The 72,089-nt window shown below is 41.3% G+C and overlaps 2 protein-coding genes across 2 annotated transcripts in view; one reads left to right on the forward strand and one right to left on the reverse strand.

Moving 5' to 3' along the window:
• Positions 1-9,780: 9,780 nt before the first annotated feature.
• ACBD3 (acyl-CoA binding domain containing 3) lies at positions 9,781-44,342 on the reverse strand (the record flags this gene model as incomplete). Its single annotated transcript, XM_082657092.1, has 8 exons — positions 9,781-11,897; positions 15,683-15,967; positions 17,879-18,065; positions 22,080-22,254; positions 23,994-24,152; positions 26,995-27,135; positions 27,781-27,922; positions 44,057-44,342. 8 exons carry the CDS (start codon positions 44,340-44,342, stop codon positions 11,686-11,688), a joined length of 1,587 nt encoding a protein of 528 aa, XP_082513218.1. The 3' UTR covers positions 9,781-11,685.
• A 27,728-nt stretch (positions 44,343-72,070) lies between these two features.
• Positions 72,071-72,089, forward strand: part of MIXL1 (Mix paired-like homeobox) — a gene marked incomplete at both ends in the record, with an annotated part of 1,904 nt that continues 1,885 nt past the window's right edge. Inside the window, one exon of the mRNA XM_082674450.1 lies at positions 72,071-72,089. This exon is cut by the window's right edge and continues 389 nt beyond it. Within this exon, the coding sequence (XP_082530576.1) occupies positions 72,071-72,089 (19 nt within the window).

The following is a 72,089-nucleotide window of genomic DNA, read 5'->3' on the forward strand; positions in this document are numbered from 1 at the left end:
TGGTTATGAACCCGCCTGCCAATGCAGGGGACATGGGTTCGAGCCCTGGCCCTGGAAGATCCCGCATGCCGTGGAACAACTAAGCCCATGTGTCACAACTACTGAGCCTGCGCTCTAGAGCCCGCGAGCCACAACTACTGAGCCCGTGTGCCACAACTACAGAAGCCTGGGCGCCTAGAGCCCGGACTCCACAAGAGAAGCCACCGCAATGAGAAGCCTGTGCACCGCAATGAAGAGTAGCCCCTGCTCACAGCAACTAGAGAAAGCCCAGGGCAGCAATGAAGACCCAATGCAGCCAAAAATAAAATTTAAAAAAAAACAACAAAAAAAAACCTCTCAGCAAACCAACAGAAGGGGACTTTCTCAACTTGATAAAGAAAAACCGATAGCTATCATCATCCTTAATGGTTAAGACTAAATGTCTTCTCTTTAAGATGGACTAAAGCAAGGATGTCTACTCTTATCATTATTATTATTATCTTTGCAGTACGCGGGCCTCTCACTGCTGTGGCCTCTCCCGTTGCAGAGCACAGGCTCCGGACGCGCAGGCTCAGCGGCCATGGCTCACGGGCCTAGCCGCTCCGCAGCATGTGGGATCTTCCCGGACCGGGGCGCGAACCCGTGTCCCCTGCATCGGCAGGCGGACTCTCAACCACTGCGCCACCAGGGAAGCCCATTACTCCTTTTAAAAGGAGTGTTTTGCAGGGAGCTGAGCCGTTATAGAGGCAGTGTGCACCTCGAGCAGTGAGAGTGGCACTGCCAAGCTCCTTCCTTGGAAACTACACTCAGCATCAAGCCACCAGAGCTGTGAACTGTGTCTGTGAACATCTGCACTTTACCTCGATTTATTTTGTACATGTTAGCAAGATATGTCCTAACATAACTGCTTTTTCACTTTATGCCACTTCGGCTTATGAAAGGTTTCACAGGAATGCTCTACTTTCAGTAGGGGAAGCCTGTATATGGTCAACTAATTTTTGACAAAGGTGCCAAGGCAATTCAAAAGAGGAAAGTCTTTTTAATAAATGGTGGTAGAATAAGTGGACATTTATGTACAAAGACAAAAAAACTGTTACCTCACATTATAGACAAAAATCAACTTGAAATGGATCATAAAACTAAAATGTAAAACTAAGCTATAAAACTTCTGGAAGAAAATATAGCAGAAACCCTTGAGTTAGGCCAAGATTTCTTAGGACACAGAAACCACAAATCATACAAGAAAAAAGCTGATAACTAAACTTCATTACATTAAAATGTCTGCTCATCAAAAGGTACTGTTAAGAAAATGAAAAGACAAGCCTAACTATGAAAGAAAATATTTGCAAAACACATTCCTGTAAAGGGTTTGTATCCTGAAATATAGGGAACTCTTACAAGTAAACAGTAAGAAAATAGTCCAGTCAAAAAAGAGCAAAAGATCTGAACTGATAATTCATCAAATGATAGATATGGATGGCAAATAAGCACATGAACAGATGCTCAACGTCTAGTCCTTAGTGAACTACAAATGAAAATCACAATGAGATACTACCTATTAAACGGCTAAAAATTTTAAAATGACACACAAAGTGCTGGTGAGGATATGAAGCAACTAGACAGAACTGTGTTGGTGGGAATGCAAAATGGCAGAGCTACTCTGAAAAGCAGTTTGGCAGTTTGTTAAGAAAAAAATTAAACATATACTTACTAAACAACTTAGCAAACCCACGCCTAGATATTAACCCATGAATAATGAGAACATATATCCACACAGATACCTATACATGAATGTTTACAGCAGCTTTATTCCTAATGACCAAAAATTAGAAAAACCCAAATGTCACTAACAGATGAATGATAAACAATAGAATACTTCTCAGCAATGAAATAGACTACTTGTATGTCTACAAGGATGAGTCTCAAATGCGTTACGTTTAATAAAAACATCCAGACACAAAAAGCTCCACTTGTTTACACTTATATGACATTCTGGCAAAGGCAAATCTACAGGGTCAGAAATCAGACCAGTGGTTGCCAGGAGGCAGTGAAAGGGGACTGACTCCAATGGGACAAGGTAAAAAAATCTGGCATCATGACACCTAACAGTGCAACTCAAAAGGGTGCATTTTACTGCCTTTAATTTATACCTCAATAAGCCTCAATATAAACTTGATATTTAAAAAACGACAAAGATAAAAAAAGATAATCTACAATAGCACCAAGAAAGTATCAGAGATTTAAAGATTTACTTAAGAAACAAATGAAATTACCCTGAGATACATATGCAAAATGATATAGGTACATGATCATTTACTGCAAAATTCTAATGGCAAAGATTGGAAACCTAAATCTCCTTTATTACTGAAGTTGTACAATCCATTTATTGAGAAGCCAAAAATAAACTGAAACATCTATGGTTTCAACAAGGATTTTCAACAAGGATTCCAAATGAGTTTCAAGGAGGATTCCAAGACCATTCAATGAAGAACAGTCTCTTCAACAAATGGTGCTGGGACAACTGGATAACCACGTGCCAAAGAATGAAGCTGGAACCCCACCTCACTTCATATACAAAAATTAACTCAAAATGGATCAATAACCCAAATGTAAGACCTAAAACTATCAAACTATTAGAAGCAAACATAGAGGTAAATCTTCATGACCTCAGATTTGGTAGTAGATTCTTAGATTTGACACCAAAAGCACAAGCAACAAAAGAAAAAATAAGATAAACTGGACTTCATAAAAATGAAAGACTTTTGTGTATCCAAGGGACATTATCAACAATGTGAAAAGACAACTTAGAGAATGGGAAAAAATATTTACAAATCTAATAAGAGTTTAATATTCAGAATACATAACAAACTCTTACAACTCAACAACAAAAAGACAAATGACCCAATTTAAAAATGGGCGATGGACTTGAATAGACATCTCTCCAAAGAAGATATAGAAATGGCCAACAAGCACATGAAGAGATAACATCATTGGTTGTTAAGGGAATGCAAATCTAAACCACAATGAGATACCATTTCACATCCACTATGAGGCCATAAAAAAAAATCCCCAAACAGAAAACAACAAGTGTTGGAAGAGGGTGTGGAGAAATAGGAACTCTCATTTGTGGTCAATGGGAATGTAAAATGGTGCAGCCGCTGCAGAGAACAATTTGGCAGTTCCTCGAGAAGTTAAACATAGAATTATCATAGGACACAGCCATTCTACTCCTAGATATACACCCAAAAGAACCAAAAACTAGTATGCAAACAAATACTTGTTCACAAATGTTCATAACAACACTATTCACAACAGCCAAAATGTAGAAACAACCCAAATGTCCATCAACAACAAATGAACATATAAACAAACTGTGGTCTAGCCAAAGGATGGGTTCTCATTCAGCCATAAAAAGCAATGAAGTACTGATACATGCAACAGCTTGGATGAACCTTGAAAACATCATGCTAAGTGAAAGAAGAAAAACACAAACCATCACGTATTATGATTCCTTATATATGAAATATCCAGAATAGGCAAATCCATAGAGACAGAAGACAGATTAGCGGTTACCAAGGGATGGGAGGAGCAGGAAATGGTGTGATTTCTAATGGGTATAGGTGTTCTGCTGGGCAGATGAAAAAATTTTAGAGGCAGTGGTTGCACACTGTGAATGCATTAAATGTCACTGAATTGTACACTTTATAATGATTAATTGTATGTTATGTGATTTTCATCTAATAAAAAAGAGAAAAAGATGTACTGGTCTATCCAATGACATATATATTTATAAAAAAGAATGGGGGCTTCCCTGGTGGCACAGTGTTAAGAATCCATCTGCCAATGCAGGGGACACGGGTTCGATCCCTGGTCCGGGAAGATCCCACATACCGCGGAGCAACTAAGCCCGTGCACCACAACTGCTGAGCCTGCGCTCCAGAGCCCGCAAGCCACAACTGCTGAGTGCACATGCCACAACTACTGAAGCCCACGCACCTAGAGCCCGTGCTCTGCAACAAGAGAAGCCACTGCAATGAGAAGCCCGCGCACCGCAACAAAGAGTAGTCCCTGCCTGTTGCAACTAGAGAAAGTCCGTGCACAGCAACGAAGACCCAACGCAGCCAAAAATAAATAAATAAAATTAAAAAAAATAATAGGCAAAAGATAAATATTCTGAGTCTTTAAAAAAATGAATGAAGCTATTATGTATTGATATAAGATTACAAAAGTAAGTCTTTAAGTTGGAAAAAGTTGTAGAGTATATACAGTAGGGGAGAATTTATAAGTATGTACTTATTTACTTGGATATGCATAATACACATGAAACTGGTAATACTGGTTGCCTTCAGGGAGCAAAGTTTGAATCCTTGGATGGCTGGGGACAGGGTGAGAAGCTAATTTTTATATAAGCTGTTGTACATATATAGTATGAATATATATATATATATATTTTTTCTGTATATATCAGACTCATATAAATAATAAATATAAAAATACACACAGGATAACTAGTTTATGAATGATAGTGGAATAATTTTAGTTATCCCTATAGAAAAATCAATTAATAACTCCTACTTCACATCAAAAATAAATTTAACGTGTACTTGAGACCTAACGCAAAACACATTTTAAAGTACATTTTAAAGTACAGAGGAGAATCTTTATATCCTCAGGGCTGAGGAAAACTTCTTCAAGTAGATATGGAAAACACAAACCATGAAAGTTTAATAAATTTAAAGTAAAAACTTCTAAATAGTAAAAGACATTATAAATAAAGTAAAAAAGACAACCTGAAGTGTGACACCAGTTACTTGTGATGCACATGACCAAAAATAAATTGTAGGATCCAGAATATTTAAAGTACTCTCAAAATCAAGAAAAAACACAAGAGAATGGATAAAGGATATAAATATGGACTTCACAAAAGGCCAGTAACATGAAGAAATGCTTATCCTCACTGGTTATTAAGGACGTGCAATTAAACCACACATGAGATTCGTTTCATATCCATCCAATTGGTAAGTACAAAATCTGACAACTGTCAGTAAAGATGTGGAACACAGGCACCCTTGTATATTGCTTTTGGGAGTTTAAATTGGCACAATCATTTGAAGAGTAATTCTGCGTTATCCAGAATAGTTGAAGATCCATGTAGCTTATGACTTAATTCTATTTCCTGATATGTACACTAGAGAAACTCTTGCACATGAGCATAAGTAGACATGTACAAGAATATTTATAAGAGTGGAAACCTGAAAAAACCCTAAACATCCGACAGCAGGAGAATGACTACATGGCGTTATGTAGTATCCACATGATGGATTACTCTAAGCATAGAGCTATATGAAGGTAATCACTAAAAACAATGCAGATTAGAAAAAACAAACTATCAAATGATATCAAAATTTATATAAAATTCAAAAGCATTCTGTAAAACCGTACTATTCTGGCAATCAAACTTTTCTGGCAACATACATTATTATAAAAGGCATACAGGGGATTTCCCTCGTGGCACAGTGGCCTGCCAATGCAGGGGACACAGGTTCAAGCCCTGGTCTGGGAAGATCTCACATGCCGCGGAGCAACTAAGCCCGTGCGTGACAACTACTGAGCCTGTGCTCTAGAGCCTGCAAGCCACAACTACTGAGCTCGCGTGCCACAACTACTGAAACCCTCATGCCTAGAGACCGTGCTCCACAACAAGAGAAGCCACCACAATGAGAAGCCTGTGCGCCACAACGAAGAGCAGCCCCTGCTCGCCGCCAACTAGAGAAAGCCCGTGCACAGCAACGAAGACCCAATGCAGCCAAAAATAAATAAATATTTTTTTTAAAAAAAAAGGCATATGGAATGATAAACATAAAAATCAGAATAATGATTATCTTTGGGAGGAAGAAAGAGGATTGGTAATCAGGGAAAGGTACACAAGGCTCAAACTCTTTCATTAATGTTGTATTTAATTAGACAAGATCTGAAGCAAATAAGGCAAAATGGCAAATATGACCAAAGGGGGTGCTGGGTACATGAGTAGTCATGTTATGCTCTATACTTTAATGTACACTAGAATTATATCGTAATTGAAAATTAGAAAAAAAGATCAGAAGGAAAATTTCCAAATGATAACTATTATCTCCTAGTGGTAGGTTTATAATTTTATTCTTTTCACCTATGTATACTGTCTAAATCTTCTATAGTAAATGGGTACGGCTTTTATAATGGAAAAAAAAATCAATGATTTTTTTTTTAAATCAATATTTTAAAACTCACTTGGGGACTTCCCTGGTGGCGCACTGGTTAAGAATCCACCTGCCAACGCAGGGGACACGGGTTCGATCCCTGCTCCAGGAAGATCCCACATGCTGCAGAGCAACTAAGCCCGTGCGCCACAACTACTGAGCCTGCACAACACAACTACTGAAGCCCTTGCACCTAGAGCCCGTGCTCCGCAACGAGAGAAGCCACTGCAGTGAGAAGCCCGCGCACTGCAATGAAGAGTAGCCCCTGCTCGCGCAACTAGAGAAAGCCCGCATGCAGCAACAAAGACCCAATGTAGCCAAAAATAAAATTAATTAAAAAAAATAAAATAAAATACTGTTAAAAAAAAACTCACTTGATAAATCCAAGTCTGCTCACTGTCCACTAGAATCCATTCCTTTTCATAATAAACACACTCACCCCTCTCCAAGTTCCAAGTTTTGGCTGTGCACAAGACTGCCCAGCTAGAGACGGCCGTGTAACTTAAGTACTTGCTAATGGAAAATAAAAAGAAATAGGGGTTTTCTCTTTAAAACTAGTCATGATCCCCTCCCCCCACCCTAGCTGAATCGGGAATGTAATCCCAGCAAGCCTGAGTCTAACCATGCACACAGAAACAATGTCCCCCAGGACGCTGGAGCAGTAACATTTTAGGAATCTGGGGCTCTCAATCACTTCATCAAATACTGCAGCCCACCTGCCCTGCAACACTTGCCTCCTTTGGCCTGTATGAGACAGCAACTATCTTATCTGAACTACTTTATTTTTGAGTCTCTGTTGTCCCAGATTAGCCAGTATTCTAATTAATTATGGCAGGAAAGACCACTTAAGGGTTGTATTTTCCATTTCTTCTACTGAAATTACCATTTAAGAACAAAGAACTATCCACCTTTCTTTAGAAAGGCAATCTAAACTACACTAAAAATCAGTGGCTGAAGCTCTACCAATTAATCTAGAAATTCAACACAGTATTGTAAATCCCAACAAGATTTTTCATGAAATATCAATATGACACCCTAATGATTAAATTCATATGCAAGAAAGGTACAAAAATAGCCAAGAAAAAGTATCAAAAGAACAGAGGAGATTCACCTTGTATCAAAATATATTTTAAACCTACAGGTATTCAAAGCGTAGTATTAGCACATACATGGTCAAACAGATAAATGGAACAAAGTTCACAGACAAACTCATATATATATGGAAACAAGCAAAAGCCATAAAGGAAAAAACTGAATAAAATTGACAACACAGGTTATAACTTCTATGACCAAACAGACATATACACACACCAAAAACACCATAAACAAAATTAACAGACTAGCAATAAACTGGGAGAAAATACTTACATATAATGTATGATAAGTATACGAACTATTTTTTTAAATGCTAATAAATCAATATAAAATTACCCAACTGAAAATAGGCAAAGGACATAAACAGGCAATTTATAGGAGAAGAAATACATATTAACAATAAAAATGGATGCTTAATCTTACTGGTTATCAGGGAAACACACAAAATGAAACTCCATTTTTCACCCATCAGATTAACCAAAACTTAAGTCTGATAATATCAAGTGTTAAAAGAGAAAAAAACAGTATTCTCAGACGCTACCCACCATAGTGTATTAGAGGGAAAATTAGTTCAGTCACTTTGGAGGACAATTAAAATTAAAAGTGCACAGAACTGGACTTCCCTGGCAGTCCAGTGGTTAAGACTCCGTGCTTCCAATACAGGGGGTGCAGGTTCAATCGGGGAACTGAGATCCCACATGCCATGTGATGCGGCCAAAAAAAAAAAAAAAGCACAGAACTTATCCAGCAATTCCACTATTCCACTACTTGGTATTACTCTTGAAAAAGTCATGCACATATGCAGAGACATATAAAAGAGTGTTCACTGGAACACCATTTACAAGAAAAAAACCAGAAGTAACCAAAAATGTTCACTAACAAAAACGGCCAAAGAGCCACTCCACAGAAGAACATAGAGCAGATTGAAAGAACACAGTAGACCCATACCTACTAACAGGAAATGTTCTCCAAAACGCAACCTGAAATTTTAAGTGCAAAATGCAGGCCTTTTGAAAAACATGTTTATATTTCTGCATTTTGCCATGCCCCCCCCAAAGTTATGTTACCTTCATACTGGATATATTTAAATTAATGATCTTAGAAAAGGGTAAAAATTGTTATAATTGTACAGATATGCCAATAAAGAAAGGTTAAAAAAAAATCGGCATTTGTAATCAAATTTGTACTTGCTCTTTTCAGAAACAGACCGGCAAATCACCAGTTCACCATAGGGTTGAACTAAGCAACCACACACAAGCTTTCAACACAGATGAGTTAACTGCTCAGTTTACACGTTTACCCCATGTTTGGACTGCCTGAGTCCAAATGCCAATGTCAGTTCTGAAAAAGTCAGCCACTTAGTTTTCTGTACTAAATTAAGTACCCTAATCAATTTGCAACTTACAAGTGACCTGTCAACTAATAAACACAGAGCTAGTGCTTACATCTCTAATTACAAAACAAATCAAGCAATATAATAAGCAACTGAAAAAATGCAATAAACTCAAAATAAGGGTGTTGAAAGGACAATAATCAACTTGGTCTTAAAAAACTTTCAATAAGAAAGTTGAGGAACCCTAGGCAAATGTATGGAGATTAAAGTCCAATATTTATTCATACACATTTTGAAAAGTTAGTGAATGGAAATGAAATTAGGATTTGTGCTACCCCAAGAATACATGCATACATTTTTAGGTTGCTGACAGAAGTGCTGAACTGAGAAGAAGCTGGGGACACAAACAAAGATGGCTTTGGCTATAGACTACTGCACTCTAAGTCCCAAGGAATTATTAGCAATCATTTGCTATTTTGAACTAATTGTTTCTTCTCTTCCATAAAGCAGATGGTCAAGACTCGGTAGCATGGTTTCTAAGATGTGCTCACACATCAACAACTCTCCTTAACTGTTCCATGATCTGCCTTCATGGTAGCAACAAACTATACAGAAAGGAAGAAAAAAAGATGGTAACTTCATCTAGCCTCTCCAAATTTCCAAAGGAGAAAAAAAAATTGATGTCCAAGTGACCGTGCATTTCAGTGGGGTCATTTTTAGAATGGTTTGTGGCACTCCACATCACACTGACTGGGGCATGCCTCTCATTGCTGCTTCCCAGGCACCACACCTCAGGAGATATTTTAAAGGAGCATATTCCGTCTTCAAGGAACATGGTACACAAATGGTTTGGAAGGGGAAATACTTTTATAATGTCACTGTCAATAAGAAAAGTCAGCGCTTTCCCTTCCATCAAGAAGTCTGAAAAACTGTTAACCTATTTGAACAAACTAGGGTAATTCACAGCAGAAACGAAATAATTAGCCAGAAAGTTTGTTGTTGTTTAACTTTCTAAAACAGAAAAGATCATTTAAAACATTTCTTGTCCTACCCAAATGATGAAATACAGAACTAATGCTTCAAAGAGTAACTATATTAATGAAACATCAACAAGATACAGATAAACATTTTAATTGATTAAATATATTATTTTCAAGATCTTTTTGAAATCGCACTTGTAATATACTAACCAACAGCCAAAGGCAATAAAAAAGTTTAAAACCAAAAATGTTCTGACATGAACATGTGACAGGAATTGCTGCTATGTCAAGTAACATACACTGCTCCCAAGAACAATATTTTTGGAGGATAATTCATCTTAACATGTGCAAGGAAAAATCTGTAATCAAAGGCTGGAAGAAATATATATTAGTGCCTGCTTTTTAAAAGTTTATTTTACATTTTAAATACAGTGTTTTCTCATTTAAAAAAAAGCCAGGAAGTGCCTAACCCCAAGGTTTCTATACCATGTACACATGAGAGCTGATGGACAGCTTGACAAACCTTCTGGTGTAACAGTACGGACATCCATAAGCTGGGACTACTGAAATCAAAATTAAAAAACACACATTAAGCATCGCTTAGGAGAAAATAATCCAGTTTCTGAACAACCAAAAGAGAACAGAGTTAGATATGTACAAAACCAGGTACTGAAAAACAGAAAGAAATGCAGCACACAAAAAACAAACAGCCCCATATGTAGTGAATTGTATACACTGCAGCTAATCAATGGAAACCCTCCGACAAGAAGTGATTTGTGATTTGAAATTTTAAAAATCTAAGTATTTCAGTAATAACATATAATAACAGCATTATGTGTATATTGCCATCTTTGTGATTTTTCTATCTATACCACCCTCCCTTCTGAAAACAAGAATCTCCAGACGAGTCAATCACTTATACAAATTTGAGGCAATTAATCCATATTTGTTTTCAGTAAGGAAAACAAAGATGTACCTCTTTCCATCAATGAAGACATAATATAGATTAAAGCTATAAAAAAATTTAAGTACAGGCATACGCATTTCCAGCTCTTTCTCGTAATTCCCAACTGGAATCATGTAGGGTATATGCCTAAGTAGTATCAAATCAAAAGAAAACGGACTGTCTCTGGCAGTGATTTCCATATTAGTGCAATGTTATTCCCCATACACTGAGTTATATTTAAATGATTTTATATATTTCAATTCAGTAGGTGTCATTTTAAGTTTACAAAATCCCTAACTAGATGCTTGTGTAGAAAACAGTTTCAATTTGAGATGCTCTATAAAGCCAAATCAAGGCAAAAATGAATTAACTTTGCATTGCTACTGGTAGTTATGAATACCAGATTAAGAGAAAAGGGCCAAGAGTTTGTGGAGGCTTGCTAAGAGGGATGTTTGAAGTGTTCTATGCATCTTGATACTTCAATTATCAATCAGGTTTGAACATTCTATATTAAGATTATTCAGAAAATAATTATCTGTAACATAACTCCGAACTAAATAGCTGCACCCAAAGCAAAAACAATCTGGGTCATTCGGAACAAGATCAAGTTGAGGCAATTTCTTTTTCTATTATAATCCGTGAGGTCTTAAGTTTTTAAGTTTTAAAAATGGTGACCTTCGATCAAAGTCAGATGTACCTCATGTAGACTATTAACAAAGGATTTCAACTCAGAGGGCACTGTAAAGGAACTAAGTGCTCTCATAAAACACAGAGCAGGCAGCAATGCACTAACCATCAGCCAGGTGGGGTCAATGCTGAGCTATTTTATTTCGGAGACTTTAAAAATTTAACATGTAGCTCATGTAACGTCAGTATCCACTTGTGACTCTGCTGGTCAGCACCAAAGGGCTGGATGAGTCTGAGGAGTCCCTTTAACCCCAAAGTACTAATGCTCAAGAGTTTCAAGGAAATCCTGATTCCCAAGAAGAGTCACAAACCATCAGACCAAAATCAATAGGGTAAACACAGACTGCAATGCTCCACAAAAGTCAAAGGATATTTCCAAATTAAATGCCATCTTCTGCCCAACCCTAGACTCCAGACTCTGTAACATCTTTATCTAGTATAATAGACTCTGTAGTAGACCGATTTTGACCTCCACAAAGAGTAGGAGTTGTCAAACTTAAGGAGGTAGACTCCTCTCCCTGGATATTGGTGGCTGCCAGCATACACCTCTTCATGACAGTCCCGTCGGTACACAGGCACAATCTCGTCCAGTAGAGGCTTGTTGGCATTCTTTTTGGCTTTCTCTTCAGAACTGATGTTTTCTGTGAGAAAGAATAGAGACATGTCACTGTGAACAGATCCAGGAAAACCACATTTGCCTCAAGCATCTTAAACTCCATCCTTTCTTTGAGAAACTGCTCATTAGGAATTCTCTCAATCCATGCTACAACTTCTGCAGGCAAACATGTGTTGATTCCTTCTATACCTGAGCAGCTGCTATGTGTACCAAGCACTGTCTGGGCCCTGGAAGCCCAGTGGCAAACATCTGGTGGTGGCAGCAGTCAGCATCCTCTCTCCCTCTCTGTACTCAGACCATTGCTCCTATTTCTGAGCCCCACTTTTTCCCATCCACATCCACTCAATTCCTAATTCCTCCCAACAGGTGGAATCTCACTGATCTGAGTGAGACCACGGAAAATGTTACTCTGATCCTCCTCTTCTCAACAATATGAAAGTCCTCTCTTGTTTTAGGAAGGTGGGAAGGGAGCTTATGAGGACTATTATTTTCTATTTATCTGAAATATAAAGAGTAAAATGAGAAAACCACACTAGAGAGGTAGACATTCACAGACACTCTGAAAATTCAATTATTTTCACTAGGCCTGTGAAACCCAGGGATGATCTCAGTGGCAAAAAATAAGCTCTGATTCTAGGTTTGCCCCAGTTAATAGTTTTCTGAACTGTAACGATATGAGGTTAGGAAAAAAAAAAAAAACCTGTAGAAACCTATAGGAATGAGAACTATGAACCAGTTTAAAAGTTTCAGTTTAACATATTAAATATAAACAGCCTCAAGGAAAATAGATCAAGGGAATACTCAGCATAGATTTTAAAAGACTTTCAGGTTTACAACATGACAGAATGAATTACAGAGACATGAGTCAATTATGTGACGCCTGTCAATGGGCCACTATTAGGAATTTAAACCAGGAAGGTCTAAGAAACTCTCACAGTCTAGAGGAGCTTAAGGAGACGTAGTGACTGTAATGTGGCATCCTGGATGGGATCCTGGAACATTAGGAAAAATTAAGGAAATGTGAATAAATATGGACTTTAGTTAATAATGTATCAATATTGGTCCATGAACTATGATGAACATACCACAGAACAATGCAAGGTGTTAATAATAGGGGAAACTGGGTTGTCGGGTATATAGGAACTCTTTGTATTATCTTTCCAATACTTCTGTAAATCTGAACCTATTCTAAAATGAAAAGTTTATTTTAAAAAAGTAGATGAGGGCTTCCCTGGTGGTGCAGTGGTTGAGAGTCCGCCTGCCGATGCAGGGGACACGGGTTCGTGCCCTGGTCCGGGAAGATCCCACATGCCGTGGAGCGGCTGGGCCTGTGAGCCATGGCCGCTGAGCCTGCGCGTCTGGAGCTCGGCAACGGGAGAGGCCACAGCAGTGAGAGGCCCACGTACCACCAAAAAAAAAAAAAAAAAGTAGATGACACTTATAAACGGGCCCAAGTCAGATTTGCTTTATCACAGCAGTACTACTTGAAAATTAAATGTCCTCCATTTGCAAATGCGAAATACAAGCCATTCAAATTATACACTATTGCCCATAAGAATATCCATGAAACAGATTATCAGGCCCCACTAATTCAAGATCCAAATTTTGTTCAAAATCTATAAAACTAAAGGTTACTGGGATAGACGAACAATGCATCTTTCATCAATCTAAGCAAAGACTTGAGACCTGGAAACAATCAAGTGGAGAACTACAGCAGGATGATGGATTACCATTATGTTTTCTTCAGAGAAAACAAACTCCTCCATCTTTCTATCTTTCAAGACCTAATGGAGAAAAACTAAAGCAACAAACAAAAAAACTGGACTCCTCTTCCATCTTAAACCAAGCTAAAACGACCCCCTATAAAATAAAATACACAGTGTGGATAAGACATGGTGGCACAGTAGCCTCCATAAGGAGGCATATGGCTAAAAGCCATTTGTGAGATAAATCTTCAAAAAGGAGACAGGCTCACTCTTAGGAAACAATCCTGGGGAGCAATAAATCCTCAGTGTTGCACTTTTTTTTTGTTTTTTTTTTGGCCACACCACACAGCTTGCAGGATCTCAGTTCTCTGACCAGGAACTGAAAACCCGGGCCATGGTAGTAAAAGCCCGGAATCCTAACCACTAGGCCACCAGGGAACTCCCCTCACTGTAGTTACTGTTAATGTAGAGGTTTTAATGGGTTAGTTTTAGTTGCAAATCATTTTATGATTAGGAACAGCACAAGGATAGGTAATGCTATTTTCCATTTGAGGGCTATCATACATTAGAGCAAAGGTCAAGGATGTCTTACCTCTAGTCAGGAACTGGACCCCAGGCATTTTTACCAGTGCTCTTCCCAACAGCAATAACCCCAAAATGATAATCAGCTGAGGGCTCAGACTAGGAAGTAATCTCCTTTAAAAGCTACCTGGCTTACAAGCCAGGAGAAATATATTACCTCAACCCATTTCTTAACAGAGAATTCTTCTTACTATTCACAAAGTACAGTAATTTGCACATGCAACAAAAACTTCCCTTCCCTTGACAGGTATACACTAATATGTATAAAATAGATAATAAGAGCCTGCTGTATAAAAAATAAATAAAATTAAATTTAAAAAGAAAAAAAAACCAAACTTCCCTTCCCAAACATTTGCAAACCATCTGATTTTAATGAGTCCCCATGTGCATCAGAAAGGCTAGTAAATGGCTTAGTTACTGGTCCTGATGTTGCTGAGGGGCATTAAGACAATGGTAGTGGCACCTGCCCTGCAATCTCAGGTCTCTCTCTCACCTTTTCTTTTTTTTTTTCCTCATTCTTACATTTTTTTTCTTTCTGGTTCCGTTAGTAGTATTTATGGGCAATGCTTTACCTTGCTGGTGGTACTTAGAAATAAAGATTTGCTGAAAACAAAATGCCATGTAAGACAAAGTAGCTCCTAAATGACACTGGCCCATGTGTGTGTGTTGCCATACACGACCTTAAAGGGCCTAGACTGTCTTGGTGATGTAACTGAACTTGTATATCAAAAGCTGATTGAACTTTCAGCCCCGCTCCATGCACCTTCCAACAACTACCTCTTTAAACATATCCCAATGGAGTCTCTGTGATTACCAACACTCTTCAAGAATAAGCAGTTTGTTTACAAGTCACCTAAAAGGTTAGTTAGGGCCAGAATTGAAGGTGCTTTTCCATTCTCCCAGTCAGGGCACTCTTTCCATATTACTCTCAGTCAAGTTAACAAATACCTAAGTGCTTACTAGGTGTGTACAAAAGCCCTGCGTTCTAACCTTTCTGGATAACAAAACTGAAGAGACCATCTTCTCAATTAGTAAGCAATACATTTCACAACCTACTTCCTAGACCAAGATAGTTTAGACGGTCATTGGAAACACTCTATTTTGTCTAGTTAGAGAAAATAAATCTTAGAAAAACAACCTAAAAAGCTGATATCAGAAATATAAATTTAAATAAATTCCAGAGTTGGCAGAATTTCTTGCTTGCTCTTCTGAAATTTTTCAAAATGGCCTTGCACATTTGGCTTTTCAACACACAAGGCTGGAAGTAAAACAGCATTCAGAAAGCGGTAAAATAAACTGTCAAATAGACCTTCCTGGTGTTTAAAAAAATTCACGTTCAGGCCCCAGACCCTTAAGAGGCTAGTTTCTCTCACAATCTTTTCAGCCCAATGTCCCACTAACGAAGCGACTGATTCCCGTCCAGGAAGTGTTAGTTAGGAAGCATATGGCTGGCTGACATCTGAACTGCTAGCATTTTTGCCAACACACAACCCAGCTACTAAATATGGACCAATGGCTCTACCTTCTTCCTCCTCGTCGTCATCGCTGGACTCACTGACATGCACGCTGACAGCAGTGTTTGGAGAGTCTGTCCATTCAAAATACACCCCAAACCCAATGTCATAATTGTCTGTAGCAAATTCCCAAAACAGATATGATCCTTCTTCATGGGTGGGTACTCGAACAGTGACTACTTCTCCTCGGCCCACTGTAATCACAGAATCCGCATCCTGCCGAATCTTCTCTTTAAAGTCTTTGATCTGGGGTCGTGTCCACATGGATGGAGCTGCTATTACTGGAAGAGATTCTAAAGGCAACAGGAATTACAAAGGCTAAAGAGGATGAGCCTTCACCAGTAGGCAGCAACATTTGCACAGGATGACCTGCTCAGACACATGAGGGCACCAAGTGCAATCTGGTCTACCTCAGATTGAGGACTTTAAAAGCCTCCCCATGGAAGTCTCCCCGCAAATTACTACATTTAACAATGCCACAGGTATTTAGAGGTCATCATACCACTTTAAGTAATAAATGCAATCCATAGTCTTAAGGAGGATTTTTCCCAACACTCTAATTGCATAAGGGCATGACCATGAAGAATGACCTTGGAAACTTCCTAGCTGGAGATAGGGAAACATGCTAACAAAGAAGAGAGATCTGAACTTGAAATAAATTCATTTTTGGATGTGAACAAAGAGAGGTGGGCTTTGACTTCAGTCTCTCTGTCAGAAAAAAGTCTTGACCTCAGAGTAAACCAAAGTTCTAGGGGAGGGGCTATTCTAAAAGAACTCAAAGAAAGAGAAAAACTTGGATAGGAAGGGAACCGCTAGCGACTGAGTAAAAATGGGTGAAGTCTTGTTACTGAGCAGTATCTACGTGTACTCAACAGGTTTTCCAGAGTTATTCACAGAGCCTTTGACAAAAGATTCATTTGAAAATACTGGTGAACTCTTAATAGGGAAAAAAAGGGGGGGCTGTGTGAACCAAGGTATTTCAAGGTCTTTTCTGAAACTATTTTCTGTTACTTGTTCTAAAAAGAACAAAGAAGAACTGAAATCAACTTTCTTATGAACCACATCACCATCTCTGATCACCGTCACTGAAATGTTCTCTTCTTCCTTTTTACTTAGTGAACTCTTACTCTTGCTTCAGATCTCTCAGCTCAAGTGTCCCTTCCCCCAGGCAAACCTCTGGTGACCTCTCTAACTAGGTCATATCCCCCATATTATGTGCTCTCACATCATTAATAGACCTTTCTCTCCAGCACAGTACCTACCATAGCCACAATGCTCATTTTATGTGTGTAATTTTGTTTCACCACTGTAGCCCAACACTCAGAAAATCTTCAACCAATTGCTGAATGAATGAATGAGCTGTCCATGAAAAGGTAAGCAGACCTTTGAAAACCTAAATTCTTATTGGTAACATGGTACTTTTGTCTCAAAAATATATTGTAAATATATGGTAGCCAATCTACAAGATGGCCCCCAGTGATCCTCTCCTGTGGGTATTCATGTACTTGTAAGGTTACCACCCAAAATGCATCAGGACCAACAGAATATGGCAGAAGTGCGGATGTATTACTTCCAAAGCTAGGGCATAAAAGACACTGACGCTTTTGCCTTGTTTTCCTTTGCATCATGTGCTCTGGGGGAAGCCAGCCACTGTGTTGAGATCACTCAAGCAGCCATTTGGAGAGGCTTCATGGGGCAAGGAATTGAGGCCCTCCTGCCAACGGCCAGCACGAACTTGCCAGTCATGGGAGGGAACCACTTTGGAAGCAGAGCCTCTAGTCCCAGTCAAGCCTTCACGTGACTGCAGTCCCAGCCGACATCTTGACTACAACCTCATGAGAGACCAGAGCCACCACCACTCAGCTAAGCAGCTCTCAAATTTCTGACCCGCAGAAACTGTGAGAGATAATAAATGTTTATTACTTTAAGCTGCTAAATTCAGGTACAGTGTGTCACACAGCGACAGATAACCAATATATACAACAAGACAACCCAAAGTGTCCAAAGGACATCTGATTTGCTCTTCTAAACTATTCAAAGAGTCACCAGAAGCACCAGATTCAGACTAAAGAGTGAAAAAGCATTCAATTCTCACAAATATGTAATTGCTCTCAAAAGCAAATTAACCTGACTTCCTGACTTTTGCTTTTCATGAAGTCTGAATTACAGCATGTGGATGGAAGAGCACATATGCCAAACCATACCTTTTGGTCCATTCTCCAGGGCTTCTTCTGCAGCTTCTGGTTCAAGCTCTTTTTCAGAGTTGTCAGTGTGGGTTTTGGCCTGTCCATTCACTGACATCATATCACTTGGCGTAGTTGTATTCACTTTTGATGATGCAGGCAAAGAAGCCCCAGCTACTGCTACTTCCTGTTGTTTCTGTAATGCTGCCTATAAGTCAAGAAAAAGTGAAGATACACTGACCAGGAGGGCTAATAAACCGGACATTTGCCCTGAAATGCATTCTGACCCTATGTTTTTGCCCCATCAAGTAGCTCCAAGAAATTACTAATAAACTTTATCAGTTTTTACCCTATCTATAATGAATATTAGTATCACAATATCAAACTGATAGCTAAAAATGTCAAAATATTAACGTGGACAAAAAAACTGTAACTGAGGATCACATTTTTGTGACCTGAGGATCACTAGAAAAACTAACCAGGAAAAATTAAAGTAGGTAGAAATAATCAACCCAAAATAAAATTATTATAGGTAAAAATTGAACACAGTAACATCTGTTCTTAAAATTGATAAAAGAAAATCTTGATAAAATTCAGATACATAAAATTTGAATCAGAAAAATTAAACTTGGTAGAAATAAATGGTCACAGAAGAAAATTCATAAAAGCAGAAGCTGTAACTGGTGAAACCTGATAAGGGCCCCGAAAGTAACCAACAAATCAAAATATGGACAAAAGTAATCAATAAATTAAATCTTCACTGTAAACCATATACAGAAAAATTCTTATCACGATTAAACTACAAACTGTTAATCATGTAAAAAATATTGACCTAAAAATTAAACAGGCTTATAAAATGGAGTCTGAGGTCAAAAGACTTTCTTAGGGCTTCCCTGGTGGCACAGTGGTTGAGAGTCCGCCTGCTGATGCAGGGGATACGAGTTCGTGCCCCGGTCCGGGAAGATCTCACATGCCGCGGAGCGGCTGGGCCTGTGAGCCATGGCCGCTGAGCCTGCGCGTCCGGAGCCTGTGCTCAGCAACGGGGGTGGCCACAACAGTGAGAGGCCGAGTACCGCAAAAAAAAAAAAAAAAAAAAAAAGACTTTCTTAATGAAAAGTCATCACTGTTTACATAATTATGATTAAAATATGTATATTCATAAACATGAAATCAAAATGTCCTCTGAGTCAAAATGGAGAATAAAAACATCTTAAATCTCAAGGACAACTACTTTAGGGCATTCCTCTCCTATCAAGATGAATAAATATTAATACTACTAGAAATGCCTAAGTATTACTTGAGTAACTTTTGGGGGAACTGTGATGTACATATAGAAAAGTATACAAATCATAGATGTACAGCTTGATCAATTTTCATTAGCCAAACATACACATGTAACCAACGCCCAGATCAAGACATTACCTGTGGGTCTTCCCTGGTGGCGCAGTGGTTAAGAATCCGCCTGCCAATGCAGGGGACATGGGTTCGATCCCTGGTCCAGGAAGATCCCACATGCCGCAGAGCAACTAAGCCCGCGAACCACAACTACTGAGCCTGCCTGCTGCTACTACTGAAGCCTGCGCACCTAGAGCCCATGCTCTGCAACAAGAGAAGCCACTGCAATGAGAAGCCCGCGCACCACAAACAAGAGTAGCCCCCGCTCGCCGCAACTAGAGAAAGCCCGCGCACAGCAACAAAGACCAAACTCAGCCAAAAAATAAATAAAATTTAAAAAAAAAAGATATTATCTGCATGTCAGAACCCTTCCTGGTACCCCTTTCCAGAAAGTCCCCCAAGGGTAACAACTATTCTAACTTGTAATATTACAGATTTGGCTTTGCCTGTTTTTGAACTTTACATACATGAAATTGTATAATATATGCTCTTTTTTGTGTCTGGCTTCTTTTACTCAACATTTGTTTGTGAGGTTCATCACAAGTAATTATAACTATTTTGTTTGTTTGCATTGCGACAGGATATGCCACTGTGAAAATACAAAATTTATTTATCCAATCTACTGTTGAGTATTGGGGCATTTCAGTAACTTTTTAAACTAAAACACTAAGTTATAATAAGTAAGCATACATTTACAACAGTTAAAAAAAAAGAAAGAAAACATAGGGAAAAAAGCCTTTATAATATAATTTCATGGTTTAGGGATAATGATATATTTTGGCATATCTGTATATACATTTCATTTAACATATCATTTACAAACCAGTTATTTAAACAGCAACGCCTCTCTCTGCTGCTAGTGCAGGTTGGCAAAACACTTAAGAGTTTAAAATACCTTCTTCCAAGGCCTAGATTCTCAGTAATTTCCACATCAGTTTTCTAAAAGAGTACCAGCTTCAAGAAAAAGGGCATATAACCAAAACAAGTCAGCACACTCAGAACATTCACTGCATGACAGGAAAGCAAAAAAAGCATTTCTGTTGATATCAATTGGTCAGCTCAACTGGTCCCTCTCCATTTCAAGCCTTTCTTGAAACTCTCTAGCAGAATGAACAACTCCCTATCCCAGGATCCCACTGCCTATGAATATACATCTATTACATAAAATAGACTGTAATCATGTATTTACATAATCTCTCTTCTATACTCCAGGAAGTTTTTAAAAGAACAGAAAGGCACAGGAACAATGTAACAAACACCCATGTAACCACACCCCCAAATTAACAAGTGTTCCCATTTTGTTATTTTGCTCAGTATTTATATAAAAATTAATACTATATGGGACTGAAGTTCCCCTTGCTCCTTCCCCAGTCCCTCTCCTTCTCTCTTTCCAGAGACAACCAATCAATTTGATAAACTTGAGTTTGTTCACTGCAATCTAAACTATGGCTTTCCAATTCTGTTTCAAAGATTTTTGGTTTTCCCCTATATGACTGACTTTGCTATGACTAAGTGATAGCAACCTATAAGCAGGACAGTGTGTAATGAGCTAGCCTATTAAAAAATTATCTCAACGTCCATCAAAGAAGCAGGAAACGGGGAATGACATGCTAAAGTAGAAACAGGCTTTAGAGGACAGAAAAGAAATCCCTCCAAAATACCACTTATCTTGTAACTCTAGTTTGACATCCTTTTCCTCTTCTCATGGATTATACAAAACCTGCAGTGCCTTTTAGCTGCTCACTAAATGCTAAAGACTCAGGGGAAAACGTATTTTAGGTGAGGATATTAATTTTCAAGGAATTTAAAGAGCTTGGCAAAACAACAAAGATTACTTCACCTAACAAGAAATATGGAGCAACTATAATGCAACACTTCTTTTTTTAAAAAAAAAACATTTTATTAAATTTACAGAGAAACATAGTTTGTGTTTTTTGGTTTTGTTTTGTTTTGTTTTGTTTTATTTTGGCCATGCCGTGTGGCTTGCGGGATCTTTGTTCCCTGACCAGAGATTGAACCTGGGCCCCTGGCAGTGAAAGTGCCGAGTCCTAACCACTGGACCGCCAGGCAATTCCCTGCAACACTTTACTTCACTCAGGTATTTGGACAGGTAGTAACTGCTTTATAAGTGAAAAATAATTAAATACGTAAACTTAGCTACGTTAACTTTAAGGAGGCATTTTATGCCTCTGCAAGACGTAAAAAAATGAATGTAAAATCAGTTATCTTCCCTATGTACCAAATACTTTCACAGAGTAACTATTTTCTCATTTTATTCCTCTGATAGTCCTGTAAGGTTAACAAGACAAGTACCAGGATTTTATAGCCCATTCTTACTGACTGGGAGAAAAGGCGGAAAAATCAGAGCAATAGGTAACTTGTCTGAGATCAAACAAGATAATGGCGAAGCCAGGACAGAATCCAAGTGGTGTGTGACCTCCAGTCGCATGTCCTTCCCCTAAACCGCATATTCCTATGTGGAAGCAAAGCCTGTGGGGGCACTAATCACCCAAGTCCTCATGGTTCCAGGACAACTATTAGAATCTACGTCAAACTCACTGGAATAACACTAGGTCCATACAAATCCCAAATATATTTATGACGATATAATAGTGGCCACTTCATTTATTGCTTCAATATCATATGCTTCTTTTCATAATTGCCAGTGCAATGTTAAAATCTCCCTTAATAAAGGTCATCTAAAAGTTATGTTATACCTGAGAGGCTAACTAATGCAAAATTCATCAGCAACTGTTAAAAAAGAACTTGCGTTCCAATGAAACTAAAAACCCTGTCTATGGCTGAATTCGGGGGTTATCTATCGTACCTGTTGCTGTGCAAGCTGGACTTGATACAACTGCTGCATATATTGCTGATAGTGTTGCTCCTGCAACTGGCGGATGAGAATTTGCTGCTGTTCGTAGTTCCCTGGATACTGTTGGGCTGCATACTGCTGGAACTGCACGGCAGTCTGCGAGTTTAAAGCTGCCATTATCTGCTGCCTAAAAACATTAAAAAATATACACTAGTCTGACTACAGGAGATTGATTGTTCATGACAAAATAAAATGTCCTTGTTATTGATTTTTATAATGCATAACTCTTAAAAATGACTAAGGTAGTAATGTATACCAATCAACATGTGTCCTAGGTCCAGAGAAAGAATAAGAAAATAAACTTGGCCCCTAATCTTTCACATAGGTTTTTCAAGGAAAATTTGGGATGAAGAGGGAGAATAAGCATATCATCATCACCACCATCATCATCACCATCATAACTGCTAACATTTATTGTGCCCTTACTATGTGCCATGCAGTGTTCAGAGCACTTCCATGTACTAACCCACTTAGTTCTCACAACCACCCTCTGAGGTAGGGTTTCACAAAGCAGGAAATGGAGGAGTTCAGTAACTTGCCCAAGATTACACTGCTAGTAGATGCCAGAGCCAGGATTCAAGTCTAGGAAGTCTGGCTCCAGCCTATACTCTTTAAACATGATGTTGTAAAAGGATGGGTTGTCATCTATGGCAGCGATGAGATATTTAACTGTTGGCCATGGTTTCTCTACCTAAATACATGAAAAGGCAGAATAGCTAAAAGATGTTACAGATGGCTCTGGTAAGAATAAAGAAAGCCAGTGAAAATCTGAGTGCCCTTGGCATTTAATGTAAAGCCTGCCTTAAAGAGGAATACTGAAGATAATAACTGGGCACACTTGGTTTAGAGATACTGATTTCTGTAAACTATTACTCTTCTTTTTTTTTTTTCCAGAGGAACCACATGCTTAACTCAGTCATGTGACCAAACATAAACACCTCAAAGCCATCTCTTAACAGATAATAACAAAGCAGAATCTCACAAACTCCTGAATAGAACATGACACTGGGTCCATCTAGGGCACCCCTCTCCCCTCAAAAAGAGTAGCAGTCATAGTCTCTCTCCAAGGCAGACTGAGGCCCTGGGTCAGTTTGAAGCTTTTCTGAGGAACTACTCAGAAATAATGGGGAGAAAACAATGGATCCACATGTCCTCTGGTTTAATCTATATTCCATGCCACATCTAGAACCCTAGGCCTTCTTCCCAGTGTTTTATGGGCGTTAATCCCTTTCTCCTTATTCCCACAGCTCCCTCTGGAAGAATCAATCCCTTCTGAGACAGCTGCTTTCACAGCCCTTACTGAATAAGAAATGGCTTCAGCTCCCAAGTTCTGTACTAGGAGACTAGGAACAGACACCTGACACAGGCTGAACCAACTAGAGCCTTTGGCCTGGGAATTTGTAACTGGGTCTCTCATATGCCAGCCAGTCTCTGTCAGATGCATGAAAACAAAGACCACATAAATCTTGGCTAGGACAGCCTTGCATATGACAAAGCAGAGTGACAATTTGCAGAGAACAGGAAGAATGAAACAGAGACATAGCTGAGAGAAGCAAAGACAAGAGACTGTGTGGACCCAAAGACAGAGAGCAAGCAAGCAACCTCAGCTCCTATTCTAGTGCCTGGGTTCTGGGAGCAAATTCCAAATCCTTCTAATACATTCTTCATTCGCAACCAAATGATGCTTAAGATGAGGCCTTCCTTGGTAATACATCATTGGTACAAATGGCAAGCAGCTAATGCTGGTCGACTTCCCAGTCAAACAAATCAGAGAATTATTCCAAGGCACACAATGGTAAACGGTCAAGCACAACAGTGTGGCAATCCATTGCTCGCTGTGAAACACAAGCCACACAGCACGCGTACTTTTGCTGCTCCAGCCGAAGCCTCTCTTCTTCTATCCGCCTCCTCTCTTCTTCCTCCCGTCTAAGCCTTTCTTCCTCTTCTTGCCTACGTTTCTCTTCCTCCTTTTGCAGACGTTCTCTTTCTTCCTCTTCACGCCGCCTTCGCTCTTCCTCCTCCTTCCTACAAGGTAAAGGACAGAGGGAATGAACCCTAAACAAAGAATCCCGTTTAAAAATAATTTAAGACTCTTTCCCAGTGAAGACTGACACAAGCTTTTTAGAGAATCATGTGATAATTTTATCACAATTTGAAATACATATACTTCATGAGGAGAAATTTATCATATGGAGTCAATCTCAAAATATACAGATCACAGCAAAAACAATGACTGCTTCACAGCAACAGAAAAAGGAGTCCATCAGTAAGGTACCACTTAAAACATTACGATACCCTGAAACCTTCCTTCTAAGATATGCTCACAGCACCACAAGTTTTTCCTTCATACTACCTGCTGTGGTTGAAATTAAATTTGTGTGATAAAGTTAGCAATACATCTGCCTTACTCATCAAGTACATGCTCCATAAGGGCAGAGACTGCCCATCTCACACTGCTATATCCTCAGGGCTTACCACAGTGTGGGAAAGAATAAGCACACAATAAATGTGTAGAGAAATGAATAATCCACCCTGAAATGCCAAGTAGCCATAAAAAAAGAATAGGACTACATGGCCCAATATGTAAAGACATTTAATATATATGTTTAATGGAAAAAGCAGGTAAATAAATAGAAGAAGGCCTGGAAAAAATATACCTTAAATCTGTCCGCTATTGTCTACGGAGAGGAGAGTGAGACTAAAAGCAAGGTGGGAAGGAAGGTTTTCAGTTTGTGCTTCATATACTGCCATAAATGGAAAATCATTTATATTGCTTATATTCATGTATAATTTCTGAAATTAAAAAAAAAATTAAAGCTTTTAATTTAAAAAAAGAAAAGAACAGTTGGGGATCTAGGTGCAGCCCTTACCCAGCTCTTGCTCACCACCACAGCCCCTCTCCCGAGGGAGAGCAAACTCTGTTGCGCTAGGAATGGAGGCCATATAGGCTGAGAGTTGTGAGGAGTGCAGGGAGGTTGAAGATGGGATGAAAGAGAAGACTTCTGAGGGGTCTCAGAGGAGACACCATTTCATGGCCCTCCATGAGAAGTGCGTGCGTTACCCCTTTTCTCCCCAAACTTCTATAAGTGATTAACACACCAGAGCCACAACCAAGTCTCAAACTACAGCAATAACATGACCTACTTTTTATATGTCACAGATAGTACACAGGGCAAGATGTTCCATAAACCAGAGCTTAAGCTTCAGGAAAGAGGAAGTCTAGTCTTAAATGCTTTAAAAGAATTCTACATGGACCTCATCTCATGACAAAGGTGTATTTTTAAAAGGAAAAATACAGTTTTACATGTTGAGTAGTAACTTAAGTATTCAATTTATCATTAAAAAAGAACTTAAGGGACTTCACTGGCGGTGCAGTGGTTAAGACTCTGTGCTGCCAATGCAGGGGGCCCGGGTTCAATTCCTGGTCAGGGAACTAGATCCTGCATGCTGCAACTAAAAGAGCCCACATGCTGCAACTAAGACCCAGTGCAGCCAAATAAATAAATAAATATATTTTTTTAAAAAGACCTTAAAAAGCAATATATACTACTTCCAAAGACACAGCTACACCTCAGTGATCCAATATCACTACACAATGGACTGCAGCACATAAATCAATTCCAGTAAAGGAACCTCATTCCATTCTCATAGGAATCAAACTTTTTCTCTGGCTAAAAACTATCTTCCTTTGGATAAGTATCTTCTGGAAATGTATTAAGGTATTTTCTATTCGCTTAAAGAGAAATAAATTATACCCAATACTCTGTCTCTTGGTAACTAAGGAGTTATAACTGCAAGCATAAAAACTGTACACGTCATAATACAGTGATAGAGAGTTTACTTTCACATTAGCCCTGACTGCCACAGTTTTATCATTCTTGCATCTATTTTTCACGGTTTCTGTCTCCTCCCTCACTGTTAGGCTATTTTCTGTTCTAATGTTATTTCCAATCCAGGTTAAGGTGGGAAACCAGAGAACCAACTGTTTCTAAAGTAAGTATAATATAATCTGAGGGAAAATTGGTGTTACAGCATTATTTTCATTACCTAGAAATTTTGGACTGTCAAAGTTCTTGAAAATATAACCTCTAGATAAATAAAGTGCTGGGGGACTTCCCTGGTGACACAGTGGCTAAGACTCCATGCTCCCAATGCAGGGGGCCCGCGTTTGATCCCTGGTCAGGGAACTAGATCCCACATGCATGCCGCAACCAAGAGTTTGCATGCCACACCTAAGGAGCCTGCCTGCTGCAACTAAGACCTGGTGCAGCCAAATAAACAAATAAATACGTATTAAAATAAATAAATAAATAAAGAGCTAACTATAATTCTGTTGAGTTCACAATCATGACAGAGAATCCCATAAACATACAAACAGCACGTTCAACAGCTCCCCATGCAACCTCTGGAAATAATAAGCCATCTGGAAGCCACAGCCAATATGAAATGCCTATATGAGGTCTACCATGTAGCACAGCTAATAACCATGATATGGAGTATGTATATTCTAGAAACCCAAGGGAGGCAGCAGCAAAGGGTGTATCAGACCAGAGAGTAAGGAGGAAGGGAGTGGCTGAGCTTACTGTGCTTGCCCAGAAACCTAGTGTAGCAACACAAAAGGAATGCTGCCATGATGGATGGGTGGTTACTTTTAAAGGTATAGCCAGACGGAAGCAGCCAACCCTCTCCCCTCAAAACTCATAATAAAAACACCTGCTCACATCAGAAAGTTTGAGCAATTGCCATAAGAAGTGGGGATCCAATGGAACTAAGACACCTGATTTAAAACATTCCATAAAGCAAAAGCAGCAGTATACTATGCAGTAGGCTGCTCAAGGATAAAGTATTCTGTGCCTTCAAACTTCACCTTTTTTTTTCTTGCTCTTCCTTCTCTATTTTGTGGGATGCAACATACGTTGAAAAGAGATGGCAACACCTATTCAGGAGCTTGACAAACTCTACCATGGCATCCTCTTTAGACATGTTTCCCAGGGCTGCCCATTCTCTCCTGTGAAGAATAACAAGAAAAGTTACTTCCTCTTCTTAATAGAATGAGAATTTGATTTAATTTAAACCTAAATATGAACAAGTCTCAATTATAACTAAAATGAAGAATGATTCTACTATAAACAAAAGGTTCAAAACTTCAACAAGCATATAGTGATTTACTAAATTAGATATGCCACATACAAACCAAACTTACTGTTGTAAACCACAATTTAACTGCACTGCTGACAATTTCCATACCAGTAAAAGGTATCAAAGTTTTACTTTTCTTATATCATAGTTTAGCCTTAACTGAATAAAATGCTTAATATATTCTTTCTTGTCACAACTCTGTATGTCCCAATAAGGGAATCAATTACTACATTGTAAATGGCTTTTTAAATATCATTTAGGAAGAATCAAATGAAGCTGTACTTGTCGTATGTTCATAAACAGATGAGTAAACTTCTTCCACAATATTTAGCCATAAACATCTCCGAGCCAAAAACAGATAAACGTCTGAAGACTCCAAAAGCTGCAAGCAAAAATGTTTGTTTAGTTCTTATTCTAAAGCTAACGAGCCAGTTATATACATCTTAATCAATTTACTTTGTACCCTTTTCAACATTACTCTCATTAACTTCATTATACAATAAAACACCGTTACCTCCTGTCATTGCCCAACACATCAAAGAATCCAACCTCAGGACAAGTGTCTGGATTATATGGACCCATAAGAACCTGCTTAGGCAGTGCCACAAGCTTCAGCTTTTCTTCATAAGTTGGATGAAATGCTTTGCCATCTTTTTCTTTAAGAAAAATAAATACAAAGAAAACAATTAGCACTGGCAAAATACATAATTTTCAGGATTATATGTTGAAATTTTGCTGTAAGGTATATCACAAATTGCCTGTGATATATATAAACCCCACTATAGGGAGATTTTAATTTCAAGTACTAAATTTTAATAGTCAAAGCCAAGATAGAAACACTTGATGCTGAATTAATTTTTTAAAAATAAAGCTTAAGTACTGATATTTATGTTAAAACTACTACAAAGAGTAAATCAACTACATTTAAATTAAAAAAAAAAAAGCCGCTACTAAAGAGAAACCAATCTGTCAAGCTACAGTAGGGACACACATACTAGTGTACCACTTGACATATTTTACAAATGTTAAAAATGTTCAGTAATCATTTCTTAGTTTAAAAAATAATTTTATATCAAGCACTTTTAACATAAGAGACAATTACATATACTTTGAAAGGCTATATTCAAAACGTCTCCATCCCACTGAGGCACTATGATGTGGTAGAAGGGTCTTTGGAATCAGACAGCCTAGGTTTAGATCTCATCTCAGACACTTCCTAGCTGTAGGACCATTTAACCTCTTAGTCTGTTTAGCAATAAAGTGAACAGTCCCCTGATACTTCAGAGGTAACAGGATAGTTTTAATGGTAATAACTGTTAGATACTTTTACTTCCTTCATATTATGGCTGGCTCTGGCAGATTTCCAATGGGCTATTATGAGAGAAGCCAATTTGACCTGTAGAGACTTAACTACCACCAACAACATTCCAAAGTAGTATGAAACTGGGTAAATGGGAAGTCCTTATAGAATAGTTCTACTTCTTTGATAAATGGTAGAATTAATTACTGGTTGATTCTAATGATAATAAGAGATTACCAAATTTCAAAACAAACAAAACAGGAGGTAGAAAGTAGTATATTTTGCCTACAAATTTTATCCATGTACACAGAGGTCACCAAAAGAAAATCACTGATGATGAGAGAAGAATATGGTTTAAAAGGATATGAACAGGAAACTCAGAGGAGAAGAAAAAACCAGAAGTTGCCAATAAGCATGCCAAGATACTCAATTTCACTAGTCAAGGAAATGGACAGTGAAACCATTAGATACTAAGATGCTTTCTGCCATCAGATAGGTTAAAAAAATGCCATCAGATAGGTTTAAAAAAGTTAAGTAACATCAAGAGTTGGTAAGAACAGGACAAACAGGTACCCATTCTCATACACTAATGTTGAAAGTATAAACTGTTACAGTTATCTTGGAAGGAAATTTGGCAATATATTCCAAAATTATAAGTAGATGCCCTATGGTCCAATAATTCCAATTCTCATCATCTACCCTTGATAAGCACTCCCAAATACACAAAAGGAGGTGGATATAGGGATACTCTGCAGCGCTCTTTTCTTGTTACTGTAACCAAATTAAAAGTTCATCAGTAAGGGAACAGCTAAATAATGTGTCATATTCAGTCTGTGGTATAAATGAAACACATAAAGGGAACACTGTTAAATGAAAAAAGCAAGCTGCAGAAAACTACATACAATCATAGCACAAAATATATATCCTCAATTCTAAGTACTTCTGCTACCCACACTTTAACATCTCTAAAATCAGACTAGCTTTTACAATCTATTGTATTTTACAGGTATCATTGGCAGTTTTTTTCTTAAATTACTTAAATAAGTTTTTCTTTCTTAAATAATAGTAAGTCTTAGAATTGATGAAATACATCATGTCAACATACCACATATATATTCTATAGGTACATTTATATGAATGTAAATGCAAAGAAAAAGATCTAGAAGGAGTCACACTAAAAAGATAAGAATGAGAAAGTGGGAGGGGGCTAAGATCAGGAGTGGTGATCAGAAAATTGAAAACTGGAAACATTTTATAGTTTTTTTTTTCTTTAGGCCACACCGTGCGGCATATGGGATCTCAGCTCCCAGACCAGGGATCGAACCCGTGTCCCCTGCCCTGGGAGTGTGGAGTCTTAACCCCCGGACTGCCAGGGAAGTCCCAAAACTAGAAACATTTTAATCTTTCAAAGGAAAATATGTGGAAGAACAAACTAAACTGTTAAGAGGTACTGCCTCTGGGGAAGTGATTGGCAACACTGTGGGTGGGAACTGAAAAGAATTATACATACGTACTTCTATCTGCATTTTTTTCAACAAGAACGAATTCATGTAATATTTGGAAAAAAGACAAAACTGTGGCACTGACCTTACTTATGTAATAAAAATCAAAACAACTCAGAAACCTGCGGACCTGCCATCTGTCTTTGCTACTGAGCAAACAGTATCACTAAACAATTAGCACGAAGAGTAGGAATTTCCTCTAAAGCTTTTAGAACAGAATTATCCATAGGTCTATATTTACCAACTAAAACGCAATCCTCATTTTAAAATCTAACTCTTAGAAGTCTATTTCAATCAATGATGGAAATTATAAGCCCTTTTTTACATTCATTCATTCAACTTAATAAATATTTATTGAGCCCTTGTACGCAAATCATTGTGCTAGACACGAGGATTCATAGCCCTCCTGCAGTTTACAAACTACTGAGCTCAATTAAAAATGTATAGCTTGGCAATACAGTATATAATTGTGTTTAGGTGCATATTTCAGGTATATATATACTGTAAACAAATTATTAAAAATTATATTGAGATAAAGGAACAATTATTTTAGAGTTAAGGAAAAAATAAAATTATGTCAGAGGTAATAACATGACTTGTTCCAACTCTAGGTTGGGCCAGTAGTTACGTTTAATTCGAACATAGTATATAATCAAAATAAAGCAAAACAGATGAGAGCTTACAAAACTGAAATACATCTTTACATTATCTTTCATGTAAAACACAACAAGCCTAGGGACTTCCCTAGTGGCGCAGTGGTTAAGAAGCCGCCTGCCAATGCAGGGGACACGGATTCGAGCCCTGGTCCACGAAGATCCCACATGCTGCAGAGCAACTAAGCCTGTGTGCCACAACTACTGAGCCTGTGCTCTAGAGCTTGTGAGCCATAACTACTGAGCCCGTGTGCCACAACTACTGAAGCTCATGTGCCTAGAGCCCATGCTCCACAACGAGAAGCCACAGCAATGAGAAGCCCTCGCACTGCAACAAAGAGTAGCCCCTGCTAGACACAACTAGAGAAAGCCTGTGTGCGGCAACGAAGACCCAACAGAGCCAAAAATAAATAAATTAGTTAATTTTAAAAAAATAAATAAAAAATAAAACCCAACAAGTCTAAAAGAGGTGCTCCTTATTTCATTCACTTCCCAATGAATCTTTTCTAAATACAGCCTTGAACAATTATCTTAGCAAGAAACACGGTGTTATACCTGTTCACTGCTGCATTATTTAAAATTAAAAACCTAATTATTCAACAATAACGCAATGCTTATAGTAATCCACTGAATAGATTATACAGCTATTAAAATAACAATATAAGGGTTTTTTAGCATTTTAGAGAATATATTTATGATGTATTAATTTAAATAAGTAGAATAAAAATTAGATACTAGGTTTATAACTATGTAAAAATGGGTGATTACACATATAGATCTTTCTTTTTAAAAATTACAGTTAAGATTTTTCTTACAAAATTAGCTTATCAGAACTCCGTATTCTAAGATGTTAGGGTGCTAAAAAATGTGAAACAATAGTGGCAACTTTTTACCAAAAAGCCTTTCTCCAATTTTAAAGATGCCCATAAGCTTCCTTTACCATCTACCTTAATTTTGTACATACTAATCACCAAAAGTTTTCTTATGCTAATTATGTCTCAGAGAAACATAGCACAGACAACTTTCTTCTTACTTCCCCCAAAAGTGATGATCTGAAAAACAGCTCCAACCTTGATCTTAGCCTATTAATTGAAAGATTATTATTTAGAAAGTTTTTGTTTTTTAAAACCAAAAAGGCATCAACCTAACTATTCATTTTATCTTGAGCCTTATAAAAGAAAAATATGCTGCTGGTCATTCAAGAAAAAAATAGGTGTAGTGAGCCTGGGAAACAGTGGAGGTAGAGTGCATAGCAGAATATAACTTCCTTGTTTTGTTCAATCAGGATCCCTGAGATTCTGTTTTGTTCTTTCCTTTAAAAAAAAAAAGTCTAAATTCTATGAAAGTGGTTGCTTTGACCCAAATAAACATCAATAAAGATAAAGTCAGATGGAAACTTTATTCACTGGAAGACCAAACACTTTTCTGAGTAGTCATGTAATACAGCAATTTTCAAACATACACACACAAGAATTCTTATTTGCTTTAGGGAGATGATCTGAAGCTAACAGATAGGACTAGTGGGTATGAAAAAAATATTTTAAAAATATGACTACTATAAAGTTATTCTAATGGAGGGAGGGTCCATTTCTTATGAGGTGATAAATTTGCTCCTTTATTTCAAACTAGAATCGGGGACCATGGGAGAGGGTGAGTCAACAAGGAAACTGTACCCGTTATTCAGCAAGGTGTTAGGCTAACCTTGACCCTAAAAGGTGACTCATCAACAGAGGGAGGGGGGGTTTCAGGATTTTTAGATGTCATTTTAACATCTGCCCTTTTTATGCCTGACGGAATTAATTTTTCAAAAGGGGAATATGTTTTTAAGTGTAAGTTTGTGTCAAGCACTCACATAAATTTGTTCACCACCATGAACGCCAGCACTAAGCACACGCTTTGTAAACAGGCACTCACCACACCAAAACCACACCCAACAAATCTCTCTAAAGAAGAAACTGACTGTACAGGTCAAGTTCTGTGAAAATGAGCAAAACAGTACATCCAATCTTGCGAATTTTACTGGCCTTTCCATAGAATCTTTTATGCATTTGCTAGTTTTAAGACTTGCGCTATAATCCTTCCTTTAATACGTATTACTGAATCTTCAATTTATTCATCATTATTCTAGCTGGGAACTAAATCTGTCTTAAACACACACACACACACACACACACACATACAAACCAAAGAAATGGAAACACACCAAAATGTTAATACTAATAATTATTTCTGAAAGATTGGATTACAGATTTTTTCTTTATTCATTTATTATTTCCACAGATTTCCAATGTGCATATGTACTTTTATATCAAATACACATATGCTTTTTTTCTTTTTTAACAAACCTTTTTAAAAAGTCAAGGCAGTTATAAAGCAGAAACTAACACACCATTGTAAGGCAATTATACCCCAATAAAGATGTTAAAAAAAAAAAAAAGTCAAGGCAACTTATTTTTCAGCCTTTGGGACGAGATTAACAGATCAATTATTCTCTCCTGAGGAATATACAAAACCCAGAAGGATATACTAAGAATCCCAACCACCTTTAGTACGGGACAGCCCACATCATGTTGACATTCTAAACTTCAACGAAAACAGAAAATGAAAACCCTTCACAATCAATATCATTAGGCAGACTATTATAGTATCACAAAAAAGTTACTTCTCTCCTACTCTTCAGATGGCTCTAGTTCACACACCACGAAGGTTTGTTTTATTTAGTTTTTCTGCGTTAGATGAGACTAATTTTCTCCTAAATTATTTCTTTTTTAAAAAATATATTTTATTTATTATTATTATTGTTTTTTAACTTGGCCTTGTTTCACGACTTGTGGGATCTTAGTTCCCTGACCAGGGATCGAACCCAGGCCCTGGCAGTGAAAGCACCAAGTCCCAACCACTGAACAGCCAGGGAATTCCCTCTCCTAAAATTATTTCTGGTTCCAAGGGCATTAAACGTAGTTAGCAGGAAAGAAGTTATAACTACCATAACTGCAACAGACAGAAAAGCCTTGCTGAAACTCAGAGATCTTTAGCCAAGACCATATTCCCAAAGGAAAGCTCTTTCAGTCCTGCCAGTAAGGAAGAGGCATCATCCTCGGTCCCTGCACTTACAGAGTTAATTAGTACAAAGTCATTAAATTCAATCAATTTGGAAAAGCACTTTCTATGGCAACAAAAAAAGACAAATATAAATTATGCTGGAAAGAAGCGGCAGAGCTATTTTTCAGATGCAAGTGTGTGAAAACACATCAATGAAAGGCAGGAAATGACCATCGCTACTACCTGGAGAAGCGTGCGTACAGAGCTAGCCACTTTCAATCAAATGGACTAAAAGGGATCACTTGTTGGCATCTGTCCAGCAACAATTATATTAAAAAGTTTATTTTCTATAAAATTGAAGACCAAAAGTCAGGTTAAAAATCTATTTTACCTAAAGGAGACAGACTAAAGCAGGGATTGGCAAACTAGACCAATTCTGCCCACAGTTGTTTTTTAAGGCCTGTGAGCTAAGAATGTTTTTTATCTTTTTTAAGAATTGTTAAACAACAAGCAGAAATAGACAAACAAAAAACAAAGAATATGAACACAGACCATATACGGTCCTTAATGCCTAAAATATTTACTATCTGCCCCTTTACTGAAAATGTTTACTGACCCTGGACTAAAGGAAGAAATAAATGCAAAAGCCAAATGATTTCTAAATATTTTAAAAATTCGAATATAATTAAAAGGATTGAAAACATAAAATTCAACTTCCAGTTAAACATGGTGAACTGAACACACACAATTACATCTGATCCTCAATGAAACCCCACTAAAAGGAAAAAGGAAGCCAATTCAGAGAACCCTGGAAAGGCTCGGGAATTGAAAGTACCAGGTTCTTTAAAAGCTGAAGTCTAGATAAAAACAGGGGTTTTGGTTTAAAAACTATCTAGGGACCTCCCTGGCAGTCCAGTGGTTAAGACTCCACGCTTCTAATACAGGGGGCTCGGATTCGTTCTTGGTTGGGGAACTAAGATCCCACATGCCTCGGGGTGTGGCCAGGAAGTAAAACAAACAAACAAATAAATACACACACACATATATATATGTATATAAATAAAAACTATCTAAAAAGCAGGTACCCCTACCTCCCATTTTGTTTGGCAATCCCAAGCAGGCAGATGGCTACCTTGCCCCTACTTAGCAGAGGTCTGGATGTGTACACTAGAGAACACGAATCACAGATACTCCAGGTAGGAGAACACCAGCCTGAGAGTGAACTGCAGGACTAAAAAGAGAAATGAAATGAAAGTTACGCTGGTAAATGGTAAACAACTTCCACCCACCCTCCCTTCTCCTGTCTAGTGCCTAAATGCTGGCCAACTAGATTCATACACTCCAGGCAGGAGACAGGAATATTTTCATGAAAAACTGGCACAAAATAAAAGACTTACACGTACTAGTTTGAAAGACACTGATGTCGAGGGTTCCCCGATGAAACTTCTGCCTCATTACCTACAATAAAAGCTTGTAACTCAAGGTTACAACTGGCTCTCCAGTGCCTCACCCTTTAACAAGAATGAATACCCAAGGATCACCGGACATTTGAGAAAGCTCCCAACATGGGGGAAAAAAAAAGGCTGAAAGAAATTTCCAACAGGAAAAGAGAAAGTGTAAAAGAAAATAAGGAATTCCAGGAGAAGGAATTCCAACACCACAGAGAGTTGAAGGTAATTTTCAGGATGACAGTGGGCGGAGACTCACAAGGTAGAAAGCTAAGACTGAATCAAAAATTTAAGGATATCTAGGAGAGATGTCTCTTAAAAAAAAGAGTTTACCTGAGGACAGAGAAAAAAATGATAATTACCTCTAACTACACAAAAGACAAAGAGTTTGCATGAGAACCAAAATATAATCAAAGTGCAAGATCTGTCTCAGGTATGAATAACACAAATAGAAACAACTGACACTGATTTAATCACAAATGTGATATTATAAAATTAAGAATTTGGGAAGAAGGAAGAGAGAGGCATACATGTATAAGCTACTTTTTTCTTTTTCTTTCTTTCTCTTTTTTTTTTTTTTAATTAAAGAAGCAGGGACTTCCCTAGTGGTCCAGACTCCACATTCCCAGTGCAGGGAGCCTGGGTTTGATCCCTGGTCAGGGAACTAGATCCCTCGTGCCACAAGTAAGACCTGATGCTGCCAAATAAATAAATATTTAAATAATAATAATTAATAAATTAAAAGAAGCAGCAGGAAAATGGAGACAAATACCAGAAGAAACAGTTAAAATAATGGAAAGTGGTTGCCTTGGGGGAGAAGGTCTTGGAGATGGGAAAAAAGAGAGACCGAGTTGGCTATTTTTCCTTATAAATTTTATAGCACAACTTGACCTTTCAAATTGCCTTGGTTTTCACTTTGATAAAAAGGTAAAAGGAGTAAACTCATATGCTCAATTTCAGTAATCAGCTCAGAAGACATTATAACATGTGGTAGGCATAGTAATACTACCCCCCCAAAGATATCCACATCTAATCCTCAGAATCTATATCCCAGTGAATATGTTAGGTTACAGGAAAAAGGGGAATTAAGATTGCAGCTGACCTTATTCTGGACTACCCACATGGGCCCAAAGTAATCACAAGAGTCCTTATAAATGGAGGGAGAGCAAGAAGAGTCAGACGGAGATTTGAAGATGTTATGCTGCTAGCTTTGAAGATGGAGGAAGGGGCCACAAGCCAAAGCATGCAGCTGGCCTCCCGAAGCTGGAAAAGGCAACAGATTCTCCCCTAGAGCCTCCAGAAGGAACAGAGCTCTGCTGACACCTGGATTCTAACCCCGTGAGACCCATTTTGAGCTTCTAACCTCCAGAACTATAAAACAGTATGTGTTGCTTTAAGCCACTAAATTTGTGGTAACACATTTTCCCAATAAAGAGAGAAATGGCTTCTAGATTACATTTCTATTAAATTCGTAAGTATCTAACTTTACAGTTCTAGTAAGACAGCATGAATAATTTGATAATAGCGTTATAATCACAGTTACCAAGCCCAAAGCTCTGAAAGATTACCCTTCCATCTGAAATTAAACAAAAAGTTATTAGTCTCACATGTCAACTGTCAGAGTAAGTTTACTGAGAAATATTTTTCTCTTCTCTCTGGAGGTGAAGATAGAGGAAGGTAACAAATTATTTCAATGTTCCTTCTAGCCTTTATTTGATGAAATGAAAGCCAATAAAATCTATGGGTTGGAAAGGATATTAAAGATAGACGACTGAACTGCACAACCAAAGTTCAAATCCTCTCTACATAACCACTTGCTCTACAATAATTTGTTACTGGACACACTATATAAAAAGGTGTATATTGTAACATCAATAGTCTAAAATGTGAGGGAGGGAGAAGTGAAAGAATAGAGTTACTGTATGCTATGGAAGTCATCAGTTTAACCTATATTTTTATACTACAGTATAGTACTTTATAGTATAACTATATTATATAAGCCGCACGGTAACAACAAAGAAAAAACCTGAAGTAGATACATAAAAGATTAAGATAAAGAAATCAAAGCATACCCACCTAGTTACTGCTAACGTATGCTTGAACACTTCCTGGTGATGGGAATTCATTGTCTCAAACAGCCTATTCCATGTTTGGATAGCTGTGATTTTTATTTTAGGTCTTTATTCTGAGTAGATCTGTCTCAATTTTATCCACAGGGTCTATTTCTAGTCCTTGGCATTAAATAAAACACATCTAACAGATCAGACCTCAAAAAAAGCCACAAAATACCGTACATCATATTTGCCCTGAGTTCTCTATTCTTTAGGCTAAATATTCCCAGCTTATTCACTCATACATACCTCCTAAAGACCCAGCTCTGCTATTATACTAAGTATATAACACAGACACAGATAACCTTTCTTAGCCTCAGTTTTGCTATCAATAAAATGGAGATAATAACTTCTCACATTTCTTGTGAGGGTTAGAAATAATGTGTTCCAAAGTCTTGATACAGTGCCTGAGTAGAGCAGACACTCATTAAACAGCAGCTATTATAATAATGATGGCAGGGATTCGAATTCCCACACTATACAAGTTGCTCTCTTCTGAATGAGCTCCATTTTGTCTTTAACCCTAAAGAATGATGCCTCAAACTGAAAGCAGTATCCAGGGACTGTCTGAACTGTGTGGAAGATAGCAGGACCACCTCCCCCTTCTCTCATTGCAGATACAGAATTTCCCCCAAAGCAGCCTAAGCTCAAATCTGTTTTCTTTCATGGCCCTATCACTGTTGCCTGGCAGAGAATACACTTTGAATAAAATCCATCTTCTAGAAATATTAAAATTAAAACCACATCTCGTCCATGTTCAATTGAGAAATAAACTGATACATTCTTATACTACTTATAATAAAGTATAATAAATGCAGTATTTCTGAGTTAATGAGTATGAAACTCTGGAAACTGTCTAGCATGTACAAAGTGCTTAATAAAAGTTGATCTCCCCCCCATAAATTCAACACACTCTCTAATAAGTTCTTGGTAATCTCTCCTCTTTAACAACATAAGCAGTCACAGAATACCAATTGCTAGGTACTCTGCTAAGAGTTTATATATATATATACACACACACACAATTCTTATAATTCTTACAACAATTTGAGTAAAGGAAGGCAGATTTTAAACAACTGAGTGGCAAAACTAGGAAAAAGTACCCCAGGTAGTGTTCACTCCAGAACTCAACTTCCTAAATACTGAGCCAGAGTAGCTCTCATTTTAGCTAACTGATAACAGTAAACATTACCTCCTTCTGGTTGTTGGTTACCAAAGTGTACTCACTTTGTAAAAATTCATCAAGCACCATTTATGATTTATATACTTTTCTGCACGTGCAGTAAATAAATAAATAAATAAAGTAAATAAATAAATAAATAAGTAAATAAATAAATAAAGTAAATAAGTAAATAAATAAAGGGGAGGCCTCAGGCAAATGTTAAATCAGTTACACTAAAATATACACATATACAAAAATATATACAAAAAATACACATATATAAACATATCCTTGAATCCAGTATTCAAAGGAAAATTTTAGTTCAGCTCAAATCTAATATGAAATAGCAAATTAAAAAAGCAGATGTTTAAAAGGCATTACTATTCTTGGCGGCTATAATTTTCTTTCTTATAAGTGTCTCTTAGGTCTATTACATCCTCCTACGCTATACATGTATACCTAAAGATAAAGACAATAAAGAAGGGAAAAATAAACTCAAAATTTAATAGATATTCAATAGTAACAATTAAACTTGAATTTATCTGAAGCTAGTCCACTTAAGTCCAGGAGGCGCACACTAATTATTATGTTACCAAAGAATAAATTACAGTTGTACAGTATTTTAAAACATTAATGGAGCCATTTATAAAAGTTCTTGGAGATGCATATGTTTCAAGAGGACAAAAGGAAATGGAACTATTCAGTATGTACATATGATTGCTTCTCTGCTATCAGCAACGTAACACAGTGTAATCTACAGCAATGCTAGTGGAAATTCATTAACAATTCCACAGAGAAACTGAGTCCTAGACTTAAGTTCCTCCAAATTCAACTACAGCTTCCTTTCACATATCACACCCTCAAAAACTTATCACTCCCCTCACACACACACACCCTAGATCTGTCTACTGAAATAACGACCAGTAGCAATGAGCTACTGGTCCAGTAGCAATGAGCGTCCACTGCTAACACCTAGATTACGGCTCTTCAAATGCCACTTCCCACTAAAGGAACCATGTCTCTTTGGAGAAATGGCTGATTCCTATGGAGGCAGGAAATGTATACGATGAATCTGGAACATCTCATCATACCAGATACCAAGGAAGCTACAGAAGACTACTAGTCATGTCAAAGGAACTTAGGAGCCAATCTTAAGAGGCCACCACTTGCTAAAGATCATACAATTTGAGTCTCAATAATAAGAGCCTAAGTAAAAAAAAAAAAAAAAAAAAAAGGTTTACATGCATGAGTATATAACATTTTGAAAACTGTCACCTTTTGAGGCTGCTAAGGGAGACAACTCATTATTTTGAAACCTAATAATGGGAAAGAAGCATTTATCTTTTCTTTCTTATTTAAGCTGTACCCCAAACCAAATAGCATGTGAGGAAAAGTATTACAGTGAAGGAAAGACAATTAGAATATTACCATTTTTCAATTGCTAATGAATCACACATCCATTTTCAATTTACCAAGAGTAAAACACAATCATTATGTTGGCTAAATGCAGGCCTCTCAAAAGGTCTAATAATGTATTAGTAGCAATGAGATTTAGCATTTATCAATATTTTTGATGGGCACATTTACTTCAGTCCTTTGGAAGGGATTTTTTCATAACAACCAAAATTGGAAACTGGGTAACAATGTTATGTAGGAATTTAGAGCAGATGATTCTCCCACACTTTACCTTTCCAGATCTCTGAAGAGATTCTCGATAAAGTGACCATGAGCAGAAAAACAATATCTTTCCATTAGCTCTTAATATTTTCAAGCAAATATATTAAAGAAGTTCTAAAACGTGGTAAGGCAACAAGGTAGGTAGTTTTGAATATTTTCCTAGGAACACCATCAAAAAGCAAGGTTCCTATTTGCTTTTCATCTCCTATAGTGGGAAGAACTGCCTTTGGAATCAGACAGACCCAGGACCCACTCTGCCTCTTACTACTGGTAACTAACGGGCCTATAGGGCAAGTTTCTCAACTAAGAAACCAGGATAACACCCCCATTGAAGGGCTTGTAGAGGATTACACAAAACAGTATATATACAGCTCTCAAAATAGTACCTGATATTTAGTGAACATCTGCTCAATAACTGGTGGCAATTATCACTCTGGAATTTTAAATGAATGCAACCATCTACCAGCTTAATGGAGTGAGGCAACAAAGTATTAGAGAAGGAAAAACTCACCCCCAAGAACTCTAAAAACTGAAACACAACTCCCCAGGTTAACTCTATCCAAGAAGTATAAAGGCTACAATAAAGCCAGCTGATTCATTCCTTAACCTAAAGAGATAAGGAAACCAGCTTAATCTTCCTAAAGTAGAACTGGGCAACTTTGCTCCTCCTTTTAAAAACCTTCAATGGTTCCTCACTGTCTGCTGTCAAAAAGGCTATTTACAATAGCATTCCAGTCCTTCCACGGATCTGACACCAACTTACCTTCCCAGCTCTCTCCATCAAACTACAGTACCTACTTTCTATTTGCCATTTCCCCGACACACGTCTTGCCCTTTCATGGCTCTTGGCCTTCCCCCTTCTCTGGAATGGCATTTGCTCTCTGGATCCTCCACATTGTATTGCAGTTGCCACTGGGTCTTTAACTCCTCTTTTGGACTCTAAGTTCCATAATAGCAAAAGGGAATATACTATTCATTTACAGTGGTAACCTTATATAAAACTTGATCCATAATAAGGACTCAACAATGTCTGGAGCTTAGATGGTAAAATGCTAACTTACATTTTCCAGTATTTTCATCTATTATTTTACTTTTATCTTCAAAAACTAAGAGGGTTAGCTAATTGACACAATGGGTTCAGTCACTGGCCTATGATCACTGTGACAGGGATAGAATGAGAAACAGGGTTCCTAATTCCCAATCCAAGTTATTTTCAATGGAAAAAGATACCCATGCTTTCAAGATTCATATTTATTCCACAGTAAAAGATAAAGTGTAATGTTATTTCTAATTCATGTGAGATACAAAACCACAAAATAGTGATTTATTAAAGTCCTTGCAAGACTGATAAAAATGCCAAGTATTATGCTGGAAAAATTCACACATTAAAACAAAGGCAGACAACACTCGACTCACCCTACTTTCCATAATTCTTCTGACTGTTTTTAGATCCTTCCCCCCCAACCCCAACTCAGGAACCTCATATACTAATAGCTTCTTCATTGCTAACATGTAATGATCCATGCAGAAAGGGAGCTTTTGATTGCTAGACTGTTATTTCTCCTTTTAAGTACTTGGATATTGCTTTGAGAGATTAACTTAGGAACTTAGTAAATCATAACTATCAATGTAGCTTTTTTCTTTAAGGTGACTGATAACTAGGTCCCAAATTACAGGTTCCCCTAGGAATCCTACCACTCAACAAACATGTTAAGATAATGTTAGGTTTAGAGCACTAAACCTTAAATCTGAGATGTCAAATTTCATTTAATCCAGCCATATTATATCTCTATATATAAACAAACTGAGTCTGGAAGACAAAAGTTAATTGTCTAGGAGTACATGGTAAATAGAATCCAGAGGGATTCCCTGGAGGTCCAGTGGTTAGGACTTGGCGCTTTCACTGCCGTGACCCGGGTTCAATCCCTGGTCGGGGAACTGGGATCTTGCAGGCTGCGCGGCACAGCCCAAAAAAAGGAATCCAGAGCTTCCTGACTCCCAAGCAATGCTAAATTTACTGCACATTAAGAGTGTTTTAGGGACTTCCCTGGTGGCGCAGTGGTTAAGAATCTGCCTGCCAACGCAGGGGACATGGGTTCGAGCTCTGGTCTGGGAAGATTCCACATGCCGCGGAGCAACTAAGCCTGTGCGCCACAACTACTGAGCCTGCGCTCTAGGGTCCGCGAGCCACAACTGCTGAAGCCCGTGCACCTAGAGCCTGTGCTCTGCAACAAAGAGAAGCCACCTCAATGAAAAGCCCGCACACCACAAGGAAGAGTAGCCCTCTCTCGCCGCAACTAGAGAAAGCCCGCCTGCAGCAACGAAGACCCAACACAGCCAAAATAAATAAATAAATAATGGGGGGGAAGAGTGTTTTAATCTTTCAAAGAAGACATTACTACCATTTTCAAATAAGACAGACTCAGAAGATAAAATTATCCATTTATTTTTTTTGTTAGTTATATGGTGAAAGTTAGTATAAGAAGTTCATTCTTTTCTATTCTTACATGTTATTCTGCTACAATATACTTTAATCTTATTGTACACCGGAAAAGTAAGTTCCAAGAATAAAAATTTTAAGTAAAATGTAGTTATATGAATTGTACAGAAACCACCAGATTTTTACATAAGTGGTATCATCACCTCAGGAAACTCTAAATTCAAGCCAGTGACCTAAGGGTCAAGTGATCCAAAACCCATTAGCCATTACCAATTCCCCAAGCTGGCACGGAGAGCTGAACTCATCATGCAATGACGATGAATATTTCAAGGGTAAACTTTTTAATAAAAAATGCAATGAAGGGGAATGACCAAATATTCTGGAAAATTTATAAAAGACTTTCATTAGTTTGCACAATTAGAGTCATTTTCAGAGAAAACAAATAACTTTCTAATATATCACTACTTTCAACGACTCAACTTCAGCTAGTAAGATATGTACTCCAAAAGGTACTCCCTCTGGGAAAAGTGTCATAAATATGCTGTTCTGGAATGTATATGGAACCTAGCAACCACGTCTAAAGTTTCATTTGCTGATGTTTCTCCTTGCTCATCTACCCCAGAAGATCTAAGTATCTCTTCTCATCAGTTTTTCCCACTGACAAGGTCATGTGACTGGTACCACCACCATCTGACTACGTGGTGTCACCCAATTAAAAAAACCAAAAAAAAAAAAAAAAAAAAAACCCACACACCACAATCTAGCTCTAAGACAAGATTTATTACAATTAATTCTGTGAGAAGTACAGAGGGTACTTTTAGACCTTAATCTGAGAATTCACTCTTGGACATTGCTTATAAGGTAAAATTTTAACGATCTAGAAGTTACTAGTTACATAGTGAGCATCCCTTCTCTTCAGAGTTTGACAAGCCAAGGGGGATTAATACTTTACTTCTTTCTCTCTGCCACATCAGTACTGCCAGGTGATCAAGTCCTAAGCTCTCCAGAATGAATGGAAAGTATATATATGAAACCCATGAAAAGATTTCCACTGTGGAAAAAGGGCAAAAATCGGTGGTTCTGACGTGCCAAGCCATAACAAACAGGAAAAGGAATGCGACAGTTTAAAAAAAAAAAAAATCCCAGAACGGGAACCTCTGGGAAAGAGAGAGAGATGGCTCATTCTTCCACCCAGGCTCCTGGAAAACCGAGAAGCTAAGTCAGGTAAGATGCCCCGGTAACCTCGGGGAGGCGGGACCCGGACTAATAAACCAAGGTTCCAGGCCCCTACGGGTGGGACCTAGTGGCCAAGCGGGTAGTGACAAACTTCGGGTAACCCCAAGGACAGAGCCCAGCTCCGGTCACCGCGGTCCCGCACGGGTGGGTGAGGACGAGACGGGTCCAGTCTCCCCGGGGCGGGGCAGAGGCGGCGGGGGTGGGGCCTGCTCGGCTCACCTTTGAAGAAGCGCAGCGCCAGGCCATACAGCTCCTCCAGGCCGAAGCCCCAGCGCTGCTCCAGCCGCCGCGCCTCCTCCGCCGCGCCCCCAGCCGCCGCCTCCCCGGGCTCCGGCTGCTCCCCTGCGGCGCCCGGGCCCTGGCGGGACCCGGGAGGCGAGGGCGGCGGCAGCGGCGGCGGCAGCAGCGGGGCGCCCTCCGCGCCGGGCCGCTCCTCCGGGTCCGGGCTTAGTGTGAGCCCGTCGACGGACACCTCGAGTCGCTCTGCGTTCAGCACCGCCGCCATCTCCGCCTGCTGCGCCTCCTCGGCGGGGACAGGCGGTGGCCACGTATCGACTTCCTGCTGACCTCTGACCTCCGCCTACCGACACCGGAACTTCCGCCGCTGAGTAGAATCTAGGGCTCCCGGGCATGGTGCCCCGCCCCCCCATCCGTCGGTCGGCCCCGCTCTGCCACCACTCGCTCCGACCCCTAGCCCCGCGGGTCCCGAGCGCCCCGTGCCCACCTTCACCCGGTCCCCCTCCTGCCCTCTTTCCTCCCGGAGGGAGGGTACTACAGCCCAGCGGACCCCGCCCCGCCGTTCTTTCCGGCGGCTCGCGGTGTCCGGCAGGGGAGGGGCCGAGCGGGGTCAGAAGGACCCCGAGTAAGGTCTGTGACGGGAGGGTGACTGCTGGTGAGCTCCCTACCCCTCCGGTCAGACCCTCCGCATTGGTAGAGAGTTGTGTGGTTGGCGGAACTCTGGCAATTCTAAGGAAATGCCGAGCAAATGCCTTTTTTTTTTTTTTAAGAAGAAACTGAGGCTGCAGAGAAATTCCGTGGCTTCTGAGACTGTCGTGGAAGGGCACATCCTGGTTTTTTCGGGAACTGAAGCTCCTACAATTTGTGGGGCCGTCATTAAGTAAAAAACACAAAAATTACGAGCAGAAACGTAGGAAAGTGAATATATATTTAGAATGAGAAAGAACTCAGAAGTGACATTTTGAAAAGTTAACAAAACTCACAAACATCACACAGATAACCATAAAATTTTTATTAACTGCCTGACACACTAATACAGGGCGTCCAAAAATCCAGAACATAATTATTTTATTTATTTTTTAAAGATTGAAAAAGCTCTTGACAACATTATGTATATTTATCTGTGTTCCTAGACTTTATGGGCAACAGTTACGATAATTTTCCCCACACTTTTTGGCTGTATACTTTTGATCAGCTTTTCCTATGATAATTATTTTGTAATGTTTTCTATAAGGAAAATAGAGAAATCAGTCTTTAGCATGGTGATCCTTTCTTTTTTTTATTATTAATTGCTTATAAATTTTAGCTTCACAACTTATTACTGAATTACTGTGTATTTTTTTAGGGTTATTGTCAAATTTGGGAAAACGTGTCAAGTTTCTCTCACATATGAGCTATAATATTTCAGGACTGTCTGGCTGCTTCAATGGCAATTTTCTGCCTGGTTTTTACTGGATCTCCAGCGATTTTCAGGACAAGATTTATCTGCTATGTTAAGACAGAATCTCCTCCATTAAGATGAATAAAACATGTGACTTCACATAGAGACTCACTACAGTACAACTGCAAGTTTGTGTCCCACAAATACAAGAATTCTAATATATTCCATTCCATTCCATACAAACAAAAATAAGTATGGTGCACTTATAATTGTATATATGACATTACTTAGATTCCTGATGAGTGAGAACCTCTATTTTAGGTTAGGCATTGAGAGATTTGATCCCCTACTAGAGTCGGAAGGATTTTTTACTTCTGACAGTCGGAAGGATTTTCTATGGGCTAGTTTCTCCTTTTCTTTCAAATCTTGTTTCTCCTCTGCTGCCCATGGCATCACATTCCTGTGCCAGGCATCACAGAGTTCTTTTGCCCTCTAGTCCTGCACCTCTGTGACATGGTGCTGGCTGAACTGGCATAATGGGCAGTAGGTGTATTCCAGAAAGCCATTCCTACACCCACGGTGAGCAATAATTTAACAGTAGCCGGAAATGACTGCAAACCATAAATGCACGCTAGTAAACCCAAATGAAATGTATCCCTAATTCAATCATTGTTCCCTTAGTCAGGTCTCAGAAAAGCCAGTGGCCATTCCTGCACCACTTAATGCAGAAGAGAAGTGATGGAAGTCTGAATACAATGTGACAGTGGTCTTAAATATCTTACTTTAGAAACTTTTACAGAAACATTTGATCTGTTAAATATATTGCCAGGGCCTCTCCAAGGGCCTTGGAAGTGGCCTGTGCAAGTGAGGGGCCCTGAAGCTTAAGCTTCATTGATCTATGGTAAACCCACATCTTGAAACAAACTCTCGTACTCTAAGCCCAGTGATTTTTTTTCACTTAGCTTGGATCTTTAGATTTAACTTTTTTTTTTTTTTTTTGCGGTACGCAGGCCCCTCACTGTTGTGGCCTCTCCCGTTGCGGAGCACAGGCTCCGGACGTGCAGGGTCAGCGGCCATGGCTCACAGGCCCAGCCGCTCTGCGGCATGTGGGATCTTCCCGGACCGGGGCACGAACCCGCGTCCCCTGCATCGGCAGGCGGACTCTCAACCACTGCGCCACCAGGGAAGCCCTAGATTCAACTTTATTATTTTTTAATGTTTTGTTTTGTATTTTTGGCTGTGTTGGGTCTTCATTGCTGCGCGCAGGCTTTCTCTAGCTGCAGCAAGCGGGGGCTACTCTTTGCTGCGGTGCACGGGCTTCTCATTGTGGTGGCTTCTCTTGTTGTGGAGCACGGTCTCTAGAGCGCAGGCTCAGTAGTTGTGGTGCACAGGCTTAGCTGCCCTGCGGCATGTGGGATCTTCCCGGACCAGGGCTTGAACCCGTGTCCCCTGCATTGGCAGGCGGATTCTTAACCACTGCGCCACCAGGGAAGCGTTAATTACTTTAAAGATATGCATATCACAAGGCCTAACCTCCAAGAAGTCATAAGTACACTACATTTTTGTATTCTATCTTTAGTACTCAATAACTTTTGAGGGTGATAATGAGATGGGTAAATATAACTCTACCTCCTGGAATTATAGATTCTGTTTTCCAACTTTTCTACAATAAGCATTTCTTTTGTAATCAGAAAAAAAATTTTTTTTAATTTAGTGTAAATATTAAAACCTACAGAACACACCTAGGAAGATGGACAGGTAAAATATGATACAGTGGTAATTATTGACATTTTATTGTTTTAGAGTTTAACATATTGAACATTCTTGAAAAATCTGCACATCCTCTAGATCAGACACATAAACCTCTTCCTAATATAACCATCAAAGAATGCCCTGTAGGTAGTTGCTCTTAGTGACCTAAAACAGATTAGGAAATATAATTTTCCTTTAACAACTCATGGTAGGAAATGAGTTCCAGACATTCACTACAAGAGGTCAAATTTAATGTGTATGAGAACCACACAAGGGTATCATTAAACTGCAGATTCTGACTCAGGAGGGAGGCCTGAGAGTCTGCATTTCTAATAAGCTTTCTGGGCTGATACTGCTGTCCACAGACCACATTTTGAACAGCAAGAGTCTAGGAAACTTTTTCCACGGCTTTATGGAGGTATGACTGACATCAAATAAACTGCAAGTACTCGAAGTTTACAATTTGATGAGTTTTAACATACACGTATACCTGTCAGACCATCACCACAATCAAGATGACATGTCCTTCACCCTTTCTGTAATGCCTCCCTCCCTCAAGCCATCTCAGTAGGTGTTTGTTAGAATGTGTTTGTCACAGTAGAATTTGATTTCTATAAACAGTTCAGAGAAGCTACCTCTATTTCCCCACTCCTGTCTTTTATATGTTAGGAGACACAGAACCAGCAAAAACGTATATTTTCTGAAACCTTTCAAATATCTTCCCCAAGTCTGTTCCTATACGAGAGCGCTTTTCAATCAACCAAGTTTGTTGTGTGAATTTCAGTTAAGCTCCATCCCTTTCAGTCATTTGCCAGATGAAGTATTACCATTGCTGAAATGCTTTTGAAGTTTCTTCCCTAAAATCAACCTTTCCCTTTGTTCCCTCCACATATTTTCATCTTCTCTGAAATACGGTTAGATCACCAGACAAAGACTGGGTTGAATTATACGTTCCCTGCTTTATCTCGTGAATTCATAATCGGTCCTTGGTAAAATTTTGCAGTTAGTCTAATTTAGTAATGATAATTACTGCACTTTAGTAATGATAATTATTTTGTGCTCCTTGACTGGAAGCACCTGGAGACCAAAGGCTGTGTCCCTGGACTCCCATAGTCCCTAACACAGGACAGGAAACATGGTAGGCACTCCAAATATCTTACTGAGTAAATGAATAAAGGTATAATTACATCTATTACATGCAATATCAGTTCAGCTCAACGTACATTTAGGGAGTGCCCCCTATACTAGACATTGTAGGAAGTACACAGACGAGAGGCTGTGGACCACAAAGGAATCATGGTCCAGTAGGTGAGATCACGAGAGAAGCATTTATATTACAGGCGGGCTGCCAGTACTGGAACGCGCTCACCAACTCAGCGACCTTGAGCAGGTTACTTAACTTCTGCTTCCTCCTTTGTAAAATGGGGATAATAATAGTAACCACCTCTCAGGCTGTTGGGAAGACTGGATGCATGAATACACGTAAAGCACTTAGAAAAGGACCTGCCAGGCACATAGTGAGTGTTTAGTACATTTTGGCCACTGTTATGTACAATGTTCCATTAAAATGTAGACGAGAGGGAATTCCCTGGCAGTCCCGTGGTTACAGCTCCACGCTTTCACTACCAAGGGCTCAGGTTCAAACCCTGGTCGAGGAAGTAAGATCCTGCAAGCCACGCAGCCAAAAAGTTGTAGAAGAAAGATTGCACACTGGAGGCCCACTGGATGAACCCTGCCCACTAATGTCTTTTACTTGGCTTGCAAGGGTTGGCCCCTGTAGTGCTTTAAATCTGAATGGGTTGGGCTTCCCTGGTGGCGCAGTGTTTGAGGGTCCGCCTGCCGATGCAGGGGACGCAGGTTCGTGCCCCGGTCTGGGAAGATCCCACATGCCGCGGAGCGGCTGGGCCCATGAGCCATGGCCGCTGAGCCTGCGCGTCCGGAGCCTGTGTTCTGCAATGGGAGAGGCCACAACAGTGAGAGGCCCGCGTACTGCAAAAAAAGAAAAAAAAAAAATCTGAATGGGTTGCTAGCATTTCAAAATCTGGAATATTTTTTTAACAGAATCATTATTTTATTTGTTTATTTTTTGGCCTTGTTGCGCGGCTTGTGGGATCTTAGTTCCCTGACCAGGGATGGAACCCAGGCCCATGGCAGTGAAAGCGCCGAGTCCTAACCGCTGGACCGCCAGGGAGTTCCCCCCAAATCTGGAATTTTAATGTAAAAGTTACTTTTAAAAATTAAGAAATTGGGTGACACTGAGCCTGGCATTGATGCTAGACATCCATGAGCTGGAATTATGTAGAGGCTGCCTTCTTAAGAAGGGACACATGCTCTGGAGTTCGCGAGAATCCCCCCAGCCCATGGTGATAGACCCTGTCCTTGATGTTTATCATGGGCCTGTAGCTGGTGCTTGTGATCATTTTACACCAACTCTATTTATATTGTTACCTGCCTGGCCACTGTAGGCATTTGTGTTTGGAACTCTCTAATGCAGAAGAAAGAGAATGGCATATTGCCAGGAGGGTTTAGAGGTGGCTTCAGAGAGGAGATAAGTATGATCATTGTGCATGTTTACATTTGAAGAAAGTAGAATTCCAGGCAGAGGGAATACCATTTGCTAACTTCCTGAGGGTTAACAGAGACCAGCATGTTTGGTTAGCCTTGGAGGAGTGACAGGAGATGAGCCTGAAGAGGTAGGAGGGGTCAGATGTGCAGAGCCTAGAAGGGTAGGCCAGAGATGGTCCTGAAGATGATGGGGAGCCATTGAAGGATTTTATACAAGGGAGTTTCACAAATAACTTGGGCGGCGGTGGAAGGAGAATCTGGAGGGGAGGCTGGCAGTAGGGAGCTCAGAAAGAAGCTGTTGTTAGCCCAGGAGAAGACCATGTGATCCTGAAGAGGAGCTGCATAGGGAGATGACAAGGAAGAGATGGATTCTAAAGAGATGTACAAGAGAGCCAGCCAGAGTAGGTAAGGCAAGAGACTGAACCTGTCACTTTTTTTTTTTTTTCCCCCAGTACGCGGGCCTCTCACTGTTGTGGCCTCTCCCGTTGCGGGGCACAGGCTCTGGACGCGCAGGCTCAGCGGCCATGGCTCACGGGCCCAGCCGCTCCGAGGCACGTGGGATCCTCCCGGAGAGGGGCACGAACCCGTGTCCCCTGCATCGGCAGGCGGACTCTCAACCACTGCGCCACCAGGGAATCCCGAACCTGTCACTTTTTAGGTGTTGTGACCTTAAGACCATTTTCTGGACCTCTATCTCTTTATCTATAAAAGGTAGAAATTGTTTCTGCCTTGGTTCCATCACAAGATGTTGAAAGGCCTAAATTAACTTATATCTGTGAAAGTGCTTTAGAAACTGTAAAATTCCTGAACAGATAAGATATGATTAGTATAGCTGCTGTTATCATTCCTCTCAGGCCTTCACATCCAAAACACTCTTAAGGGCCACTTTCCATTATGAAATGATATATATTTCTTCAGGTTCAAAAGTAAAAGTGAGTCTAATAGAAGAAGTCAGACAGGGATGACTAGTGTACAGTGTAAATCTATCAACTGTGGCACTGTGTATACATTTATGCGCCAGACACCTAACATTCATGTAACAGCTGCAAAGGTATTAATGGACATCAGATTAATAAAAGAGCATTTTTCCTTTATTATAGTCAAAAAAAAAAGAAGTCAAAGACATAGACATTTGTATCTAAAAAAAACAACGCTTCCGTAATCCCATTACTGAGATCTAATCAACATTAGCAATGAAAGACAATTTTCATTGCAAATAATAATATTCATATAATAATAATGATGATGATGATTATAAAGTAATATCCTCCACTTACAGTAAGAAGAAGTTAAATGTTTAGGAATGGAGGCCCCTGATTCCAAGGATCTATTCAAAAGATGCTCCGAGACTAAGGCTTCTGCTTCAGGGGCTTTTCAGCCCCACCTGCTGGCTGGAGGCGGTAGCGCTGCCCCAGCCGGGCTCACTCTCCACGCGGGGTGCTCCTGGGACTGCCAGGCTCGCCGCTGCACCCGCGGCCCTGTAGCCATCTCTTGGGTCGGGGGAGAGGGATGCGGGCAGCGAGACGAGCAACTGCTGGGGCCCCGCCTGGGAGCTGGAGAGCCAGGATGAAGCCTGGGGCTTTGGGCAGGTTTGCCCAGATGAGGAAAGTTTTTGAAATTAATATAAAAACCAAATTTTGATCAGCCATGCTAGAGGAAAGACTGAATTATCTTTCCATTTTCTCAGTAGAAAACTAAGTTATGAAATTGGTATCATATGGCGAACAAGAAGTATGCAGCCAAAAAAATGCAGGAAGAAAAATAAGCATAGAGTTGTATCGGGGAATCAAATAACAGTAATAGCTGTTGTTACGACTGTGTCATTTCAGTTTTGTCACACTAATCAGCTCTTTTAGCATTTGTGCTTCATTGTGGTTTCATTTCTCATTATAATTAAGCATTCGTTTTTGTACCTAATTTTTTTTTTTTTTTTTTTTTGGTGGTACATGGGCCTCTCACTGTTGTGGCCTCTCCCGTTGCAGAGCACAGGTTCCGGACGCGCAGGCTCAGCAGCCATGGCTCACGGGCCTAGCTGCCCCGCGGCATGTGGGATCTTCCTGGACCGGGGCACGAACCCGTGTCCCCTGCATCAGCAGGCGGACTCTCAACCACTGCGCCACCAGGGAAGCCCTGTACCTAATTTTTTTATCCTTTTTCTTTAAGAGCTCCCCTTCCCCCCATAACTGAACAAGCTTCAGGCCTGGCTGTGCCCTTGCTTGGGTGTACTGGAGGACTGCTCTCCAAAGAGCATAGAACTAAAGCCAGGAGACCAGACTTCAGGGTTGGCTTGGTCACTTGTGGTCCTGTATCTCGGATCCAGCCTGAGCCTCCTTCCAGCTCCAGCACACACTCGTGCCGCGCAACCTTCCTTTACCTGCACATGCACTTCAGCTCCCTGGTGGCCAAGCCAAAGACTGACTGAGGTTTCCTGAGGGACACTGGCCGTGGCTCTGGACTGCTGCCTTCCATTTCCTTGCACAGTGCCTGGAAGCCTTGGGTTGCTCTCCAAAAAAGTGGGAACACACCAAAAAACAAACAAATAGGAAGAATGGAAACTGGGTCCCCAAGGGCTGACAAGATAACTGGAGCAGGGGGACACAGCTGCTTAGTGCGGTTTGGGAAGACTTCCTGGAGAAGGGATAATTTTGAGCCTTGATTAAAATCAACAAGCAACAAGAGCAAGAAGTACAGCTAAACGGATGTGGGAGAGGGAGGCTGAGCCTGGGAAAGAAGTATGTCAAGGAAGCAGTGATTGTTCTCCTTACATATCCCAATGACTCTCATGTGGACGAGGGGTACTTCTTCCACATACAGGGACTGGTCTTTATTCTCAGTTGTGCTCACAGGCCTGGCCCAGCCCCTGGCACGAGGGAAACAACCAATTGATGTTTGTTGAATGAATGAAAGAGCATGCAAAAATAAAGAACATTATAAAGAAATTAAAAAAAAAAGAGCATGCAGATTTCATAGCAATGCAAGGAAGTTACAGGAACAAATTTTAGCTCAATAAGAAGAAAAACTTTCTAAAAATTAGAACTTATGATTGAAGGACACCAATAATAGCTACTGAACATGTTGTATGTGTCACGGACTAGGATAAACTCTTTATGTACATGTCTCATTTAAGCCTTACAGTAGCTGCTTGAAATAAGCATCATCGTCCACATTTAAAAATGAGGAAACTGAGTTACCGAGGTTAAGCTACGTGCACAGAGTCGCAAACCCTCCTTCAGAGCCAGTGGAGGAGCCTTGACTTGCAGACAGTTCTGTCTGACCCCAAAGCCACAGCTGACGTACCCTGAAGGTTTGCCAGTGCTTCAAGCATCTTGCTGACCCGTGAGGCCCTTGCATTTCATATGCAGAATATGCACAGCCTTTCCCCTGAGGAGGCCCTGCCTGGTAAGATCTGCCAACAGGTACAGGAAAAGGTACTCAACATCGCTAATTATCAGGGTTTTGCAAATCAAAACCACAAGGAGATACTGCCTCACACCTGTCAGAGTGGCTTTTACCAAAAAGGCAAGAAATAACAAATGTTGGGAGTTCCCTGGCGGTCTAGTGGTTAGGATTCGATGCTTTCACTGCAATGACCCGGGTTCAATCCCTGGTGGGGGAACTGGGATCACACAGGCCGTGCAGCACAGCCCCCCCGCCCCCAAAAAAGAAGAAGAAATAACATGTTGGCGAGGATGTGGAGAAAAGAGAACACTTTTGCACTATTGATGGAAATGTAAATTGGTGCAGCCACTACAGAAAACAGTATGGAGGTTCCTCGAAAAACTAAAAATAGAACTATCGTATGATCCAGCAATTCCACTCCTGGGTGTATATCCGAAGAAAGTGAAAACATTAATTCGGAAAAATACATGCACCCCAATGTTCATAACAGTATTATTTACAATAGCCAAGATATGGATGCAACCTAAATGTCCATCAACAGATGAATGGATAAAGAAGATGTACACACACACACACACACAGACACACACACACTCACACACTAGAATACTACTCAGCCAAAGAAAAGAATGAAATTTTGCCATTTTGCAAATGGATGGATCTAGAGGATATAATGCTTAGTGAAATAAGTCAGAGAAAAATGCTATATGTTATCACATATCACTATTATCACTTATATAGGGAATCTAAAAAAAAAAAAAACGAATGAATATAACAAATCAGAAACAGACTCTCAGATGTAGAGAACAAACTAGTGGCTACCCGTGGGGAGAGGAAAGGGGGAAGCGGCAAGATAAGTGTAGGGGATTAAGGGATACAAACTACTATGTATAAAAGAAATAAGCTGCAAGGATATATTGTACAGCACAGGGAATACAGCTGTATTTTATAATGACTTTAAATGGAGTATAATCTACAAAAATTTTGAAGCACTGTGTTGTACACTTGAAACTAAAATAATATTGTAAATCACCTATACCTCTATAAAAATAAATTTAAAAATTTGAAAAAGAAGCAGCAAAGATACTGCTACCTCCCTCCAGGACATGTCATAAAATTATTTAAGATAAAGTCGAGGTTGCTTTTTTTTTTTTTAACTTTAGAAGTACATGTTTGTTATAGAAAATTCTGTCAACATATAATAATATAAAGAAATAATCAGGCAGAATTCTGCCACCCAGAGAACCACTATTACACGAGTTCTATTAACTGTATTAGCATTATCTCCTAATGGCAGGCTCTCCTGACCCAGCCCAGCAGAGGCTGCTATTTGAGAGACAAAATCTCCTTTGCAGTCCCCTTGTTTTGCCTGGGGCAGGGCAGGTGAGACAAGATTTGAACGTGGCCTCCCATCCAGATACTAATGAAGTCCGGCCCTGCTTAACTTCCAATATCAGAAGAGATGAGGTATGCCCAGGGTGGCATGGCTGTAGGCTGAGCCTGGCTTCTTGATAAGAGACACAGAGCCCCTCAAAAGGGTACTAAGACATAGGCACAGGAATGTTTATTACAACAGCATTTATAATAGAAAAAAAAATTAGCAGCAACCAAAGTGCCCAGCAGTAAGAGGGAAGCAACATACATAATGGTGCACCATTGGATGGAGTTCTAGTAGCTATTTTTAAAAAATGCCCCAAAATGGAAAGATCTCAAAAATATGTTACTATGTTACAGAGCCACATTTATAGTATGGTTCTTTTAGGTTAACATTTTTATATAGCTAAAGAAATCAATATATATGGGATATATGAGGGAGGTTTTAACCTTTCATTTTCTACCTTTCTGTACTGTTTGAATATTCTAATCTTATATGGGCATTATTTTAAAATATCACAGTGAATTCCCTGGCAGTCCAGTGGTTAGGACTCCACGCTTCCACTGCAGGGGGCACGGGTTCTATTCCTGGTCTGGGTACTAAGATCCCACAAGCCCCGCAAACAAACAACAACAAAAAAAATGTCACTGAGGATTATCTGGGAAGGAAGGGTTATGGATAATTTTTAAAACCTTTTCATTGTGTATTCTTATATTTAAAAAAACACATGAATCTTCTACTCCTGTATTAAAAATACTCTTTTTTTTTTGGCCACGCTTTCCGGCTTGTGGGATCTTATTTCCCCAACCAGGGATCGAACCTGGGCCCCCAGCAGTGGAGTCCTAACCACTGGACCGCCAGGGAATTCCCTATTTTTAAAATTAACCTTTTATATATATATATATATATATATATATATATATATATATATGTATCACTGAATCACTTTGCTGTACAGCAGAAATTAACACAACATTGGAAGTCAACTATGCTCCAATAAAATAAATTTTTTAAAAATTAACCTTTTTTCAAAGCCTAATTTAGGAATTTTTGAGGTGGCACCCATTATGGCTACCAGGACTGCCAACCATCCTCATGCCTGGCACATACTAGATACTGAATAAATTATTCAGTGGATGAATAAATTTGGTGAATCTGTTGGAGGCAATTCACTGTACTCACAGAGCTCAGCCCCTGAAGTCCTCCCACAATCTCTGAAGAGCAGGTTATCTTAAATGTAACATTTGCAGCCTTCCTCTTCTACTCAAAAGCTCAAGCATTTTCACACATTCAATCAGGAAATATTTATTGCTCACTTACTATATGCACAAGGCAGAGCAAAGGGCTGGTGTTAACTTCCCCAAATTATTTTCATAGCTAACTAGTTATTAAGTCAACAAATATTTATTGATCACCTATCATGTATTCCAGGTGGAGGGGCAAACAGGTGTGATCCCTGCCCTAAGGGACCTAGAGGTCCAAGGGCCATGGATCTCAACCCTATCAGACCCCGAACCTCTTCATGAAACAGATCCCTTTTAGTATCCCTCTTCCCATCTAAAAGAAATCCATAGATAAAACATCATATGTACACAGTCATTTTTTATGTCCTAAATATAATATAAAGGAGAAATGCAGGAAAAGCAATTAATAACAAAACTATGGCTGTTTGAGCATGACTTCTAGGGCAATAATGAAGTGGAACCACCTTGAAAACATCTGCTGTAAATGCAGATGGATAATGCTGTTGCTGTTAGTAATGTGCTTTTTGAAATTGTGAACAACACTTGAGAAAGAAAATTAGCTCATACATAGATACTTCCCTGGAAATCTTAGTGCAAAAACTCACCGTGTTTCTTTGTAAAATTCAGGTTCTGTGCTTGGATAATTACAGACCGGCTTTTTGTCTCCATGACCGTCCAGCGGGACGTGGGAGTTGGGTAACCTGACCCATGAGTGGCAGGACATCGAGTGTCCCCGCCCTGCCCACGGATCGCCAGGTTCATCGCCCCCATGGGTGAGACAAGCAGAAATGCTGGAGGGGAGATACTAAGAATACCAGGTCCAGAGGCTGCCACGGGAGGCTTCAGAGGCAGAAACTGAAGAGTCAGAAGCAGCCCAATCACACTGCATATCTTCAAACAACAGGAAGTCCTGACACCCAGGAAAAATGTGGTGTGCAAGCCCCAGAGCAGGGACTAGGGTGTCGGCTTTCCAGGTGCCAGACAGCAGGATTCCGGCTGAGGCAGATATAAAGGTGATAATCAAATAAAACCCCCATTATAAAGGGCCTTAAAGTAAGTACCAAGAGTGTGCCAGCTACACCCTCCCCCATGGCACAGGGCTGTGTGCAAGGCTGTATCTATTTATTTTTTAAAAAGCAAACTTTTGGGGGATTCCCTGGAGGTCCAGTGGTTAGGACTCCGTGTGTTCACTGCCATGCCCAGGTTCAATCCCTGGTCGGGATGCCGGGATCCTGCAGGCCACATGGCATGGCCAAAGTTAAAAAAAAAAAAAAAAAAGAAAGAAAAGAAAAAAGCAAACTTTTAAAAAGCTGCCTGAAAAGCAGGGCTATGGCAGCTCTTGTGTCAGGGTGTGTAACAGGACGAGAGGCCCAGAGAACATTTCAATAGTCAAAAGGTAGTGGGACCAGGCAATATTTTCTTCTTATTATTTTTACTCCTTCTGAATTTTATGTACTAATCCTTACTAACATTAATTATAATTAATAAACTTCAATATATGGTGTATGTTTTAAATATAAAAGATAAATATATCATATTGTTATAATATAATCATTAATATAATTATATAAATACCAATAATAATTCATTCTTAATAAAGGAATATTCTTTATTCCTACTGACTTCTTTCTAATATATTTACTTTTAAATTAATCACAAAATAACACAGATTTGTGGTGAAAAATATTCACACAGCACTGCAGGGTATAAAGTGAAAAGTTAAATTCCCCTGCCCCACTCCTAAACTCCGCAGTCCCACCTCCTAGAGGTCAGAGTTTCTCAAGTATCCTTCCCTGAAATTTTTTCTATGCATATGCAAATATATACATGTAAATACAGTACAGAGCTTCTTTCAAAACATACACATGGGGCTTCCCTGGTGGCGCAGTGGTTGAGAGTCCGCCTGCCGATGCAGGGGACACGGGTTTGTGCCCCGGTCCGGGAAGATCCCACATGCCGCCATGGCCACTGGGCCTACGCGTTCAGAGCCTGTGCTCCACAACGGGAGAGGCCACAACAGTGAGAGGCGCGTGTACCGCAAAACAAACAAACAAACAAACAAAAAAAACCATACAAATGTGCTTATAGTAACAACTTGTTTGGCAATTTGCTTTTTTCATTTCACAATATCTTGGGGACCTCTTTGCAGATAGTACATTTAGAGCTACAAATTCTTTCTGCTTGGGTCTAGATCTCCTTTGAACCAACATACCCCAGTTTATTTAAGCAGGGTAGAGGGCACAGGAAACCAGACAAGAAGCACTCACCCATGCAGTCTCTCAGGTTCACCTGGGGAAGGGCAGAGGGGCCGCATTCCAGAAGGTGGCTGTGCTGTGTCATTATCCCTTCTCCCACTGCAGGAGACCGTGTATCGCTACGCTGGGAGATTATAAATGTGCCAGAGTTAAGAGAAGGGAGGGATGGAGGCTTGTCATGGTGAGGAGGTTAGACTGTGGTGTCTGGCAGACCTGGGCTAGGGTCCAGGATGGGCCACTAAGCAGCTTGTGTAAGGAGGTCTTGAGTAAGTTATTTGGTCCTGTGCCCAAAGCCACAGTTTTCCTTTTTTAAAATTAATTAATTAATTTATTTTTGGCTGCGTTGGGTCTTCATTGCTGTGCACAGGCTTTCTCCAGTTGTGGCAAGCAGGGGCTACTCTTTGCTGCGGTGCACTGGCTTCTCTTGCGGTGGCTTCTCTTGTGCAAAGCAGGGTCTTTAAGTGCACGGGCTCAGTAGTTGTGGCACACAGGCTCTAGAGCGCAGGCTCAGTAGTTGTGGTGTACAGGCTTAGTTGTTCCACGTCATGTGGGATCTTCCTGGACCAGGGCTTGAACCCGTGTCCCCTGAATTGGCAGGTGGATTCTTAACCACTGGGCCACCAGGAAAGTCCAAGCCATAGTTTCTTTATCTATAAAATAACTGATGACAACCATACGATGGGATATTTTCCAGCCGTGAGAAAGGAATGAAGTGCTGATACATGCCACAGCATTAGATGAACTTTAAAATATTACACTTAAGTGAAAGAAGCCAGACGTGAAAGATCACACACGGGATGATTCTGTTTTTATAAAATATCCAGAATAAGCAAATGCAGAGAGAAAGGAAGTAGCTTGGTTGTTACCAGAGGCTGGGAGAGGCGAGAAGGAGTAGTAACTCCTTAGTGGACACGGCGTCTTCCCTGAGGGTGATGAAATCCTTTGGAACTAGAAGCGATAGTTGCACAACCCTGTATACGTACTAAATGCCACTGTATTGTACACTCGGAAATGGTTAATTTTGTGTTCTGTGAATTTCACTCCTTAAATAAAATAAATGGTCACAGTGATTGTACTTACCACATGGGGCGGCTATGAGAGTGAAGTGAGATAAACTGTGGAAAGCATTAAGACTTCCCTGGCAGTCCAGTGGTTAAGACTCTGCATGCTGGGGACTTCCCTGGTGGTGCAGTGGTTAAGAATCCGCCTGCCAATTCAGGGGACGCGGGTTCGAGCCCTGGTCCGGGAAGATCCCACATGCCACAGAGTCACTAAGCCCATGCGCCACAACTACTGAGGCTGCTCTCTAGAGACTGTGTGCCACAACTACTGAAGCCCGCGCACCTAGAGCCCATGCTCCGCAACAAGAGAAGCCACTGCAATGAGAAGCCCGCGCACCGCAATAAAGAGTAGCTTCTGCTCGTCTCAACTAGAGAAAGCCACGCACAGCAATGAAGACCCAACGCAGCCAAAATAAATAAATAAATAAAATTTATTTAAAAAAAAAAAAGAAAGACTGCATGCTGTGGCAGCGTGACCGGAAAAAAAAAAAAAGAAAAAAGAAAGAAAGCATTGAATGCAGAACTCAGCACAGAAAAGAACTCACTATCAGCTATGGTTACAAAGTCCTTCCTCTGAACAAAGCCTTCCAGGGCTTGGGCCCCCAAGAAAAGCCAAAGTCATTACTCTGTGTCTACTAACTAACCTGGGCCCATCACCTCCCTGGCCTCTTTTCCTACTGCTTCCCCTGCTTCACACACTGGACTTGGGGTTCCTGCAACCCACCAGGCACACTGCCACCCTAGGACCTTTGCATTAGCTTTTCCCTCCACAGCCGTCACCTTCAGCGTTTGTTCCAGGCCTCTCTGACCGTCCTATTTAAGAGTGTCATCTCCACCCTATCCTCCTTCCCTACTCTTTTTTTTTTTTTGCGGTAAGCGGGCCTCTCACTGTTGTGGCCTCTCCCGTTGCGGAGCACAGGCTCCGGATGCACAGGCTCAGCGGCCATGGCTCACGGGCCCAGCCGCTCCGCGGCATGTGGGATCTTCCCGGACCGGGGCACGAACCCGCGTCCCCTGCATCGGCAGGCGGACTCTCAACCACTGCGCCACCAGGGAAGCCCCGTAAGTTTGTTTTCTAAGTTTGTGTCTTAGAAAAGAATTTTGAGGAAGAGAATAAAACCTGACCAGAAAGAGTACTAGAGAAATCTTACATTTGAGAAGTGGTTGGAAGTGGGTTCTGCACACAGAGGGGGCTCCAGAAGACTCAGATATATGGTTGAATTTCTCAGTCCCTCATAGATTCCTCACTTGGTGGGAAGGCGGGTTATGATTAGCTAACCATAGAGTTCTAGAAATCCTTTATTCTAGTGCTCAAACCTGGCTGCACGTTGGAATCACCTGGGAGCTTTAACTCTGACGCCAGTGTCCCACCACAGAGCCTCAGACTTATTCCATCTGAGGTGCAGTCTGGAGTCAGGATTTTAAAGATTTCCCCAGGAGACGACAGTGTGCAGCCAGTTCGGGGGGTCACATCTCTCCTCAGTTTCCTCCTTTTACACATCAGGAAACTGAGGCCCAGAGAGGGGAGAGCTTGCTCAAGGCTTTGCCTTTCTGGGCTTTGCCCTTGGGCCCAGTCTCCTCAGCGTGTAACCCAAAGCCCCCCTCCTCAGGGAAATGACAGATTTTGCCCCTGATAAGGGCCCTGCTCCCTGCTGCCCTCACGCCCTAGGTGTGGCTGATTGGCATGCTAATTCTCCCCCCACCCCACACACCCAGCATCACCCTCTGGGTGGCTTCACAAGTCCCTGTCAGCTGACCACTTCCTCCAGCCCCTCCTCCGAGGCTTCAAAAACTGTGGAGAAGCTTAATATGGCCCCAAGGTCCTTTCATCCCATCAGTGCCTTTCATCTGAGCCCTTTAAAAGTGAAAAGTTTCAACTATCAAAGAACCCCCGGGAAGAAGGTAGGAGGCAGGTACCACTTTCCCCATTTCACTGCTGGCAAAACTGAGGCTCTGGGAGAAGCTGTCAGTTGCCCCCCTGAGCCCTCCAGTTCCTCTTGAGATAAATCAGTTGACAGAAACCTGCAGGAGCTGAAAGAAACCCCACTGAGTCTTCCAGAAAGAGACGGCAGACCAGACAGTTGCTTCTGCATGGACGGCCTCCCCTGTCCTCTTGTGTCTCAGCACTTGGGGTGGGTGCTATACTCCTTACCTTTGTACCCTCAGGAGCTCAAGGCCCTGGACTCATACAACCCCAGACACGTCTGAGCTGGCCCCAGAGCTCGGCAGACACCGGGGACCCTACCCACCGGGAGCTCGCAGGCCAGATGGGAGCCGAGATGAGCACACCTGAAAAAACACTGACTTTGCAAAGCAGTAGTGAGACGTGATAGACCCGGCAGTGAGGGGCCACGGAGGGCGGGAGGGCGTATGCGCAGAGCCAAAGTGAGCGCACGGTGTCCCTCTACCTCACTTAACCTGCAGCCCTGCCAGGAATGTAGTAAGGATCAGCTCCACCGGCAGTGTTTTGCAGTGTTCATTGCCTCATCAGTTGAGACTTGCACCTGGCCTGGGCTAGCCAGCTTAAGAAGCCCTTTTGGGGGTAAGCACCTCTGCTCTCCACAGGCACACTTTGCAGAAGAGAAAACCAAAGCCTGGAGACGTTAAAGCCCTCGCCCAAGGCCCAACAACTAATCCAGGACTCAAGTGAAGACAAATTCAAGAATCTGCACCCTTCTGGGGCTGGAGACTTGACCCAGAGCGGGCGGGAACCCCGAACTTGTGCAGTGTGCCAGCCACAGAGAACCCCTGACCCCCGCCTGCTTATCATAATGAAATGTTCACCGAGCCCCTCTTGTGTGCCGGAAACGAGGCTGGTGTTGGGCGAGTGGAGAACAAGTCAGATCCAGCTTCCGCCAGTCTCCCAGGGAAGGCGGACAATTACCCAGGCGTCCCAGGCAGCATGTAGACAGGAGGGCTGGGAGCAGGTGCCCTGGTCTTGGGCTCAGGGCTCCTTTTGGGTGTTCGTACCACACTCCTACGTGGGCCAGAACCCCAGGCCATCTAGCGCAGGTCAGGAACTGTAGTGACTGCGTGGGAAGAAAGGGCGTGGGGTCACCCGGACGGGGCTGTGCGTGGGGATTGTTGCCTGTGTCTGGCCTCAGGCTGTGAAATACACGCAGGCGCAGCGCAGTAATATACCTGAACAGACTCTTGCTTCGAGGAAAAGCTGGGGCTAAAACAGGGAGAGGCCTTTTAGAGTCTGAGATGGGTGCTCCCCAAACAGCCCAGCCAGCCCCTTATCATCCAGGCCCCTGCAGACTCCACTCCTTCAGCCCTCAGCCCTCAGGGTGCCTCGTGGACCCCCAAGTAAGAGATGCACACTCAGCCACGCTCCCCACTCAGCCTCATCCCTCTCTGGACACGCTGGGAGGCACAGGCGGCTCAAGTTGCTGGATCTCTCCTAACCCAAAGGCTTGTAACAACATCTTTGCTTCAAGATAAAAGCTGTGGCCGAGGCCCCGGCTCAGACCAGATCTCACTCAGGCCCTTCCTGGAGTGAGCTAAATCACCTTCTTCTTCCACAGTCAGCGTCAGATGCTTCCAAAGTAGTGCTGCCTCCAGGAAAGCGGGGTCTTCCCAGAGCTGGAGCAATCCAGGGATTTCCCCCGGGGCATCCTCGACATACCCTGAGTCTTTCCAAATGCAGCGCACACAGAAGATTACGAGAGTTTGAGAATGATCGCTGTGCAACGAATACAGATACTGTTAAAGCCTGTAAGGAAAAGTGTGAAAGTCTCTCTCCCCCATGCAACGCCACTTCCCACACAGATGGGCACACACACAGATTTTAGATTGTGATTTCTCTCCGGCGTCTGACAGATTTTACAGTGTGCTAGGCACACGGGGGCATAGTGATATCAAACAAAGAAATTACAGTCTGGCCAGGGAAACAAGATTCGACTGCAGAAAAACTATACATGAAATTATATAAATATATGTATAGACACACACACCCATACACGTGTACCTACACAGAAAAGGTTCTACCCGAAAGGGTTGATAAATGGCTGACCTCAGAAAGATTGATTTCTGGGTCTTTTCTTTTTTCTGTGGTTTACATTTGACTTCTGCAGAAACTAGGACTCACATGAATTGACTGGAGAGCCCCACATACATAAGCAAGGAACAGTGGCAGCTGGGGCAGACCCGGGGGAAGGACGACTTGAACCCGGACTGGCAGGGGGTGGGGTGGGACTTGGAATAAATGTCAGAAGGTGGAACCAAGTTACTCCCGAGAAGGACAGGGGTTTGAGAGACGAGGAGGGATGGCCTGAGGGGGAGCAGACGGCACAGGCCCTGGCTTGGGTCAGCCTGGCTCTGATTCCAGCCATCTCAGGCCTCCGGGGCCTGTCCCCTCCCTTCACCCCAGGGAGACTCGGGCAGGAAAGGCTCCGTGAGATCACATCTGCGCAGTCTCCACACGGGGAGCTCCAGGCCGTGCTGGGCCTGGTAAGCCCACCGTTAGGCCCCCAGGGGGCAACGTGGAGAACCGGCAACAGGCTGAGGCGGGTCTTCCCGACTCTGGAAAGTTCCCAGGGTGGGGTCCCGAGCTCAGCCTCTCTGGGACAGGTCCCCTGTCGCCCCTGCCTCTGCTCTTCACCTTGGGCCAGGACCAAGCGCTCAGGAAGGGGGCGCTCCCCCAGCAGCGCACACCCCCAAGGCACTCTCGGCCCCAGGGGCCGAGGTCGGAGAGGGGCCGGCCTGTAGGGGGCTGTTTTCTTAAACCCCACTCAGGGACAGTTTTAGGGCTGTGGTTGCAACTGGGGAGTCTCCTCCCAGACTTACAATGGAACGGTCCTGAGCTGACCTCCGACTGGCTCTTTGCCACCAGGGTGGGCACGACTTCCAGCAACTCGTCCTCTGGGGAAGACTTTAACAACAGATGAGTCAAAATTCCCGGCGATGCCTCAGAACTCAACCCAGAGTCCCCAGAAACTTGCCCAGGACCATGGGGGAGAAAAAAGGTGAAGAGCTGTTTGCAGAAGAAGAAAAAGTGCCTCGAGAGCAGTGGAATGAGAGGCTTGATTTTCCCTCTTCTGGCGTATTAGCTCTTCCCCTGGAGTTCCTGGCCATGGGGGGGGGGGTCCCTGTCCTCAGGCTGATACCTGGTGCTGGGGATCCAGGCTCCCTGACAGGCCTTGCTTATTCCTGCATTTGTACCTGTACTCATGCCCTCTTCTCCCAAAGTCCTTCTCACAGCCTCCCTAAAGGCTGTCTGCCCGCCTGCAAGGCTCAGCCCGACCACCCTTCATCCAGGAAGTGTTCCTGCGCCTGCCAAGCCCACCCTTGCCTCTCCCCCCGTCCTCTCCCTCTCTCCCCAGTACTCCCTTCATCTGATAAAGCAGCATGACCAAGCCTTCTGTGGTTGTGCGATGAACACACTGACTCGGTGGCTGTGCTTTGTGCAGCCTGGCTTGTGGCAGATTCCCCAGAGGGAAGACCCCGCTACACATCACACTCAGCTCCGGCACCGCCCCCTTCCTCTGCTTCCAGCTCCGAACGGGGTGACTGCGGCTGGTCTTCTCTCCCCTGGGTTCATACAGCGAGTGCCACCTCAGGTCAGCAGACCCTGCCTCTCCAACGTGGTATTTCTGTCCTCAGCCTCAGTATCTATCTTCTGTTTCTTTCAAAAATACTGCCTATTGCTTTTTAAAACTTCTTATTCTGGAAAAATCTCAAGCATTCACAAAAGTAGAGAGAATAGCATTGTGAAAGATCATGACGTAACTTCAACTGTTACCAATTCATACCCAATCTTGTTTCTTCTATATTTCCCCTCTCTCCCCCCGACCCCCAAAATAGATTATTTTGAGAGCAAAGCCCAAACGTCTTATTTCATCTGCCAATATTTCCATGTATCTCTAAAAGACAATGAGTCTTTTAAAAATATAACACAAAATCACCATAACTGAAGAAATATTAACAGCAATTCCCTAATATCGTATCCTAATGTTTAAATGTCCCACCTTGTTTTAGAAATGAATGTTTACAGATGGCATGTTGGCATCATTCCCCAATGTTGCATTGGGTTGATATGTCTCTTTGGTTTCTTTTGGTCTTCAGGTTTTCTCTCTCTCTGCACTTTATCTGATGAAGCAGCTGCTGGTTTGTCCTGCAGAGGTTTCCACACTCTGGGTTTTGTAGAGTGTATCCCTGTGGGTGATGAGGGACCTGCTCCTGTACTTCTTTTGAACTGGTAGGGAGCTCTAATGGCTGAATGAAATTCTGGTTCTAAATTTTGGCAAGAATGACTCATAGGTGGCGATGTGCATTTCTACAAGGACGTAGAGTTAGCGGCCATGACGATGGCTGCATTGGCAGGCGGATTCTTAACCACTGCGCCACCAGGGAAGTCCACTTTCAGAATTCTTATTGATGCTCAAACTCTCCGAATGTTTGGTCAGTAGGAGTCTATTCAGATGGTTTCTTGGGAGGGCTCCCTCCGTAGTGCTTAATAGTTTTGTCATTTTCAGATATGACTAAATATTTTAGACTCATACATTTGCTGTCTCAGGCCTAGAAGGAGCCATTTCCCAATGAAGCATTTTTTCCCTTTTAATAGGAAATGGTATGTAGAGACCAAAGTCTCAGTGCTAATGAGTTTAAATAATCCCAGAATAAGCAACCCAAATTAAAAACAGGGCCCCCTTTGGCACTATGTACAAGTGATAAACCCAAGGCAAAAGCATATTTGGGGCAATAAAAGGGGGTGGGCTGAGTCTGGGTCAATGTCTGGGGTCTCGGAGTGGTGGGTCAGCTGCGTGGGGCGGGCTTCATTCATGCAGAATGGCCACTAGCCCAAGAAGCCAGGCTGCAAAGCAGAAGGCCCAGCAGTAAGGAGATTCTCCTCATGCTACTGCAGCTCGGTGCCTGGAGCACATGAGCACTGTCTGAAAGAAGAGGAGGTCAAGGTTACTTACCGTTCCGTCCAAAGGAGTCCGAGGGCCGGGGCTGTGAAAAGGTAAATGCCCAATTGCTGGAGAGAGTGGATCTGTTTATTTAAAACAACCCTTCCTGGTGCACACTAGAATGGATGAGAATCCATTTGAAGGTGCCTTATTATATCCTATATCCACCAAGAATCTGTGCTTGATTGGACTAATTTTAGGCGGTATTTTACTTGCACAGATTTTCTCATCTATTATAGGCTTATAATATATCCAGTAAATGACAATATATTGGAAATACAGACCCAGTACATGCTGGGTGGGACAAAGAGTCCGGAATTGATCTTAGGTTACTTTGGGTATCTGCTAACATGTAATAAATTATTTGGGGGCAGAAAAGACAGGTATTGGCAGATTCTGCGTTCTCCTGATACCTCTCTCTTTACTTTTTCCTGGTTCAGTTTAACTTTGTGCAAGACACATGATACGCGCTAATTCAATACCATGCCACACCCCACAGAGAGTCAGGGAATTCTGAAGCTAAGTTTCATTACCCGCTTAAAAGAGAACAGAACGATCAAAATGAAATGGAGTTTAGTCAACTGACCATGTTGAAGATACTCATGGTATCATAAGCAGTGTTCTCATATCATCACTTTGGAGAAACACCATTCATGAATGCTACAGGAGTACCTCACACACTGCTCAGCCAATCTATAGGAGACTGTCCAGTAGGAAAATGAGGTAATCATTTTGATGATCCAGAGTTCTGTTTAAACAGTAAAAATGAGATCTTAGAATTCAAATCTAGTGTATGATTTTGTATCAACTGAATATCTCTTTGTATCTACATATAAAAAATTATCATGGGGGAGTTCCTTGGTGGCCTAGTGGTTAGGATTCCGGGCTCTCACTGCCGTGGCCCAGGTTCAATCCCTGGTCGGGGAACTGAGATCCCGCAAGCTGTGCAGTGTGGCCAAAAAAAAAAAAAAAAAAAAAATTATCATGGATCTAGAGATTATCATACTAAGTGAAGTAAGTCAGACAGAGAAAGACAAATATCATATGATGTTGCTTCTATGTAGAATCTAAAAAAATGATATAAATGAACTTATTTACAAAACAGAAATAGACCCACAGACACAGAAAACAAACTTATGGTTACCAAAGGGGAAAGAGGGAGGAGGGGTAAATTAGGAGTTTGAGATGAACATCTATGCACTAATATATATAACATAGTTAACCAACAAGGTCCTTGTAACTGTACTCGATATTTTGTAATAACCTATCAGGGAAAAGAATGTGAAAAAGAATATATATATTGATATATACATATATTTATATATATAAAACTGAATCACTTTGCTGTACACCTGAAACTAACACAATGTAAATCAACTATACTCCAATAAAAAATATCAAATCAACTATATCTTCAATTAAAAATAAAATCAAAACAAAGAGGAGTATAGACAAACAGACTGTGGACAATGAAAATACGATTTCAAAACTTAAGCTACAAAATCTAGCACTTACCAAATAAAACATTTTCAGATGAAAAAAGAAATTATCAAAGAAGAGTGATTTGCTGGATGATGATAGAGAGCTTAGCTGTTAAATATGATATAGAGCTTAGCTGTTAAATATGATAGCTACTAGCCATATGTGGCTACTTAAATTTAAATCAATTAAACTGAAATAAAATTTAAAATTCAGTTCCTTGGGGGCACCAGCCCCATTTTAAGTGCCCAGTAGGTACATTGCAGAAAGAAATGTCAGACAAATGCCAGGTGTGAGGACCAAATACTCTGCTATTGGTTTCAGTTTTTCTTTTCAAGTGTGTAGACATAAACTTGGAACATTTATGGTTTCCTTTCTCTGAGGTTGAAATGTTCTTTTAACTTTATTGCATAGCTATGTGAATCGGGGTCGTGAAAGACATACAGAAGAGTCTTTCCTGCTCAGAGGCTTTTGGGTAAAAATCACTGAAAGAAGAAAAGGAATCATCCTTTTAAAAAACTCAACACGCTGGGTTCAAAATCTGTTTCGTGTTTGTTATTTGAATTTATACGACGCTGACTAAACAACAAAAAAAGCTTCTTAACATTTTATCACTTTCCTGGCACATTAATACCTTTTGGGGGTGTTGTCTCTCAATCTCTTGTAACCACTGGTTCTGAAATAAACTTCAGAAACTGAAGAGGCCTGGGCAGAAGAGGAGATGAAATCAAAGCGAGGTCAGGATCAAAGGGGCAAACAGCTCTCGGATCTCAAGGTGAAAGCAGAGCCATCGACTCCCCTCAGTTGCCTTTTCCTGACTCTCCCTTTAATAAACACCCAGGGCTCCAGGGCCAGGCCTTAGGGCAGCCCAGAGGGGAAGAGAGTACTTAGCACTTGGAGAGGAAAGGCAGGCCTCTGTGATGTCTGGGGGAGTCAGTGACAGGAACCGTGGTGGGAAATGTGGAGGAAGCAGAACAGGATGGTGACCCCAGATGGCTCCATCCTCCCCAGCCTGGGCTGTTACAGAGCCAGTCTTGGCTCCAGAGAATAATGTTTTCTTTATGTGTCGTTTTTCTCCTGCGTTTTTACTTGTATTTACCAGCTCTCCCCCCATTATACAGGAAGCATCTCTGAAAACTGTCTTCTATTTCACCTTGCCCTTCCTTTGTGTCTATTTCAATAGGCGTTACTGACAGACCAAATATAAGTAATGGACAAAAGCGCTCAGCAAATCAAGTGGTGAGGAGCAGAGCCCACGTGTTATGAGGGGGAATCAGACCCCTGACCTCAGTGATCCTTGTCTTCCGCTAACCCTGAACTTTGCTTTGCTATTCTGTAGCTGGTAAACTGACTTGCTTTGGTAGAAGAAAGTACTTTACAGAGCTTATGTAAAAGGTACTTAAATTTCACAGATTATCTATTTGGGGAAAGAACTCGCAATAATTATTTTTTAAGATATTGACAAGGATCGGGCTCTTTCCATTTTGCATTTGGAGAAACAGGTATAGAAGAATGAACAAATGTTCGTTGTGCATTCGCAGCAGGGTAAATGAGTAAGGAATCTAGAACTTGGATTTAGTGAAAACCACTTATGATTTTTTAGGTGTTTGTCAAGCAAAAGAGAAGCAGAGAATAACTTTAGAGTGAACGTACTCCCTAGAGACCCTGTAGAGGCTTACAGATTGCTCACCTTAGTCAATGAAAAGCCCAAGAGAACTGGGAACACTGTTCCTACTGTGCAGTAACACCTCTTTTCAGATACATTACGTTGCATTCTTTGCTTCAGTTTTAAAAAATTAGTTTTTTTTTAAATTCAGATTTTACCAGTTTTTCCACGAATGTTCTTTTTCCTTTTCCAAGGATCCAACTCAGAATACCACATTGCATTCAGTCATCAAGAAACTAGGTTTTAAAAATGAACTTATAACAATAATACAGGCACATAATTAAAAAATAATAAAGCACACCGAAGGGTATAAAACGAAGTCTCCAGCTATAACACTTCACTCCAAATTCCAACCCTGGGTTTCTACTGTCTCCTCAGCGAGGTTATTTTTTTAGGTATATGTAAGCACTCACCATTAAAACTTCATTTTAGAGCGAAAGGAGGAGAGAAGGGGAAAGGATGAAATCTTATTTCAACATAGAGGATTATAATTCCACACAGACTCTCAGGAAAAGTCATAAGGAGATAATGCTCATTTAGTCAGTTTGGAGGATTATCAAGTTGCAAATTGAGCACTGCAATTTCTTACCACCAGTTTAAAAGACAGAGAAAAGACTGTCTTACGTGTTTAGATTCCTTTATCAAATCGTCACCAGGCACTCCATTCGTGTCTGCAGGTCCATTTTCCTGGCAAAACTGCAAAACAGGCCGGTTTGGGGGGCCCCTTACAAGTGAGCAGATAGCAGCAGAGGAAAGAGGCTTGGACAAAGGACTTGCGGGGGGGTATTTCCACACAGGCCGGAGAATGCTGATGACTCTTGACCCCTGGGCAGAGTTTCTGGGTTGCTGGGCCATCTGGCTCTTAAACCTCAGCTGGCAGCCAGCAGCCGGCAAACCTCTGCTTTCCTTGCGTGGTTGGCCTCCTGATCTCAGAGCGACAGCAGTGGAACTCGGGGTCTGCGTGGATCTGGCTCCATCACCTCTACCTATGACTGGGAACCCAATGGGCCCAATGTGCCTGGAAGAGAACAACCCCGAGTCTGGAGAGGGCCAGGGGGCTTCACCCTCCTCTGAGGCTGGCAGGGGAGCTCAGCAGGGCCCCCGGGGGTCATGTCTGGAGACCAGCTCGGCACAGTGCCTTTGGAGTCATTTGGGCCTCGTCTAGATTGTGGAGTGTTTCTTGATCTGTAAAACTGGGATAGGAATACCTACTTCATAGGTACATAAGTAAAGCACAGCCTAGTACAGTGACACTATAAAAATGTTTTTTGAATTAATGAATGAAGGAGCATAGTAAAATAAGAGGGTCTGACCTCCCATCCCATACATCCTCTGCCTAAAAACCCCAATGACCTGGCTAAGGAATAAGGGAGGAAGGGAGGAGAAGGGAGAAAGAGAAAGACGGGGTAAGGGGTGGGTGCAGATGTGAGAATGGTCAGACTGCCTACAAGAGCCTCGGGGGCTGCGCAAGGGCTCTGGGACACGGTCCCCGACCCTATCCCCTCTCCCCACAGGGAGAGAATCAAGCACAGGGCTCCTCTTTGCAGCTGCCCCAAGAATCCTTTTTGCTTTGACACCTGGAAAGTCCATCCAGGACGAAAGTATCCAAGGTCTTCCTGAGGCTGTCTTGTAGCATTCTAGAATGGATAGAGACAGGTGGGGACTGCAGCCTAAGAGACCCTCCCAACTCAGAGCCCTCTCTGAGTCAGTGACAGTAAATGGTCCTGGTGAAATCAGGGCTCAGGTTCTGGGAGCAAGAAGACCCAGGCCTTTGGGTTCCTCTCCTGAGGACGTGCACTCTGGTGGAGCAGTTCCCATACTGGACCATGAGTTTCTATAAAGTGAATTCAGTGGCATCCAATTCAACAGATGTTAATTGGTGCCTTATGCATAGCGCCTTATGCATAGTAGATGTACAAAGCAGACACTCAAGACTTGAACGAGAGAAGTGGTTCCTGTTAAGTCTTTACAATCTAGGAGGGGAAGCAGATACATAAACCATAACCACAGTACCAATCTGGGTAAAACGGGAACCTTAAATGAGGACCAAAGGGCAGAGGCAAGAGAGAGTGGAAACTTGGTGGTGCCCCTTTCATCTCCTCCCTTCCAGCTCAGACGCGTCTTGAGCATTGTTGGCTATCTGCAGAAAGGCCAGATCAGGAGTCAATAAATGAGTCTAGAAAGGCACATTCTCAACCCTGCTGTGCCTAGGGTACCCTTATTCCTAGGCCTACAGGGACATTCCAGACAAAAGGTCTCCTCCCCTCCAAGGTGAGTTTACTGCCTCTCTTTAAGGTCTCTTTATCTGCACCCCCTTCTTCGGATTCAGGATTTGTTAGGGAGGCTTGCGGAGGACAGGGGCTGGGCTGTTTGACCAACCTGGTACAGGGTCTAGCACATAGCAGGGGGGGGTAAATAAATACCTTTGCTGACGACAGACGGGGCAGCGGGCAAAGGCTCACTGACCTGGCCATGCGAGAGGGAGGCGGCCCCCGGCCCTCGCCGCCCTGAGCGGGTGACCTGACCCCAGAGGAGGGCGGTTCCGCCCGCACTCCGCCCACGCACTCGAGGGGCCCCTGGCCGCCGCGCTCCTGGGGCAGACCTGCTCTGGGGGATGTGGATTGCGGTGGCGGTGGCGGGGCTGGCGGGGCGGATGAACGGGGGAGGGGTCGGAGGGGGCCCAGGCCCAAGTTCACGCCTTCCTCCCTCCATCCCACGGGCAGCGGAAGCGATTATTCCCCACCGGCGTCTGGCGGGGCGGGGGGCGGGCTCGCACCCCGAAGAGACACGGGCCTCCCCGCGTCCACCCCTTTGATCGCGCCGCCACACCGGGCCCCCTCCCTCAGCCCCGGGGCCGGTATAACTAGAGGCCGTGCCCCTCCCGGCGGCGCACTGGGGTCCGGCAGCGATGGCCGCAGCTGAGCCCA

The sequence above is a fragment of the Grampus griseus genome (genome assembly GCF_964374135.1).
Source record: "Grampus griseus genome assembly, chromosome: 1".
Classification (NCBI taxonomy): Eukaryota; Metazoa; Chordata; class Mammalia; order Artiodactyla; family Delphinidae; genus Grampus; species Grampus griseus.